Raw genomic sequence first — 72,089 nt, 5'->3', positions numbered from 1 at the left:
AGCCTGACTGTTCACTGGTGGGGTGGATAAGGGCCACTGATCTGGTAACTGCTGAACCGGTGATTTGTGCCCGACTAGCCCTTTTTACCTTGCCTCTGGCGAAGGAACACTGATTGCCTTTGAACTGAATCTCTGACCTAACAAAGTCTATCAGCACAAGTTCGATGAACCTCGGGGGATATCGGAGCCTTCTGAAGCTATGGTTCCCAGACTACCCTAGCAAAAGAGAAAACAGACAGCATCTCAGCCTGATTCCATCTGAACAGATACGAGCATAGTTGAATGAGTGCGCCCTCTACTGAATTCTGCCCCAAAATTCGGCCTATAAACTGTTACCCTTAGGTAAAACTGATTGCCAGATACCGATGCCCGCAGGCCCGATGCCCTACACTACTAAACTGGTGCCCACAGGCCTGATGCCCAAACTTGTAGACTGATGCATGCATTCGTATGGAGACGCACCCCAAAAGCACATAACAAGTGAGCGAGAGCCGAAACACCCATATGTTGGGGTAGGGTTTTCCTGTCCTATTTTGTCAGGAGCTAGGGTTTCATTATGCACACAGCGGTTTCAAACAACCTATAAACGGGTAAGCAACCTGTCCTAGTTTGGAATGGTCACTATGGATCCGAATATGCACTAGGTTGAATGGTCAAAAAGGGTGCCTTGGTAAAACCGGGGTTTGTGTTCCCATACTGGCAGAGCCCACAACCGGTCAGCCTTATGGTCATGCCTTAACAAGACAAGCCTCCGGCAAACCGTTCAGGAATAGCAGATGGCAAACATGGTGTCCTAGGCGCACCAATGCAAATGCGATGCAAAGAAACACACAAGTGTAGTCAAAAACAGATATCACGAGTTCGAGTCAAGTTCTCTAAATCCCCAGCAGAGTTGCCAGAAACTGTAGACGTCCCCGAATGCCCCGGGAGGAACGAGCTCCCGTTCCGTTCATATTGGGGTCACTACAGCTCAGGTCTCTCAAATTTGTCACGGTTCTAAGTCTGAAACAAAGAGTCCAAATCTGGCAAATCGTTTTGAGAAAAACAGATTTTTGAAAGAAGTGCCAAACATGGACTGCTTTGCCAGATACAGAGTCGCCACCTAAATGTTTTTTTATGGGAAATTTAGGAAACCCTGACTCGGTGCCAAAGGCCACGTGTCCGTCATCACCAAAGTTGCCTCGGCTCGGGAACTTGGGTACGATTGGGGAAGGTCACTTCGGGAGCACCCCCGCTCGCTCGGTCAGAGACCGGCCTCTACTAACCATGATATCTATTTTTGAAGACATTATGTGTTCTTATTCCGGTTATTAGCCTAGGTTACTATGTGATGCACACAGCATATAAGTATAGACCGGGTCGCCCGAATTGGAACAAAACATTTCATGCTTGTTTATTTGGAAGATGGTTCGCTACTCGCAAGTAGGCTTAAAACATTTGATGATTTATTCCAATTTAAGTAACCCAACCTTCACCCACAGGCATTCAGGCAGTTATATCACATAAGCAATTAGCCTCATGGTAAGCATGCTATTCATGGCAGTCACTCACACGCATGCAAGGATGCTAAAGCATAAAACTCACCGAGTACTCCAAGCCAAAACAAAGACTCATTAGGAATCATGCATGAATCCTAAGTATACAGAAATGCCTAATGCAACACATGCAAGAATGCAAACTATAGCAGGCTCGACTATTCTAAACATGGCATATGAAATGCTACAACTAACATGTATTCAATTTGGAATTGAAAGTACGATGCAGTTAGTATGGTGTGCCGAGCCCGGTGCATGCAAAACAGATGAATGAATGCAAACATGCTATCATACTGTATGCTAATTGAAATATGCCCTAATCTAACCATCATAAGCGGATAAATAAAAGGGAGAAAGACGTGGGGTTGGAAGACATACAACACACACACGCACACTTATTACAGTTATGCCCTCGCGCAGAGGGTCCGAATAAATATACAGTCCCGAATAAAAGAATATTACAGTCCAAATATTATACAAATTCCTAATTAATTAATCAAATTAACTAAGAAAGCTGTAAAACTGGCGTGCAAGCCAGGGATTGCCTTGCTTCTGATGAATGATGTATGTTTGGGCTGCCTTGCGCGGAAATTCACTGGGATGCCCCAATTAGCCTCTGTTTGCACCTTTTCTTGAAATGCACGCCAAACTCCAAAAAGTTGTTGATTCTTCATTTTGCTGCAACAGAGAGCAGGAAAGGGGCATGGCAATGTATTTTCACAAATATATGCATGCCTCGATCCTCGTGCCACCAACCACACATATCGATGCGTGATGGCCGAGGAGTCGAATTGCACGATTTAATATGGGATGAATGCACATGAAAACACAACAAGACCTAACTCCATCATGGATGATCCGGAGTGTCGGTGACTGGGGAATTGAGATACGTTCTGTCACTCGGAGTACGGAACATACCTCGTTTCCTGTGCCCGGGCTAACTCCTATCCCGAACACGATGCAATATGCATGATATGCATGAATGCAACTAAGATACAGCCTAGCATGCACTATGCTGTGAAAATGAGATGCCTCGAAATGCGTGCACACGGGCACGCAAACCGAGAAAATGACATGAATGCGATCTAAGATACAACCTAGTATGCACTATGCTGTGAAAATGAGATGCCTCGAAATGCGTGCACACGGGCACACAAACCGAGAAAATGACAGAATGCGATCTAAGATACAACCTAGTATGCACTATGCTGTAAAAATGAGATGCCTCGAAATGCGTGCACACGAGCACGCAAACCGAGAAAATGGCATACGCAATGCAAATGACATGAAAATATGATATGGGCTTATACCAACATGAGAGAGCCTCAGCCACACTCACATAGGATGCCGATGGATGAAAATGAAGTGCCTCGAAATGCGTGCACACGGGCACGCAAACCGAGGCAATGGCATATGCAATGCAATATGGCTAAAATGGCATATAGAATGCAACATGGACTTACATTAACATGAGAGAGCCTCAGCCACACTCACATAAGAGGCCGATGGATGAAAATGAAGTGCCTCGAAACGCGTGCACACGGGCACGCAAATCGAGACAATGGCATATGTAATGCAATAATGGCTAAAATGGCATGCAAACATGCTAATGGAATTTCAGTACCGAAATGTGGGGAAAAACAGCCCCGAAACGAGGCGAAAGCACACCCGATGCATGGAATCTCTCCCGAAATGCAAAATTAGGCACATAGAATGAACTACAGCTATACAAAGCATGCATAATTGGTACATGGAATGAAAATACAGAAGCAAGGCATCCCCAAAATAAGCATTTTACCAGTACAAATCATGGCCAAACAGCAAGCATAAATAGGGCAAAACTAGTATGCAAAAATGGCCCTAAATATGAGATTATGAAGCAACTCACAGCTGCTGACTCCAAACAGGTTAGGGCCCTTCAACAACATTGAAGAGGGGCCAAAAATAAGCCACTTTACAGAACTGTAAAAACCTCAAAAACAAACATAGATATGGCTAAGCTCTTATGCAAGAAAATGGGCCAAAATGTGGCCAAAGAAGCAAGCGATATATGCAAAGCCCAAACTGAAAAATTCCCTTCTACAACATTGAAGAGGGACAAAACATATGCATATTTACAGAACTGTAAAAACCCCAAAAACAAATATAGATATGGCTAAGCTCTTATGCAAGAAATGGGCCAAAAGATGGCCAAAGCACAAAGTATACTAAATATCCATCAAACAGCCAAAGGCCCTTAATGAAACATGAAGAATGGGCCAAAATAAGACTATTTATAGCTCTATAAAATGACCAAAAATGGAATCATAATGGGCTGCCAAAGCATGCAAGAAAACAGCATTCAAGGAAGATATTGAAGCAAGTGCAAGATGGGGGGCTCAAACAGGGTTGAGCCCTTAATGAAACAAGAAAATGAGCTCAAAAAAATGACATTTTCAGTTTTGGTCGGAGCTCAAATCAGTAAGCACGTATGGCTAAGAGAAGATACCAAAATAAGCTCAAAAAGGGAAAAATACTACTTACCCTTGAAGGCTTGACTTTGGTTGCCTCTTGGCTTGAGTTTGTGGCCCCTCAGGCCTTGGGGAACACCTTCAAACTTCTGGAATGGAGGGTGGAAGGGTGGGGGCTGGTGGTGTAGAAGAAATGGTGGTGTTGGACTTGGAGGTTTTTCAAGGAAATAAGAGAGATAGAGGGAGATTTGTGTATCAAGGCTTGAAGACCAATTTTTCTAACCCCCAAGACCAATGTTTGCAGCTGGTTATAAGGACCAAAAGGAGGGGGAGCATGGAAGGAAAGGGTGGGGGAAAAGGACCAAGGCTTTCCCCCACAAAATATCCCCTGGATACAGATGTTTCTGGGGAACAACAGCTATACAGCTGTAAAGTGCCAATTGAGAGGATCATGGCCGGCCACCTTTTGGAGTTGCAGGTGGCCGGCCGGCCACCCCCCTAGCCGGCCGGCTAGGGGTCAAAAAGGTCAAGTTCAATTAGTGGCCGGCCACCACAAAAAGGTGGCCTCCCAGGTCCCCTCATCACAACCCTATGGTTCGAATTTGGAAATTGTAAAACAGGAGAGAGAATAGGCCATTTTTAAGAGGGGTTCAAAAGGGTCAAATGGAATTTCTGGCCGGCCATATGATATTAGGATCCTCCCATGTGTGTACAACACAAATATGTGGTTTGGGGTTGAAGAAAGTGGCCCCAAGGTGTTCAACATTGGCTCGGAAGTGAGAAAAACGGGTGCCGGGGGGCGAAAATGGAATATAACTGGTTGCCAAGATAATTGCTGGCCTCCCACCCTCCAGTGACCTTCCTGGTGATGAAACAGAGGTACCCGCCAAAAATGAACGAAAACCGAAGCAAAACGAATGCTCGGAGGCCAAAACACGCAGTTCGGGGTCCCGAAAATGGGCTGCTAAGCACCGAAAGTGGCATTCGGCCACGAAGTGGGTTTCTCAGACCCCAGTGTCCCTCAAAAGGGAGTAAATAAGATGCATGCCAAAAATTAGAGCAAATGGAGATGGTTAAGCGGTCCCGAACCGAGGCACACGGCCAACGGTCCCGAAAAACCGGAAATCGGGCTCCGAAATGGGCAAAATGGCCTACGGCCACCAAATGTAGCCCACGGCCACTGAGAGATGGTCTACGGGACCTCTCCCTCCCCTCAGGAAAAGAAACAGAGAAAATCGAGTCTGGTTCGCAAACCGAGGCAAGGCACAGAAGAGGGTTCGGAAGTCCGGAGGCAGGGCTCATGGCCGCGACTCTGAGACTTCTGAACGAGCACGATATGCAACGTCACCGAGCGCTCAATCGGTGATGTCTGAGTCTTAAGGTCGGTCAAAAATGGGGTGTCTACACTCACCTATCAGCACCCATATCTCCACACAAGATTCTGTCAAAGTACATAAAAAACGGCCCACCAAAGATAAGGTACATGTAATCTTTACTTATATTTTTGTTGATGATAAATTACGTGTTTTGTTGTTCATGTGTTGATGTCTTCCCTATTGAATAGGTATATCGGACTCATACAACTACGACTTATTCATATGTTGATGCCCTCCTACTTGGATTGAAGTCATACATACGTCTTATCAATGATGTAGATGCCATGGCAATTGTGGTTTTAGGGCCATAGCTGGCTTGATAGGGCTTACAGAGGCTAAATGGGGTCAAGTCAAGTGTGATCTCCTACAGGAATCGCACACACACAGAGACCATTACACTTATTTATATGGTTCACATGACAAGATTGAAGAGCTAACCCATATTCTATCATACTTTGAGTTCAATCCAGGGCATCACCGCTGGATGACTATACCTGACATGGGTCATCTTATTGCATCTTGTTATAATGTGGTATTGTACCACTTATGTGCACAACAATGCCTTACATCCCTCTCCTTACGATCAGTGCCAATGTCACAAGTTCAACGGCGTGAGATTGCTATTGGGTTTGTTAATGAGAATCATTTTGTCCAGGTATAGCATTATGATTTGTGTAATACATTTATCATTTTGTATTGCATCACTCTCATACTTAAAGCTTTTTCAATGTAGGTGTTCATGTTACCAGGTCATCCAGTTCCACCGATAGCTACCAATTGGTGCAAAGTTCATCATTCTTGTGCGGTTGGATGGGGACTACATATAGTCGCCGAATTGAGCATTTTAAAGAAGTTGTTCATTTAGGGGTAACTACTAGAGAGACATTTGATTGTATTAACCTTGATGAGTAATAATATATGTGAGTTGAGTTGTAGTTATGCAATTCAAATAGTTACCGATAATTTTTTTTGCGAATTAGCATTTAAATAGTTGAGTTGGATTAAGTTTTGAGTTAATTTAATGCACACGGTACTACTTGTTTATTGCGGTGTATCAAACGCATTAGTATAATACTTTATATTCATTACCAAAAATACAAACCATGAATACTTGTTCATTACAAAATATTGATAATTCTTGTTCATTACAAAACAACAAAAATATCAAAAGAGTACTTCTCTTTCATTACAAAATAACAAAACAAGATTACCACAAAACCATCTATCATCTACTCGTCTCCTACGATTGTATGTTCTAAATGGAATAGAACTAGATCCAACCTTATCGATTTATTGACCCTGAGGAATACGTGCCATCCTCTCAATGGCCTCGTATAACCTATCTGGCTCACTGTAGACAACCTATTTTTAACCGCCCTTAAGACTTGGGCGCCTCAGGTTGATCACTCGATGATGAAAGTTATGCTGTACAAACATTCAATTTCTTTAGCAACCTGTTTTTCAAAATATTTTTCCAAATGTTTTTACAATGTTTCGAGGTTTGCATTTCGTTCAAAATATTAAAATATTACACTTTTCGGTAAACCGAGTAAAGACAAAGTGAAAATAAATGAAAGGGAGGTGAACTCTTTGAAAAATCTTTAAAAACATCTTTTTTATAGGTTTAGAGTTGAAGAAAATAGGAGGGGAGAGAAGAGAACTAGTTGGGGCAAAAGTTAGGTATGAATCAGTTAGGATAGAAGTGAGCAGTCTTCACTAAAATAGGCATATCTCTTTGCACATTTAGAATTTAGATGTGAGGCCACCACCATTGGAAATTAGACTTCCAAGGATTCAAATTAGATTTAAGAATGTCCTAAAATCGAGTTCGGATAAGGGAGATATGCCCGTTTGAAGTTGGGTCTAGAAGTAGATTTTTGTCTGGCCAGCCACTAATAGTGGCTTGCCACCCCCTTTTAGTGGCCTGCCGGCCACTTGTGTCAAAAACCAGATATTTTTGCCAGTTGTCTCCATAGATGCATGCACTACTCCAATTGTCTCTATATGGATATTTCCGAGATATCAACCTATGTTTTTATATATAGGGGACCTTCCCTCTTGGTTTAAGGTTAGAAAAAATTCCTTAAGAACCAAAACTTGCATAGCACTCTCTCTCTCTCTCTCTCTATCTTGCAACCTACACACTCTTTCTCTACGCTTCCTAAACCAAAAATGTAGCTCTTCGTACTGAGGTTCTTGAGCTCAAATCTCAGCCCTTGAGAGTGAGAACTTGTGGGTTTGTTAACAAAATAGTTACCTTGCTTCAAGAGGTATAATTTTGGGCATATCTACACTACTTTTTCCTTAACTTTTGTTGCTATTTTTGAACTGTTTTTACGGGCTAAAACTAGTGGTTTAAGGCTATTAAAAGTAGAGGGGTCGACCACCTTTCTTTGAACCTTGTTTCCTAGGCTTTTACCCTTTTGTTTCCCATCTTTTTCATCAAAATTTTTAAAGCTTTTTACCACTGAATTTCAGAGATTTTCAGAGGCTAAAAATGTGATTTTGAAGTCCAAAAAGTGAAGGTGTTAGCCATCTCTCATTTGGCTTGTTTACTAGCTTAAATTCTTCATTATTTTAGCTTACTCATTTAGCTGTTTTTACCTTAATTCCAACACTATTTTGAGCTAATTTAAGACTGTTTTATGTGTTATTTTCATTTATGGTTTGTATTGCATGCTTGTAGTGTAATGGTCTTTATAGGCTTGTGGTTTAGGCATTAGGCACCAATCTATTGGAGTTGATAGTATTTATCTCTTGCTTTCCATACTTATGTTCACCCCTAAGCATCTTTGCAACCTCCCTCATTTCTTTGGCTTTTCCTTTGCTTTGAGAGTTATTTCAAACCGATTGTTTGTTTAAGTTTAAGATAGAGATTGTTGTGCTTAATGGTTTAATCTTTTCGAAGGTTCATTACCAACAACATGACATCTCTCTCATACCTAAAACAACACTTGGTTTGGCACTTTCCTCCTTTAGTGGATTTAATGCTCATTTTGAACTAAAATGACTAATGAATGGAAATGTAATGAAATGGAGTAATAAAATTGAAGTAAAATGAAGTAAGATAATAAAATGGTTTGGTGTTCAATCGGACGTTACTTGAACACATGGAAACTTGAGTCATTTCATACTTGTTAGTGATGAAATGGTTTAAGTTTCCAAGGTCAACCACTTCCCTTGATTAAATCATGATAGAGAGGAGGTTTGCAAGTATTTCATTATGCATTTATTGAAATTGTATCCCCTGGTTCATAAGTCATCATGAAATGACATTGCCCCGATTGATGGCTTACGAATTAAGCCTGCCCCTCCCTTGAGTTGTCTGATGATGAGGAGAGGCAGGGTGGACAGACATCCCCTGAGAATACTCTGTTTGTGCTCTGTTTGTTTTCTGTTACAGCAGGAGAAACACAACATTAGTCGCCAGCAGACCACTATTTCTGGGTGGCAAACAACTATCAGTGGGCGACCGGTCTCTATTTCTGGCCTGTCGGCCACTTTTGTTTTTCAACTAGGCAGTTTCGTTTTTTCTACAAAATAGAGCAGAGGCTGAGGCAAAACAGTGCAAGTTTCTGGTTGCAAAATAAAACCCTATTGGCCACAAAACATGGGCATTTTCGGGTGGAAAATCTGTTTGCATGCATAAGTCCTTTCATTAATCCTCTGGACCCGCTGAATGATGGATTTGTAATTAGTTAGTTAGTTTCAATTTCCTAATTTTGGTTTTGTAATAATTAGCTAGAATAATTAGTTAATTTATAATATTATAATAATTAGTAAATTAGTTAATTACTTAGTGTAGCTAATTTATTTTGGGTATTGTAATAGTTAGTCAATTAGGTAACTAATTAGCTAGTGCATTTATTCGGACCCTGTTTTTATTGACGTCATAAGATTTAAATAACAATAACTTGCTAGATAAAATTGTAACTACTAATTAGGAACTTTTAAATTCTTACATAGCCAAAGTCCAATAACAAAATAAAACTACAAGTTCACACACAACGTCACAACATAATTAAATATTAATACAAGAAATAACAGGATTTTATTTTGATAAAATCTTGGCTCTAAGTTAGCCAAGGTTCGATAATAGCAGCAGCTCCAATTTCAGCCTCGGTCTTTTCCTCGACATAATCTGGCATGAAATGCCAGGGCAACAAAATATATGCCATGACTTTTGCAACACAGTAAAAAAACATAACCAACCTACCATTCTTTTTGAGAGAAAATAATGAGATTATAAACATGAGATAATAATATAATTGTAAACATAAATTACAACCAATAAAATAATTCAAATAATTTTAATAACTTAGGTGACCTTTGAAATCTCGCCAAAGAGGTTTAACTTACCAACCACTAAGTCATGGCCACGGTTAATTTGGAAACCCCCACTTGGTCAAATATTCAAAAACTACCAAAGATGTCCACGCCCGGAGTTATATATCCAAGCCGTGACATCCGTGGTCTGCCCCAAGGGAACGGTCTGCCAGGGGTGTGTAACTTCCCTGCGTGCCACCCGCACATCCACCCTTATTCCAAAACCAAATACCGATAAGGGTTCAAATAATCCCCATGCCATCTTAGGGTTTCGCGACACAATTTACTTAAAAATTATTAAAAACTAGGGCTCACCCTGAATACCCGATATTAATCCTTTATCAGTAACTTTATATATTAAACACAAATTATTCAATTCTCAATCACCAATAATGTTATACCAACAAAAAAAAAAAAACTCCCAACATAAAACATTACACATGTCACACAATAATAATTCAATGTCCAAAATTTAACAGACAATTAATTTAAATCATGGTATGAACATAATAACTTAGATATTAAAATTTTAAATAAATTATTTACACAATCCTAAAATTCGTGCAATTGAACAGAATACTCAATAGGGATGTTTAGGTCACTTTTCAGAAATAATTTCAGAAAAATAAGATGTAAATAATCTTGTAAAATTTTCAGCAATCTTTACAACACAGGTTTGTCACATTTCCTTTCATTAATTCCATGCTTAATTTTATAGATCAAATCCATAATCTAAAAATTTATCATGAAACTAGACTTCTTAAATTTCATCTTTTAGTTAGAAATTACCAGATTTGGCTTAGTATAAAATTTTAAATAAATTTTCAAATACATAGTAAAATCTGTCTCACAGTTTCAGATTTAGTTAAAAATTTGTATAAATTCGTAGAAAGCTCAAAAATTGTTTCCAAAATTCCTGGATGAACTAGACATCATTATCAACAACTTTGTAGAAGAAATCATCTCGAAAGTATAAAATTGTCTAAAAATTCGGGCAACATTCTGACAGATTCAAAACAGATTAATTATGTTCAATCTTCTCTTTAAATGTATAAACTACACATGCAAGCTTATTTCTTTACAATAATAAGATGATTTTAAGACTATCAACATCTTCAAACACTTGATATACACATCACAAAATTCCTACACATATATATAAAATTTCTATTTATGAGTAGTCATTTTAATCACAAGGACATAATCTGAAAAATTCACTAATAAAAAGAAATGAGAGGGTTGAGAGGGTTTTCTTACCTTATAGTAGGATTCAAATGGGTGACTTCCTTAACCTTCCCCTCTTCTTTTCCTTCTACTAAATTTTTTTTTTTTTTTTTTGTTAGACTCTCCTCACCCGTCAAAGGCATGCATGTATATCTATAGAAATCCTGTTGAGCCTTCATGTGTTTATATAGTAATCCTGTTGAGCCTTTTCCCCTCTCACTCCCTCTCTCTTTTTCTCTTTCTCATTATGCTATCCACTACAATTCTCCCTAACCCAAGAATGATGATGGGATGGAATTTTCCAAGCTTACATGCAAGCTTGCAGGTGGCACATACCTGCCGAGAATCTGATTCTCTTTCTCTTTTTTTTATTTTTATTTATTTATTTTATTTTTATTTTTATTTTTATTTTTATTTTTATTATTTTTATTTTTATTTATTAAATAATTATTGAACATCCACAACATTTTTATTTTTAATAAGGTCTTTGTTAGTGATTGAATTGGGTTAATTTAAAAATAATTTTTACACTATTATATATTTTAGGTAGATTCTGAATACAATTAATTAATTTATTTTCTTTTAAGAATAATTTAAATATGGGTTTTCACAGACCCTCCTGCGTGAGGGCAACAATGTAATAATGTGTATGTCTTCCAACCCCACGTCTTTCTCTTTTTTATTTATTCGCTTATGATAGATAGTTTAGAGTATCATATTTTCGTTTTGCATTTTCCATGATTTTGCATCCATTGTCTTGCATGCATAAGGTTCGACGTATTATTCTAACAAACATTTTCGTTTAAATATTTCTTTGAAAACGTGTTTAAAGCTGCATGGTATCAAATTGATTCACATGCCATGCTAGTAGCCAGACTTGTAATTGCATATTGCACGTATTGCATTAGACATATTTCATTAGTTAGGATCATGCATTTTTCTAACTATTTTCTCTCTTTTGGCTCGCCTCGGGAATTGGGATAAGCTTTATTACTTTAGCATATTGCATAAGTGTGATTGTTGCCATGTCGAGCATGATTACCATGAAGCTAAGTGCTTAAGTGCTATAACTCTTGAATGCCTATAGATGAAGGCTCAATTGCTTGAATTGGGATAATTTGAGTAATGTACATATGAGATCACTTTTTCGAGTGGTAAATATTCGAAACAATTTTCAAACAAATATGAGATCAAAGCGTTCCAATTTTTGTAAATTAGTCTATATTTGTGTACAACACATAGTAAGTTAGACTAATAAATCGGAACAAGAGCATATAATGTAAATAAAATTCGCATCATGATTAGTAGAGGTTGATCTTTAATCAGGCGAGTGGGGTACTCAATTCATGACCTTTCCCTCCCATACCTAAGTTTCCGAGTCGAGACAATCTTGGTGATGACGGATACGTGGCTTTTGGTACGAGTCATGGGTTTCCTAAATTTCCAAAAAATATTTAGGTGGCGACTTTGTATCTGAAAAAGAAGTTCATTTTTGACATTTTGATTCAAAATCGATTTTTTAAAAGATTTACCGGATTTAGACTCTTTTGTGTTTATCTATTTCACATTGCACTTGTGAGATTAGATTCAGAACCACGGGAGTCCGAACTATAGGGCTATTGTATCTGAAAGGAGCACGAAAAGTCAAGCTACACTTACGAACACTAGCATCACGGCCCTTCTCGATGATAGGATGTGTAATCCGTAGTACGTGATCAATATGCTGCATTAAGAACAAATACAATTGTAATTAGCTAAGCGTCTTCAAAAAAATGTAAACAATGTGTGCCCAATATTGTCATACCTCAGCATCCTGCACATTAGATCAATTATCCTGTACACGTGGGTCAAAACTAGACCAATGTGCAGGGTTCTGGATATATAAATGTGTAATACTTGTATACCACTGCATGTAACCATCAACACAATCAGTTGGACGTTTGATTGGGGTACTCTTCTTCTGAGCAAATAAAACATGATTATCCCAACTCTCCCATATCTGATCAAGATAATGATACATCACTCTATATCGACCTGCTGTAACACCTCTAACAGCACGAACAGGGTCGAGTGGCGCAAGTGGGACGGTCTGAACCCTACCAAACTGTCTAAGAACCCTTTCAGGATTGTAAGGTTCAACTACATCCAAACACTTCAAACAACCGGTATAGAATGTGATCTCATGACATGGGTGATGTTGACGGCAATCTCGATATGAATCCCAAGTAACCTAAGAGAGAAACACAAATGAAATCTTGATAAGTGATATGTAATGAGAACACTTAATTGAACTAATATTAATTGGTATACCTCATCAAATGCCAATCTATCAAGCTCATCCCATAACGCCTGTAGGTGTGATATTGTTTAACCATCTTCCAGATGAGGAGTCCATCGATGCACGTGAGACAATTGTACAGCGTATTCCATGTTTTGGTGAGGTTTAAATGGCCGGAAATGCTCATAAATCCATGCCCCCAACAATGTCATGTAACCAACCATCTGTCGAATAGCTAATCTCGTGGCAAATCCCAATTGTCGGTATAAATATGTCAATGCAGCTGCACCCCAAGCATATGTATGAATATCAGTCAAATCCATCAACAACTGCAAGTACACAATAGGAACTCTCGTCCCACTGTTGTCACTAAACAGTGTACATCCCAATAGAAATAACAAATACGCTTTGGCGGCACAAGCTATGGATTCCTCGGTGTCTAAATCTTTGCAACCATTGAATTTGCTCCGTAACCATTCCAACTTTACTGATTGTCCTCTAGCAGATGATAGCCCCTCAGTTGCTTCAGCATCATCAACTCCCAAGGCAACTACCACAAGTGCATGTGCCAGTTAATCTGTCAAAGTTGCAGCACTAACTGATCTACCTGTGATAGGGATCCCCAAGATGGTACCCACATCATCTAATATCATTGTCATCTCACCAACTGTCAAATGGAAAGTATTTTTCTGGTTTCCATTGCTCAACAAATGCAGATATGACAATCTTATTGACGAACCGATATGTGCAATGGACCAAAGAATATAGGCCTGACTGCTGCACAATGTCTCTAAACCTTCTATTGTCGGTTCTTGACCTCCACCGCCACTCAAGAATCTTGGACGCATGATTATTACACCTTAAGGGATTCCTTTTCTGCAAGGTAAGTAAGTAACAATTAACATAAATAATTTGGTTCAATAAATAATTAAATGAATGAAACATGGAAAAAATTATATACTACCTTTTGCTCCCATATAGTTGCTGCAATATGTGCCTTGAAGCTCTTTAGTATTGATGGATCTGATGGCCCCCCAGGAAACGGACCAGTGAGTACCTTCTCAGCTTGATCAACATTAGCAGCATCATTATCATCCCCTGAACCATTATCAATCACATCCTCTTCCAAGATTTGAGGTGCTTCCTCTAACACAATATCATCACCCGACCTCTACCCCGACCCCGACCCCGACCCCAAACCCAACCTTGACCCCGACCTCGGCCACAAGCAAGATTTGTTAATGCACGATGTCGTCTCTTTGAGGCAGTGGGTGGAATATGCGAAAAGTCATCCATTTTTTTAAAATGAAACAGAAAACAATAAAGTTAACAAAAATAACACAAATCATTTATGTTAAAATACTCACAATCATTCAAATTCTTGTTTCTTTAAGTTTGAAAAAACCCATCATTTTTACTTGTGTAGAAACAATTTTTGAAACTGTAAAACACAGCAAACTTTTTAGTCTTTTAAAAAAATGTGAGTTGCGTTAAGAAAATATTCCTAAAACAGTTTAAAAACAAATTTTCTGCATTTTTTTTTGGAAAAATAAAAACTGAGAATTAGAAGTTTTAATTTCTTCACAGTGACTTGTTTTGTAAAATTGATTGGGACTGCATACCAACATTGGGTAACATCCTTGCTTCAAAAAAATAATTACAAAAAAAAAAGGGCAGAAATTAAGCAGATCCTGGTATGGCAAACATAGCACAGAAGTAACACTCTTTTTGATTATGTGAAAGCATAATAAATTACTTTTATGAAAGCATAGTGGCTATACAATCTATTTGAGTTAGAGGATTATAGAGCTAACACTCTATTTGATTATGTGAGAAATGGTGAGAAAGATAACAATCTTATTTTGCTTATATTGTTTTCTCACAAAAAGTGGTGAGTTTTGATATGAAACATGATGATTGGTTATAAAGATCAACTTATAGAAATAGATGCTCTTTCTCATGTAATTTAATTTATGAATACGAATTGGTTATTTGTTATTGAAACCATTCTAGCCTTACTCAAATTGTTGAGTCAAGAGTCTGTTGATTTTCAGTAAATGATTTATAGGAATTGAAATGTTATTTTATTTTATTTTATGTAATGTAATGTATTCTTCCAAATTCAATTGGTTACTTTCGTTCCTACAATATTCCATTTCATCAGAGGAATTGGTCTAGCCCTCTAGCTAATGTTCACAAAAAAAAAAAAACTCAAATACTGTTCAATAGTACAACATCGAACATGTTGTTAGTGTTCGACATTCTAGATCTGAATTACGTATCAAGTTGGACACTAAGATGTCGAACATGTTCGACAATAATAGACCGGACAAACCGCTATTGTTCGAAAGTCAAGTGTCGAATAACATGTTGTTCGACAGAAATCGACCATACAGATGTTTGGGGTTCGAAATTTTAGTGTCGAACGGTTTGGAAACTGAATCATTCAAATACAAATTTCATGGCAATGGAAAAAAGTACATAAAACCCTAAAATCTAAGCCAAATGAGAACTCACCAACTATATCTCTAATGTGGAGTTGTTTCCAACTGTGTTAAGCACCACTAACGACATCTTTGATGAGAAAAAAAGTGTATTGAGCAATGGGTCTTCACCACTGCTTTAACCTGGTTGAGAATGGGTCTTCACCGGTTTAAACAGAGAATTGAGGGAGAGATGGAAGATCGTGGGTGGGTGGGTGGGTGGGTGGGGTGTGTAAGTGAGTGAGAATAAAGATGGAAGAATGTGAATAAATTGTGGGTGGGGTGTATGAGTAAGGGTAAAGATGGAAGATTGTAGTGTGTATTGAGCAAAACATTTATTTATCAAATTACTAAAGGTGTGCCATGAAATAAAATGTGATGTGTAAATAGAAACACCCTATTTTCTCTTCAAATCTCAGTAAGTGTCTCTAATTTTTTCTTTTCTATTTTTTTTTTTTTCCTTTCAATTTCTGTTTACACTTTCTCGCCAACTCCACACTCAGCCCCATTTTTTGTACTCTCTTATCACTCTACAACTTGCACAATATCTGCTACTCCCTCTGTTCCAAAATAATTGTCCCTTTTGAAAAATCCAACTTTTTTTGATAATACAATTATTACATTTGAAAAAAAAAAATAATTTTACAAAATTACTCTTTTGATAGTATATTTTTTTGAAATATCAATGTCTTAATTGTACTTTTTATATTATTTATTAATTTAAAAGAATGGCAACATAGAAAATTTATATTATTTTTGTACTTGATTTTTGAAGAGGGACTAATATTTTGGGACAATAAAAAATGAAATAAGAGACTGATATTTTGGGACGGAGGAAGTACGAAGAAGATTAAAAAATAAAAATAAAAACAGAATAAAATAAAATACTCATAATTAATATACATATATATGACATAATTGTAAATAAATAATATACAAATTTGGAGTGTTCAAAATAAGGCCTTGTTTGGTATAATCTAAAAAAATCAAAAAATTCAAAAATTCAAAAAATTAAAAAATCACTATCCTATTTAAGTCACATCATCTTATTTAAGTCACATCACCTCTCTAATACATCACTTCAAACCCAACCCATATTTTATAAAAAATAAAAAAATACACTTGTTTAGGTCACCCAAAACCAACCCTAAATCTAGAACACCACGCAACTGTACGAATATCCAGTGATATTTTGTGATTTATCCATCGTGTTTCTTGTTTTTCAAATCATGTAAGCATTGGCTCCCTCCAATTAGGCGGGCACACAACACAACCAATATGATATTCTTGGCAAACAGGATAATTAACAACCACGCAAGCGCCTCATTGCAACCATTTTAAAATACAAGCCTGCTCGATCCATTAAAGTTGTTCAATTTGTGTACAAAAAGCTTCGTAAAATTATTCAAGAACAAAGAATAAAGCATTATTAGCTAGAATACAAATATAATACAGATTGTGAACTGCCTTATCCACCACTTTCAAATGCACTGAAAGGAGACCCTCAATACCAAGCCAAACATTTTTTTCCCCCCTTACCGATGGCATTTCCAAAACAGCGTCGGTTCGCTTCTACGCTTGACAGATGCAACAATCTGATTTGTCAAGCTTCCACAAAAGATTCCCTAGATTGTGATGGTGATTCTGTGCCATGGTTCCAGAGGTCTTTCAGCTCACCTCTAACCAGACCCAAGATAACAACCAATCCTGAGATACAAAAAATTGAAATACATGGAATTGGTTAGACAAATGTAAGCCAAGAAGATTCCCTTTCCATATCTACAATATAATGCAATATCTGCTTGAAGTGTCGATGAAACACATATTACCTAATGTACATGGAACAAGGTACATCAGAGCCGGTTGACCATTTCCGTCCATTAAATACAAGCCTAGGTAAGTTAAAAGGAGGCCTACAGCAAGAAAAACATCCATTAGTCTCAACAAAAAAATCCATGCAATATGCACAATTTTCAAAATGCAGCTAGCTGAAATACAAAATTATTTTCAAATCTGTGACGAAGCAAACACCTATGGGGTGCAAACTGTCTTCTGAAGACCAAATTACACTCGCACATACAAGTTAAAGTTTGACAAGGGTTCAGATCACATAGAAAACCAAATTGGCACTCCACTTCTACTTTACTGCATTCTACATCCCATACACCATCAAAAGATTGCCAGAACTACATAAGTGAGGGGGTATAGCACAACACCAACAGAATTACACATCACCAGCACATCAGAAAATTCTTCATTAATTTTTTATGCATCTTTCATTCACCTGAGAAATAAAATTTATCTTCTAGATTCTAGGTACCCAAGTTGAAAAGTTCATAGTACTCATCACCAGAAGTGTATGCACACTAATGTGTGCACGAAATCGAGAGTGAAGTGGAGAGAGAGAGTCGCGTGTAATGGACAGCAATTATTGACTGATTTTATTTTTTGGTCCATATAGTAACTACTAGGCAAGATAAATATTTGGAGAAAATATAATATTGTTGTGGGTCTTTTCGGGAATCAAAATTGTGTGACAAAGTTGTTCATGCCAAATGAGTTGTGTGCTTTATATAATAGTATAGCTGTTAATGAAATCTTGCACAAAATTTTAGTAGAGTTAACGAAAATTTAGCCAAACTGTGGTTCATCTCATCACCCTGCTCATGGTATCAGACTTTATAGCCAGTGACAAACAATCCAAATAAAACTTCGAATATTGATGTTTGAGCATTTTATAAATGAGTTCGAGGCTAAAAAATAAATGCCTCATACAAACCTCAAAGAGCAGACATTGAGAGTCTAACTTCCAAAGCAGTGGCAAATTGGCAATGATGGTTTACCAATACCACAAAACATTGGATTGAAGCTGTTGGTTAATATAGATCTTGTTTCTCACAACTTGTAGCATCTAATAAGTTACCTCAATGGAGGTTTTCTTCTGCTTAAGCAACATTATATGCTAATTCCACTTGTAAATTAATTTGAACAGTTTCCTCTGAATCAAAACTACAGTTTTCTTAATATCAAGTGAGGTTTTACTGAAAGGGAATGCTCAAATTTAATATTCAAGAGATTTGATTTACAGTAATTTGAGTCAAATACATTATTGCCTGCATAGACTGCAAATCACAGTTATGTCAATAGGATATGACTTTTCACATAGACGCCGCCTCTTTTTTTTTTTTTTTTTCTCACTTCTCTCATTTTTTTATGACTAAGGGAAAAATTACAGAAACCATGGGAAATTAGTTTTAATTACACACTAGGTGTGGTTTTGCCCTTCTTTCCCTCCTCTCTCTTCCTTCCCTCCTCATCTCACTCCCCCACACCCCGCTCACCAACCCTGTCACCACTAGCCAACCCCCACCCCCCCCCCCCCCCCCAGCACCACGCATCACCTCAACACCCTTTGCAAAATCACACCCACTGCCCACCCCTTCAGCCCTGTTGCCTCCACTCCCACCCCCAACAATCTTCTCCTTAATAGAATCCTCCACAAAGCTCATAAATCTAGGGGTTTTTTTTTAATTTCTTTTCTGTTGTCTTTGTTTTTGGCTTTTACTTTTGGTACGGAGGCAATGGCACAGTATTAAGAGGGCTTAATTGATGTAGGACGATTGAAAGAAAAGACCCTCCTAGAAGCTTTGTTACCAAAATTGATGGGAGTTTAAGGTTTATATTACATTAAGAAATGCCTGACCATATTATGCAATTCACACAAGTGTTATCTTATTTAAATTTCAAAGACGAAAAAAGAATAAAAGTCATAGAAGTGTAAAAAAAATTAAGCAAAGAAAACAAAATGCAGGAACACCCACCAACTCCATAGCCAATTGTCACCCAAAGGAAGTATCCATTTAGTACACCCTTCTTATTGGCTTTGTCATATCTGCAACAACCAAAAAGGTGTGAGATGAACAGTGATGTTCACACACACACATCAAGACATAAAATGGATTACTAGGAGTGAAGATGAAGTTTATGTCTGCATTAAAATAAAAAATAAAAAAAAGAAAAGAAAAAGAGAATTACCAAAACAGAAAAATGTATCAGATCCTTCTCTAATTTTAAATCCTGTTTTTTTTTTTTTCCCAGAAAATTTTGTAGCCTTATTTTTTGATAACTAAAATGGAATAATTTTGTGTCTTATAGTTTTGTCAAGTAATAGTTCTAACATCTCTCTTTACCATTTATTAGAAAACTTTCTTTCATATAGTTTTGTCCAGTAATAGTTCAACGCAACTATCATTTTTAGAAGCTTAAATCATTAATTAAAATACCTAAAAGAAAATGAAACTAGGAGGCCAGGGAAGAGAATGTCTCCAAAGCCGATCATATCATAACCACCCCAAGGATCAAAAAGTCTAGGAACTCTCAAAAGCATTGGAATGGATTCTCCACTGTTGTCACCTCGAGCAACCTGTGAATAATTTGAAAAAAAAAGTCAGTTAAACTTGAAAAGGAAGAAAGAATACCACTTCATTTAATTGATAATGCGAATACCATGTATATTAATCAAATTACAACTGATCAGAAATTAAATGGCAGGCTATTCGTGAGTGAAAAAGGCTACTCTACCCACCCAAAAAAAAAAGAAAAAAAAGGCTACTCAACATTAATCATCAACTTGCTAAGAAGTGTATTAAGCAATAAGCAACTAAAACATGTTAAATGTAAATATTAGGAAAATGTTACCATGAGCACCCCTAAAAAGGTGCACATCGGAAGAAAAGTTATGATTTTTGTGGTGAAAGTAACGATTTTTTTTATTTTTATTTTTATTGTGGAGGAAATTACGATTTTTGTGATGAAAGTTATGATTGGCGAACATAAAGTTATGAATGACAAAGTTAATTTTTTTGTGGCAGAAGTTATACTTTTTGTATAAGGTGCATATGATATGCACCCTTTTTGGGGTGCACATGGTAGTCTTTCCCTTCCAACATATATACGCTAGAGCAGAAAAATCCAGGATACAAATGATTGATATCTTTGCTTTCAGAATTAGTGCAAAAGTTGCAGCAACTAGCCAGTTGATCTCAATATTGGTGTAGACATATGTGTAAGCAGCGCATTTACTGCAATCATAACTCATGACACAACAATACGAGCAAAAAACAATGTAAAGAATGAGTATTAACACTTACTGCGATCATCACACTTTCATCGAATATATATGGTGATAAGAAGACCCAAAAGATGTCGTAAAGAAACGCACAGCAAAGAAGCACTGTTGCAACCTGAATGAAGATAGCCGCATCAGATGACATATCTAAAATTTGAACAAAGAAAAGATTATGGATCAATGATCTACTTACCCTTATATTTGGTAATCGGGCCAACTGCAAGACTGTTATCATCAAGCAGATACCCTATCAATAAGAAAGTCATTTAATACCCTGTCAATAAGAAAGTCATTTAACAAGCTACATACCTCCAAGCTACCTCTATTCTTAGGGTTTCAATTGTTCGTTTTTCTCTCGTTCGATAGAATTCTAACAAGGTTTCGATCTGGTTTTGGGTTTCTTTTTCTGAGGTTCTCTTATGAAGATAGATCCCTTGATGTTCAATTGTCCATCTAGGGTATGTCCTATTGGTTTCTCTCGATTCTGTTTCTTAGGGGTTTTGTTCGTTTCAAGACCCTTTCATTGATTGTGGGGCTCTTTTAAATTCTTTTTGATTTGCAATGGCAAAGGTTCTGGGTGAAATCCTTGCATTGTAACGTGGATTCAATGGCTATTTCAGAATCAGACGAGGATAGGTGGCTGAGGGAGAGCAGCAATGATTCAGAGAGGAGCAGCTATGGATATGAGAGGAGCAACACTAGCTCAGGCAAGAAGTGTGGTGGCCAGCTAAGCATGAATCTCTCTAACATGAAATCCCAGGTCTTACATTTCATTTAAAAGGAAGTAATGTAGAATCCATGGTCAATCAAGCTGCTAGCGGTGGAGTGGTTGGTGTTGCAAGGGTGGTGGAAGCGGTGGCTATAGAGATGGTGGGGTGGAGGATGGATGGTGGGAGAGGTGATTGGGAAGGTTGTAGGTGGACGCAAAGATTTGGAGAGACAAACAAGTTTAGGGAGTAGTGGAAGTGGTGAGGCAACTCTTGGCGAGTATGTGGTGATCAAAGATGCGGAAGACGGGGGTCGGGGTGGAGCGTGTGATTCTCACATAGGAGGGGAGCATACAGGAATCGGGGAGAAGCAATGCAGGGTCATGTGTGTTGGGGGAGTTTTTAGAAAGAAATATTTTAATTTCAATAAGTGTGGGAATTATCACTCAAATGAAACTTTAAAATTAGAACAATCCCTAGAACCAAAGCCTTTCTCGATATTTGACCCTGTTACAAGTTCCTGCCTCCCCTCCCCCTTCTACGAATACATAAGTGCCTATTGATCAATCTCAATCAAAGCATTGAAAGAAGACTCCATCCCCTCAGTCTTGCTAATGTCCACCACTCCCTCCAACTCATTGGCCTCACCCTTCTTGACGCCCCTCCCCTTTCCTATTCATCAATGAGTCTTGATCAACTACCGTGAATGATCCCACTACATCAGGACCCTCCCACCTTGAGGTTGGGCTTGAGGCCCTATGATTCTTATTCAAGTCTGTTGCATAAAAACAATGGGTCTTATCATTCCCATCATTGCTCCAAACCCAACTATTCCTTTGGTGTGTCCTGCAATGCCTAGGCCCAACTCTTTCCTTCAAAACCAATTGATTGCTTTCACCCCCAAATCCCATTCATTAGATCCAACTACAAACTACCAACCCGAGACTTAAAGATAGCCCGATTCTAGCAAAACTCCATGTACACTCGGCCTTTTAGTTACATATTATCTGTCAAAGGTGTACGTGAACTTTTTTGCACCTTATAGCAGCAAATACATGGGATATCACCCTGAACTAACTACATTGGGCCCCAATGCCCCCAACAATACCATATACAAAACGGACATGTCCAACTAAACTAAAGCATAAATTTGATCATTTGCAATAAGGATGACACTATTTATGGTAATTGACTAATCACCAAAATACAATACACATACAAGACAAACCTAAATATATGGAACGCACATATATTACATGAAAAATTACTCACTCAGATGATGGAGGGCATCTGCTTGGCTAAATAGAGTTCTAAAAGGCTTACAGTGTAAATATCCATTTCTTCAAAGTACAGCCACCTTTTAACATAATCAATATAAGAAGTGTCCATATTAAACAAGCAATGCTACATCCACCGAATTTGGTGTAACCCGAATTGCCTCAATTTGTTCATGCCAATCGTTCAAATGACAGGATGATAACCGCGTAGATGAGGGTGAAGCCAGTCATCCAGCAGTCATCTGGGCAGTCATCCAGCTGGCACAAATTCGGGCGATTCGGGCGAAAGCAAATTTGGTGGATAAATTGTTTCTGTTAAACAAAACTACAATTAATTGGTAACACTAGACAATGTCTGAACGACTACACTTTGGCAAAACAGGTGATACAGATGAAACTTACAAGAATATCTTGACCAACCCATGAATATGATGCCTCCCTTTTGGCAGCCCAAAGAATGGAAAATACCAAGCAAAATAACAAGACCACAAGAGAAAGAACTGAAATCTCCCCAAAAAGAGGCAAATTCACTTTCTTCTGCCCACAGTTTCTCCATTTGCTGTACAACAAATAAAAGCAGAATAACAAACATATCTGAAGTATGTATTAAGCTTAAAATTTGCAGTTTAATCAGAAACACAATTGGATTTCAAGTATACCTTAACACCAGAGATACTATACAAGCATGCATTCCCTGTAACAAACAAATTCAATGAGCAAGACAAGAATTCAACCCATAGGTTTATTTACTTCTATATTCATTTTAAATGGACACTAAAACAACTAAAACTGCCTCCTTCAAATTGTATGCTTGAACCCCAAAAAAAACAAAAACTGCACTACGACACAGAAGCTCAGAAGTATCAAAACATTGACCTGCACTCATTTGGGAACATGCTATTTTAGTAACTTTTTGGCTTTTTGACTAAAATATGAGGTTAAAAAAATTAATATGTTTGGGATGACTTTTTGGTTTTTTATGAAAAGATGTGCAAAAAGTAGAAAGAAAAGAATCTTTGACTTTTTTGTATAAGTTGTTGATTTTTTGGTTTTTTTAGTGATTTTTTTGACTTTTAGGCTAAAATATTGAGTTGCCAAACGAAAACTAAACATTCAATTTTGAACAGAAAATTAAAATAGAGCCTAGCACAGTTGCCATAAGAAAAAAAAAAATTAAATGTGGATTAACTGTCCATGAAAAACCTTGGAATGATATTTTCTTTCTTTTACTTGTTCTAACAACACAAAAATTTTGATTAATAAATACACATCTATTTATAACCAAGTGTCGTGTCCTGCATGTTTTGAAAATTGCCATGTTGGCGTGTCCATGTCCTTGCTTATTAAGAGAGGAGTGCAGCTATGAGACAAACTTATGAATATTAGAATGTTCAGGTGCATAGAGTTAAGTGTTCCACAATTCAATTTAATTTTCCCTGGCAATCAGTTTTCTGCATTGAGTATGAAATATGCACTATTTGATTATTAGTTTCCCCCAAGCAGAAAGTTAGGCAAGCACAACCAAAAGAGGATCAAGAAAAGACAACTTGCATAGCCTGATGATTGCTCAGGCTTGTCAGTGTGCAATCACTATTTTAATTCAGCAACAAACTGGAATAAATAAATAAATAAAGTAGAAGTTAGGTTGATACCTCAGTACCACCAATACAGAAAAGTACAATCAGCAGCCAGACAAACCAAGATGACATGAACAGATAAAGTAACACCAGAAAAATGGATGCTGTTATGACAAAAACTATGGCACTTTTTGCACTAATGTCAAGGATTTCCTTCTCATCGTCATCTTGAACTGTTCCAGCATTGGCAGAATCCTACCAAGGGGAAACATTTAAAGACAATTCACATACTGCATTCCATCAAATATCATATACTACAATATCTTTCTGAGTGAAAAGAATTAAAAATCACAATACAAATAGAGGAAGAAAAATAAACTTAAGGCAAAAGAAGCAATCATGAGAAAGAAATTACAAGATTAGTTAATAGATGTCACATAGGTTTCTCACAGATGAGTGTGTCTGTCCATCTCTCATCCTCAGTATGATAAAGACACAAAGCATTGTGCTCACGGTAGACATATTATGTGCAACTAGAGATGTTCAGAGCCGGTCTGAGAGTACAGTTACTTCAAGTAAAGTTCATAGGATAAACAGGAGGTTAACAGCATATCTGATCTGGTAAGGCCACTACAGATCTAGGATACTGAATAGCAATTTTTCACAGTTTCACTTGAAAAATCAGTTTGGGATATGGTAAAAAAAAGATACAAGCAAGGAACAAAATTTCCTTTAGTTTCCGTTTCCAACCAAAAAGAGACACTAGTGGAATAAGGAAACACCAATGTTTCCACTGAAATACAGTGGAAAACATTATGAAATGCATCAAAATGCAACTAACTTAACAAATCAATAAGCTGTGTTGACACAAATTTGGAATCTTTGAGATATGTTCTATTTTTTAACTTTTGAGAAGAAGGGAAAAAAAAGAAAAAAAGATAGTAGTACAGAAATACTATTATTACTACTATCTTAGTAAATTTGCAAATCTTATTTTCTTGGGATCTTATGGACTGGCGGAATCATATACAGTTTGGTTCGTATTAGCATTTACATTTTGATTTTACATTGTTCCTTTATACGAATTAGTGATACATCTATAAATCTGAATATGTTTAATTAACAATTATTAGGTTTTTTTTTATTATACATTTAGATAGATTTTAGCCTGCGTTTCTAAAGGTATCATTTATTTCGAATTCTCTCTCTTTCAAATGTGGGTGTTTGGTAGAGCTTATAAGCTGTTTATTTCAGCTTTTAACTTAATTTAAGCTAAAAACTTGTGTTTGGTGCAGTTTAAGTTGTGGGCTTATAGCTTAAATGAAGCTAAATTTCAGCTTTTTTGAAAAGTTAGTCAGGGGGTGCTTAAACATTTGGACTTAAGCTGGCAGCTGGTGTGGGGAGATTAAATGACTTAAATGTCCCTCCCAAACTTCATTATTTACGAAACTGCCACTATATATACCTTTGATCTCTCTTGCCCTAAACACACTCGCCTCTCACACTCCTCTCTCTCTCTCTCTCTCTCTCTCTCTCTCTCTTCTTCACTCTCTGATTAGGGTTGAAAACCCCATTGAAATCAGCGATTGGCATGAAGAATCACTTCAAGAGCAAGAGAAGTCATTGTCCGAAGATATTTGAAAAGCTTCTCAGTGTTGGTTGATTTGAAAAGCCACTTGAAGCATTGTGGGGAGTCTTAAGTGGAAGTGCTCTCGCGGAACGAGCTTCTCACGGAAGGACAAGTTGTTCGGTTACATGGCGTTTTTCGAGGGCCACACGCCGGCGGTGGTGGAGGAGGACGAGAAGCCCAAAGAAGCTTCTGCAGCAGCAGCGGCGATGGTGGAAGACGATGAAGAAGATGAGGATCGGATGGTGAAGGAGGCTGAAACAGGGGCTAATTGTGGGGACAATGGATTCTTTGATGATTTGCTTGATGGGTTTGGTTCGATCGAAGACTATTGTTTTCAAGATGTATTGGAATCTCCTAATGGTTTAGGTACTACTGCAATGAATCAGTTCTATAACTTTTGACATAGGTCTGGTATATTTCTTGTTTGATGTATACCGTTGTCTAATTGTATGTTCAGGTATATGTATAATGTATATTTATTCTTTGTTTAGAGGGGTTCTTTTCAGTCTATCTTTATCATCTCTGGTGTAGTAGCTACTGATTAATTTTTGCAATAAAAGGATTGATCTTGTTTAGCTCTGTTGGCTAAAGTTGAATACTTGAGAAATATTTTTCCTTTTGAATTGTTGATTTGAAGATTGTAGTTCTGAGCTAAAAATTGAATCGAGTAGACTTGGTTCAATTATTAGTGAAGATTAGGTTTCTTGGTAAAGACTAACTTCTATTGCAATTTCATTCAGTGCTGAATATGTCATAAAGATTAGGATTTTTTGGACATGCTGATCTGGAAACAGTCACCAATGATGAGAGAAAGTAAAATATGAACACGGTATGGAAATTTTAATTATTATTCCTTTGATCATCTGAGGATTGAGGCCTTGAAAAGTTGAGAATAGTTGGGCATATGATAAGAAGATTTGTATGAAAAGTTGAGAATAGTTGGGCATTTGATAAGAAGATTTGTAGGAAGAATTTCATTTTTTTCTTTTCGAGGAAAGGATTTGAGCTAATGGAAAATTTGTACTAAATTCGGTAATATTTATATCAACTTCTATTAATAAAATAACTTTTTCAAAATTTAAAGTGAAGAAAATGACAAAATTACAATTTTTATGTTCACAAAGGCAAAAATGTCAATTACATAGCAAAAAGCTATTTCACAGCTTATTTACCAAACACTATTCTGCTGCTTAAATCCATAATCTCACAGCTGCACCAAACAGGTTATCAGCTTATGTTCACAGTTGCAAGCTATAATCTGCTAAGCTATAATCTATAATCACTTTCCCACAGCTCTTGTCATGTTTCTTTGGCAATTGAATTGCCAACAAGTCTGTGCCTTGTCATACTGTTTGATGCAGATCATAAAAGATCAAGAAAAATAGAGAATTAAAGAAGCAACAAAATATGGAATTGGTTGGTTTCAAACTGAACCCACTTGGACCTACTGAAAAACTGTAATCAAGTTGTCTTCATGGAGTCTTTTTTTATACTAATTAGGCTAGGTATTAATATGGTTGTTTCCTTACAGGATTTCTATTATTTCATAAGTATTTTGGTAATTTCAAAACACGGGCTGTAAAGGTCACCAATGACTGTTCTTATTCATAAGTCGTATTTGGTTTTATATAGGTTTGAGTAGAAGGTCTAGATTTCCAACTAGAAAATCAAAATCCTACTAGACCATTAGGCCAAGGAGTTCTCTAAAGCCTATATAAAACCATGTAATGATTCTTATTCAATAGAGTTGAGTTTTAGAGAATAACCAGAGCTTTTGAAGCTTCTTTGAGATTGTGTGATGCATTCCTAACCCTAAGTGCGATGCCTAGACTTTTTGTCTTCTTTCTTTTACTTCTCTTTTCCCCCTTCACTTTTACACTGTAAAACTCAACAACCAGATCTGTTTCAAGCATCCTCACAACATAAATCTTTCTTAACGACACTAATTTGTTGCCCACTGCAATTACTCAACCCTAGTGCCTAAAAGAATGAAAAACATCCCTCTAATACTGTTCACAGGTTACCAGTTTATAATCTCTGGACAGCCTCAAGCAATCCTCTATTGTTGTGTAGTTACACCCCAGAACCCTACCCCTTGTTAACCCATATAAACCCTACAAGCTTATATATTTTTACCATTTCAGTCACACAAATTATTAATTTCAGCCCTCAAATTATAGCCTTTCGCTGCTGCATCTTACTAATTTTGGGCTCACTTACTTGTGGGATAGTGTTTTCACCACTCATCCTACATCACCATGTGTGATCTCTGTATCTGTGTTTCTTAGATTTCCAACAAAGCTGTGCATAAATAGTGACTACAATCATATTTTCTCCTTGAATTCCCTCCCTGCATACATTTTTCCTTTTCAAGTATATCCAAGTCTTCTTTTGTACTAGCTAATGCTAGTTCCAGAACCATTGCTTAGAGGAATGGCTAAACCCACTTAAAATTTTGTTGATGATGTCAATAACAGACCAAGTCAGAAGTCACATGAATGGGAGATCATTTTCAGAGTATTCCCAAGTCCTTGATGGTAACATCACTAAATGAACAAGTGAGAAGCAAAATATACCGGTAGGGCCATGTTAAAAAGCTGAATTTAGAGCAGGTGTGTACAGCCTGTGACGTGATATTAATTATTTTTGCACAAGACATGATTTATTAGTAGGACAATTAAGTGCATGATGTGACCATCAAACTCATGCATTTTGCCTCTAATCCATTAATCTACAAGAAAGCCAAACCTATAGAGACAGACTGATACTTCTTAAGAACACACAATGATGACAAAGAAGATTTTTAGTCTACATTAAATCTGAAGACCAACTTAGAAACAATTTTACAATAAGGCTAGAGATTTTTTGGATGTGTAGCTTCTCAAAGCTGGGCTTTTATTTTTTTTGGAACTATATAAGCTCCAGCTTAAGGCGAAGTTTTCAAGTGGTATTACGCAATAAGGGTAAATTTTAAGTTGAATTTCCAATAGAACAAGTTCCAATAAAATGTCAAAGAATGTGATTAAAGAAAGCACAATATCAATAAGCAATTCATAATTAAGATGAGTCAATTTTGTGGTCATGTAAAAGAGATATCTATGTAACAGGCGTTCAAGCTGCAGAAATTATGAATTTTAAGGCTAAAATGGTGGTTTGTATTATTTAAAACCTTCAACAGTTCATTATAATGCTCATCATTCTGCCCACTTGTAGTAAATTCTGACCAAAGCGAAGCACAGACAATCGTCCCCACAGCCATTAGCCATAAGAGCACCACGGAGACATCCACAATTGGACGATCTGGCGAATATAACGTAAGTTCCACTACATTGAAGAACACATGATTAGTCATAGTACATCAAATAAGAAGAAACTAGAATCAAATGAGAATACAAATACAACATGTTAAAATGCCGATAATGCAAAAGCTCAAGTCCACTCATTGAAGGATACATGGTTCGTCAGACTACCTCATACAACAATAAGAAACCTAAAAAGAAAATACAAGCATATTAAACGACAATGCAAATTAAATTCACACACAGCATTGCAAAACTGGAAGGTTTAGCCATACAATGGTGGAGGAAATAATCTTAGCAATCCATTAGCTTTTTTCAACTAAAAAACAATACGAAAAAAATAATTTGAATATCCAATCTCTGTCCCTCTCTCTAAAATCAAAATCTAATGCTTCATGTGTCATTCTTCACTCATGAACTTCACTAAGTCATGCCGGGAAGAAAAAATTAAGCAATCAACAACATCAGATCAAAAGAATTCACCTCATTGATCTTAAACTAAGGCATAAATTCAAAGAAGATGGTCTGTTTATATTGACTAATATAATGAGTGAACATTTATCAAAAAAAAAAAAAAAAAGTCAAATATAATGAGTGAACTATCAGATACACAAGACAGAGGCCTCCATTTGACAGAACAATCTTGTCTAAAACGTAGGTCTTTCTCTTTTAGAAGTCCTACTAAGACAGAAAACCCAATAACAAAAGGGATTCAAGTCTGTGCACACAAAAGGAAGAGGAGGAGTGCGCACACAAACACATTCCGTGCATACAGGCAGAAATAGACAAGTAATACATGTAAAAGAACTCAAATCTCTACACATACAAACAAACAAAAACTTCAACCCAAAAAAAAAAAAAAATCCTTAGTTATTGTACAAAATGCTTTGTGAACCTCACAAAAGAAAGCAGTTTGCACTTTGCTACATCTATCAATGAGTCATAACTGAAATCCAAATTTCTGCAATTCAAAATCCCTCAGACAATGGCACAAGGAAACCTTCCAAAGCATCTTTTCTTTTCGGATAAATAAGCAAATACTATTAAGAAAGCAGCAAGATGATGCAACCAACAAGAAAACCACCCCAGAAAGGGGAACCAAGAAAACAATGGCTAACCAATCACTTTATCTAAAAAATCTAAAAACACAAATAAATCCGGATCTACCCTACCCTCCAACCAACTGTACAAAACTACAAGAAGACGACTTTGCAACCAAGAAACACTATGAGAAACCTCTAAGAAGGTACGTCTATTTCACTCCAACCAAAGCAACCACATTAAACAAAACGGAGCCAATAACCAAGCTCGTCGCCGCCGCCGGCCAAGACGAACGTCCCGCCAAGCCCAAAGGAGATCCAACACCCCCTGTGGTTGAACCCAAGCAAGCCCAAAAAGTGAACAAACGAAGCTCCACAAACACGAAGCCACCGAGCAATGGAGAAACAAATGATTCACTGTCTCCGCATCCTCGCAACACATGCAACACCGATTCACTAGGATGTGCCCCCGCCGCATCAAATTATCCAAAGTAAGATTCCGACCTAAAGCTACCGTCCACATGAAAAAAGCAACCTTAGTTGGAACCCCCGGAACCAAAACACTTGTCCAAGGAAAGACGCTACCAGTATCCCCCATCAACCCCTAACTATGAAGCACGAATACTTTAAATAGGAAGACGTATCTGTATCGTATCCGTATCGGATACCAATACTCCTTGGATACTTACGGATACGTATCAGATACTTATCAGATGCTTCTTAATTAATTTTTCATTAATTTTGAAGTATCGGATACTTAATTTTGAAGTACCAGATGCTTCAAGTCACATATTATCGGATACTTCTTAATTAATTTTGAAGTATCAAATGCTCCAAGTCAAATATTACTCATTTTACGAAATTAGAATTGTATCATTTCTTGCATAACATCATAATATAATATAACTGCGAGGATAAATAAAATATTTTTACAATACTTTGCTTAGTTTTTTTATAAAAATAACATAGTAAGCTAAAGTTATAGAATTCATCAAATTGACATATCTTCATTGTATCATGCATGTCCCCTATAACTACATAGAAGTAAGGATTAATAAGATAATATAATAATAGTAAAATTAAATATCAATAAATAAATAAGCAAATAAACTTGCATAGAATATTTTTGACTAGTGCATAAGAAAAAAGTATAGGGTCAAGTTGTGGATTGTTTTGATATTATAATATCAACATATTAGACTTGATATTGAAATAAAATATTTGCAAGACCTATTGAAAATTTAAAAACTAAACTAGCTACTGTCTTAAATTAATACCTAATTCTTAAAGATTAGTATTTTACATCATAAAGTTACTGTAGTTTCTCAACATTCTTGAACTTATGTGTAACTCACTGCTAATAATTTATTTATTTTTTATGTTTTACAAACGTATCCTACCCGTACCCATATCCTACTTTTTTAGGTTTTGCTGTATCACCGTATCCATATCGTATCGTATCCGTACCTCATATCCGTATCCGTGCTTTTTAGACCCTTGATAAAATGATGCTACTGTGAACCGACCCTTTGCCCCCAGCCCAATCCATACCAAGACATCTGGGCCCACCCCGACCGTTCCCAAACCATATAAAAAGCCTCACAACTCCATCAACTGAACGACTTCCCAATCATGAACCTCCCGTCGTAATTTAATATCCTAGACCACCACACCCCCACCAGCCAAATAGGAAGCCACCAATGCATCTTGATCTGTCGCAATATTAAAAATCAAAGGGAAACGGGTCTCTAACACAAACTCCCCACACCACTTGTCTTTCCAGAACCGCACCCTACTCCCCTCCCCCATCTTAAACCCTATCCACTTCCAAAACTCCACCCTCCCCAGCCCCAATGCAGCACGGACACGGACACGAGACACGACACGGACACGCGAAAACGTAATTTTTCAAAAAATAGGGGACACGACACGCTGGGGACACGTTTAATATATATAATTTTATTTATTTATTATATATCTAAAATAAAAATAAAATCATTAATTCTTATATAATCAAAATAATAATAAAATTAATAAATATATTTTTTTTTAAAATTAATAAAAAATAAGTTTTTTTAAATAAAAATAATTTATTTTATGAATTTTAAGTTTAATATAAAAATAAGGATAAAGAAAAAAGAAAAAAGAAAAAAAAAAGAAGGGGAGAGAGAAACGTTGAATCAAGAAAAGAGAGAAGAAAAAAAATATAAAAAAGAAACGATAGAGGAGAAAGAGAGTGAAGTCAAAAAGCAAAAGGAGAGAGTCAGGAAAGGGAGAGACGAAAGGGAGGAGGAAAGGAAGAAAGTGAAGAGGAGAAGAAGAACAGAGATGATGGAGACAGAGAAGACGAAAACGAAGAGAAGAAGGAGAAGAAGAGAAGAAGAGAAGAAGAGAAGAAGAAGAATACCTCAGCTTCAGCTTCTTAGATTGATCTGAACAGGTTAGGCTTCTCCTCTCCCTCGATCTCTTTCTCTCTTTCTCTGTCTTCAATCCTCCTTCGATATTTCTCTTTCTTTGTCACCCTCGATCTCTTTCTCTCTTTCTCTGTCTCCCTCGATCCCTTTCTCTCTTTCTCTGTCGATCAAGGAAAATAGTTAGGGCTTCTTCGATCCACCTCACAAGTGTCCGAAAAGTGTCCTGCCGTGTCCATGGCGTGTCCGACTGGAAGATTTCAAAAAAAAAAAAGACACGTTAGAGAGAGTGTCGGACACGTGTCTACCGCGAGTCCGACGCGTGTCCATGTCCGTGTCCGACACGTGTCTGACACTTGTACACAGAGCCTGGGAACGTGTCGATGCTTCATAGCTCCAGCCAAATCCCTTTCCATAACCCACACACATAAGTACAAGACACAAACCCAGAAACCCAACCCCATCTGCCCAGTCCATATTTAGACGCCACCACCTGCCGCCACAATCTGTGAGGCTCCAAAGCAAAACGCCAGAGCCACTTCCCTAACAAGGCTCAATTAAAGGGTGGCTTGGGATGATCTAAATTAGTGTACTTTTGACTTTTTATGAAATATGGGTTGGGTTTGAAGTGGTGCGGTAGAGAGGTAATGTGACTTAAATAGGATAGTGACTTTTTGACTTTTTGCTTTTTTAGGTTATGACAAACCGCGGCCTAAAAGTCACCAACCGCCGCACCCCCAGCCCTCTAGCTTGCTTGGGTTGACAAACCTGTTCCCAATCCACCAAATGATACTTAAAATCATCACCACCACTTCCCCACAAGAAGTCCCTCTGAAGCTTCTCCAACCGATGCGCCACCGAAACTGGAATAACATGGACCGACATGAAATAAGTGGGGATACTACTCAACACACTCTTAAGCAAAGTCAAACGGTCGCCTTTCGAAAGATATTGGCACTACCAACCTGCCAATTGATGTTGGACCCGTTCCATAACTCCGTCCCACACCCCTTTTGCCTTAAAAGAAGCCCCTAACGACAAACCCAAATAGGACACTGGCAAAACCGAGACCTTACACCCCAACACTGCTGCCATGACAAGTAACCTAGCAACCGCCCCAATTGGAATAAGCTCCGACTTCCGCAAGTTAACCCGAAGGCCCGAAACCACCTCAAAACAAAGCAAAACACATCGCAGATATCCAACCTGCGCTGCTTCCGCACTACAAAAGATCAAAACATCATCTGCATATAACAAATGCGACACCCCCAAAGGAGTCCCCGCCAATGAACCCACAGCAAAGCCTTCCAATAGACCTTCGCGCACAGCTCTATCCAACAATCTACTTAATGCCTCCATCACTAAGATAAATAGCAGGGGGAACAAAGAATCCCCCTGTCGAAGACCTTGATGTGTTTGAAAGAAGCTCGCTAGAGTCCCATTAATCAACACCGACATCCGCACAGTCGAGATACAGAACTTAATCCACTGACACCAAGTTTCCCCAAAGCCTATACAATCCAGTACATACAAGAGGAACTCCCAGTTAACATTGTCATACGCCTTTTCAATATCCAATTTGCAAATCAAACCAAGGCACCCCTAACGAATCCAAGAATCCACACATTCATTAGCAACCAATACTGCATCTAGGATCTGCCTCCCCCCAACAAACGCATTTTGAGACTCTGACACCACAGTCGATAAAACTCCTCGCAGACGATTTGCCAACACTTTAGCCAATAACTTATACACACTTCCAAGCAAATTAATAGGCCTAAAATCCTGAATATCGTCAGCCCCTCATTTCTTAGGAATCAAAGCCAAAAAAGTTGCACTGAAACTCTTCTCAAATTGCCCAGGCACCAGGAAATCCTCCATAGTTGCCATGACCTCACGCTTAACCATACTCCAACAATGCTGGAAGAAAGCCATAGTGAAACCGTTTGGACCTGGGTCTTTATTTCCACTCATAGCCCACAAAGCCCCGAACACCTCCTCCTCTATAAAAGCTCGCTCCAACCTCTCTCGATCATCTCCCAGAATCATATCAAACTAAACACCTTCCAGGCCCAGCTGCCATACCCACTCTTGTGGCCAGAATAAATTTTGGTAGAAGCCCACTACCCCGACCCTAATATCTCCATCTGTGTGCAGTTCTCGACCATCCACCCATAACCTACTAATCTGATTAACCCTCCAATGAGCATTGGCCATACGATGAAAGAATTTTGTATTTCGATCCCCATCCTTTAACCACAAACATTGACGAAAACAAACCTCCTTTATACGGGATATACAAACAAAATCATGTCTAGCCGCCTCCTTACGAATACCGACCTCAATAGACAGCCCATCCTGCACCTCCACCTCTAGCTTATCCAAAGATTGAAGTAAAGATACCGCCGCAGCTTTTTGGCCCTCTAGCCGACCAAACACCTCCTTATTCCAAGTTTTTATGGCCGCTTTCAACATCTTCAATTTTGAGCCAACACACAACTAGAAGAACTAAGGACCACATAGCTATTCCACCATCCACGAACCAACTCTAGAAAACCCTTTTGTTGCAACTATATATTCTCAAAATGAAATGGCGTAGGATCACGTTGGATCCCCCCACTATCCAACAAAATGGGCCAATGATCAGACACAGGTCGAGGTAAACGAATCTGAACCACCTTAGAAAAGTTCTCCTCCCAGCCCACAGTAACCAAGAACCAATCAATTCAAGACAAGCTCCGGCCATTTGACCATGTGAAGCTCCCCCCTATTAGGTAAATCAACCAATTGTAAATCATCAATGAAAGAACAGAAAACCCGCGTTGCCCCCGAGCTCCTCGCATTCCCCGCCTTCTCCGATGGCCAACGAACAACATTAAAATCACCCCCTACACACCAGGGAACATCCCAGCGAAAGGCTATGTTCTCCATCTCCTCCAAGAACAGACCCCACTCTAAATTCTGCACAGGCCCATATACCCTAGTAAAACCCCGAAGGAAATTATTCTCCACACAACGGAACAAACATGATACAGAAAATCCTCCTACCTCTTCCTCCTCCTCCTCCTCCTCCTTCACCACTACCCTCTTATCCTAACAGAGAAGAACCCCACCTGCCGTGCCTAAAGAGGGCAAAAAGGTCCACTCCACAAACCTCCCCCCCCCCCCAAACACCTTGCGAATTGGCTCCACCCCCACCACTTCCATCTTCGTCTCTTGTAAACACACAACGTCCACTTTAGCACTTAGCAATACTGCCTTCACCGCCACCCTTTTGTCCTTATCATTCAAACCCCGCACATTCCACAATACAATTTTTAATTTCATTTCAACCAGCAATGGGCCCCTCCGGTCTCTCTTTTCACCCCGTCCTACATTCCTCACACCATGATCATAATTCACAGTACATTCCAAATTTTTGAGCTCCCGATTACCTTTAGAAGGGGTCACTAATGACCAAGACACCCCTAGACTGGGAGTCCCTTGCCGCCATGAAGCCTCCACCGCCGAAAAAAGTTGCATTGCCTCATCTTCGTGGCCTTCAAATGACAGGCCCAAACAACGGCTAACTTCCTAATCCGGTCCAACACCCACTGGGACACAGCCTCAACCGAAGGGATTTCCTCCCCCAATAATCCACCAGTATCCTCAAACGCCCTCTGTTTTTGTTTCAGACAAGCTACCAAGTCACTGTCCGGCTGGGATTGTCAGTCATTCGACTCTGAGGCCGCCGAGTATAAAGTACCACTCTCCGACGCCACTACCAATCGCGACCCTTGTTCATCAGCAGATGGGGCACGGTGGACCACTAACTCCAGTCCAGACGGCAACTCAGATCCTCGCCGGTGGGCACCTGTCCATGTCGAAGCTGCCCGACTCGACTCGCCTGGATGTAGGTCGCATGAAGCTCTACAACCCACCCCTCTCGAACCGACCCACAAAAGGATCTGCAAGACTTTTGGGCTGCCCAGAAAAGCCCACATCACCACCCCCGACTAGGCTTGAGTAACCATCCCCTTGTGGGCTTGACTGGTAGGGCACAGACCCCACTCCCTTAACTTCTTGGGCCCCCCGTTGAGTCCCCTTATTCTTGACCACAACCCACTTACGTTGGCCCACTTCTCCGTTACAAGGTACCTGGGCCTGTCTCCAGCCCAACTGCCCTCCCTTAGACCCCCTTAGATGGCCCACCGCTGTCCCCCACACGTTGGGTAATATTGTCCCGAAAACCCATGGATCTCGCCTCTCTCCTAAATCTGTGCAAATATTCATTCACCCCTATTCTTGGCTGAAATCCCTGCCCTACTTGCCCAAAATCCTTCCTTGCCATATACAGCCCAGAACCCCCATCTTTCTTGGTCGCCGACGTCCACAATTCCACCACCGGATCGGCCTCTACCCATACTGGCAGCGAAAATTGCCACATCCCCCACCGGAAGGAGAGTCGCGAAGGCGTAAACACTAAACATCGCACACGAATCCGAATAGAACCTAGATCCACCGACGACTCATCCACCTCGATAAAGCCACCACATCGATTGCCGATAAAACGAAACACTGCCTCCCCACGGAGATGAATAGGCAGACCCATCACCCGAATCCACACACTTTTCTCAAGCTGCGATGTCTTTCCTGAAGTACAGAGAGCCAGTGGTGACCACCACTCCAACAGTAAATCACACCCCTTCACTATCCACCGTTGTCACAGCAACTCTTCCGCCTCACTTTTGGTTGACAAAACGAACAAGAAAGCTTTATCTCCCAATGGTCGTACCTCCACCTTCCCCATATGCTTCCACCACTGTCCAACCCAGTCAGAGATAGTCGCGAAACTCAAGCCTTTGCCCCCCCAACCCCTCATCTTGCCGCCTAGCGACCTATCCAAGATCCAGAACCAATCCACCTCCACCTCAAAGCTAACAGCCCCTACGAAATCACATTCGATGGCAGAAAACATGGTCCTAAAAGAGGACGGTACCATCCTGAATCCAATGGGCCGGGAGACCTTCGTATCGCTCAGCCCAAAGCCATCGACAACCAGCGCCACCCTTTCCCAGCCATCACCGAACGCAGACACAGGTATGTAAACTTGTTCTCGTTGCTTCCTTGTGGTGACAACTACTTGAAACGATGTCCCCCTTCCTTCCTCACCTCGTACCCAGACTGTTGTAGCCCGACTACCCCCAGTGAGACGGCCCCAAAACTTTAGGCTGTTGGGTTCCTTAGATGCTAACCTCATTCTGGCCACCATCCAATGAGCTTCTGAGCCATTCAGCACCACCGCCCGTCATAACCCCTCCCCCCTCTCAACAATCGTTAACCGACACTTCCCATCCACTCCCTCCGACCCCTCCTCAAACTCAAACGACAGGCCGCCGAGGAAAAGAATCCACCGGTGTGACCCAACTTCTTTCCTTACTGGGAACATTACCCTCCTATAATTGCGGAGAACATTTTTTCAACAATTGCTTATATTTTTTATCAAAATGTAAAACTCTCAACCTAAATATTAAACCTTCCAAAGCATCTGACTAACAGAATCCTAAATAGTCAACAGTTTAAAGCATGTCACACTTCCTCTTATCTGTTTTTCCCATTTCCAATTACCGTCATCAATCATCTTTCATTCCCTACCTTACCAAACATATACACAGATAAAGCTTCCCATCTTTTGCAGGTTTAAAGAGCCCAAACCCAAAAACTCATATAGCAAAAGGTTAAAACACAGTAAAAGTTCAATGGAATTTTAGAAACTTAAGGGCTCACCTCTCTTTCCACTTGTCATGGATTTGTTTATAGCCACTCCTCCTGACTTGGAGATCATCACAACAGGAATTGTGATGTTTGCAATGTGATTATCAGGACAAGACATCTCCAAAAGATCTGTAATGCGGCTCAAAAAAGAAAAAAAGAAAAAAGAGACAGGGTAAGAAAATAGGTCAGAGATAAGGTGTCAAAGAAAGAGACTTATAGATGGCATTGTTTATAATTCACAAAGAACCATCCAAAGTTAGAATTGTAAAGTCAGATTTCAAAACTCTATGAACATGGTTAGATGCACCAAATATTACAACCTTCTCCATCATTTATGACCAACAAGCCTGCTGCACCTGCTGATTGAGCAACTTCAGCCTTAGTCATGAAATCACAATCACCACGTGTAGACAAAGCAAAAGAGCCAGATATCTGCACACAATAAAGGAGAATATTTGCACCAGGCTTGGGTGATGCAATACAACAACTATTGAAAAAAATTTATTTAATAGGCACCTTCTTGCTTTGTAATCATTAACAAATTTATCAAAAAACACTCCACGTTTCCAAAATATTTTCTATCTTTCAAAAATGTAAGAAAATAATCAAGGCTTGCAACTAAAATCGAAATTCCAAAACAATATTAAGGATCTAACAATCTGTTCAGTTTGTCAACACAAGTTCTGAAAGAAAAATAAATCTTGATGTTGAATATGTTTGTATGAAAATGCAGTTCAAAACTTCCACCACATGGATGCTGCTCCCATTTTTAAGTATCATATGACAAAATTGCTTTCAACTCTTTAATTATCCATCTTTTCCTTTTATGCCAAATAGAAATCTTTCCATAATTGTGTTATTACTTCTATCATTTTCTAAATCATCACCCTCTTTTAATTAATTTACCAATTAATGCCTGCTTTTTATAGGTAAGTATAATTAATCTCTCTCTATCTTCTCGATTGCACAACCGGTTTTTTTTAATGAATTTCATGTCTGAAAATGCTCTTTTCACCCTTAAGATTGTCATTGGTAAAAAGCTAACATAATTTCACAAGCAAGTAACTGATACTTTTTGAAATTTCGTTTCGACTCTTTATAGTGGGTTCAAATTCTATAAATCAGTCGGTTCAATTTTCCCTAAAAATATAAATACAAATTTTTTTTCCAAAGTTTTTCTAAAATCTAGTGGTGTCAATTTACACCACGCTTATATATGTCAAGCCACCCAAAAAGATACTTTATACATGAAATTGATATCTACTGTTACCAACAATTGATTCAAGCAACAACTCATGCAATCAATTTCATTTGTCAAATCCAAAGTGAGTTTTTAAAAAAATAATCAAATTTAAGTTTGATCTGAAAAACTAAAGAGTTTTAGTCAAAATTTTATCCTTCTTATCAAATTTTGAGAGTGACATCCATTTATTCTCACTTCTTCGTATAGCTTAATGAAAATCCAATTCGTTCTTAGTTATTGTACAGGCACTATAGACTCAAAATTTTCATTTAATAAAAAGATTATCAAATGTATAATATTGTACAATGATTTTCCCTTGCATCCTATGAAGCACGGATACTCTGAAATGGCCCCCGTACGCGTATCGGATACGATCAGATACGGATACGCGCCCGATATGGCGGGATACGTATCAGATACGGGAAAAAGAGTATCCTATTTTGTTTTTAATTTTTTTAATTTCGGATACGTTTGGGATACGCGCGGATACTTCAAGCATACGGTCGGGATACTTTCGGAATACGGCGGGCAAAAAAATAATTTAAAAAACATATAACAGGGGTCAAACTATAAAATAACAAAATAGGTAAAATAAAACCAAAAAAAAAACAAATCAACCAAACCCTACCTAGTCGCGACAGCAGCAGCAAAGAGGAGAGGAGATGAGTCGTCTCTATCACCAGCTCGTCGTCGTCTCTATTAGCAACTCGTCGTCTCGTCGAACAGTAGCTCGTCGATCGATCAGGTTCATCCCTTTCTCTCTCTCTCCCTCTCGCTCGATCTCACTCTCTCTTTCTCCCTCTCCCTCTCCCTCAATCTCTCTGGTCTGGATGGACAGATCTCCTTCGATCTGACTCTCTCCCTCTCGCTCTATCTCTCGCTCTCCCTTTCGACCTCTGTAGACTGGCCCCATTTGATATGTATATATATATATATATATTTTTAGACGTATACTCTGTCAGTAATATTTTTGGCCCATTTGATATCATATATATATATTAGCTTTTACATTTGTAAATTTTTTGATTATTAGTTTAAAAGAATTAAAATAAGTTGAACTTTGTAAATTAGTTTAAATTAATTTCTTATAAGCAAATAAATAAATAAATAAACTTATTATTAAATAAATGAATTTTGTAAATTTTCCCCCCCTTAATTTGAATTGCATTAGGGTTGTTGTTATGGGTGATGCAGTATTGTTGAAATTTAGGCCAAGTTTGACATCTACTAAATAATACAAAAAGTCAAAAAGTCACTACCCTATTTAAGTCACATCATCTTATTTAAATCACATCACCTTTCTAACACATAACATCAAACCCAACCCATATAAGCCAATAAGTCAAAAAGTGCATTTTTTTAGAACATCCCAAGCCAACCCTTAATTGAATTGATGATTTTTTTTTTTTTTTTTAATGTTCATGCCAAAAGATAACTACATTAATGAATTTGAATTAAAGTTTTATTTTTATGTATGCTACGTTACTAAAAATTGTAAAAATAATATTTTTTATGAATGTATCCCCGCCGTACCAGTATCCTAGTTTTTCAAATTTTGTCGTATCGTCGTATCCGTATCGTATCGTACCCGTATCCCGTATCCGTATCCGTATCCGTATCCGTATCCGTATCCGTGCTTCCTAGCTTGCATCTCATGGACACAAATGTAGTTACATATATTTATTTGGCTTATCCAGGGTAGCTGTTTTTGGGAACCAGAATAATGTAACCTTGTGGTCGAAAATTTCACTAGATTTTCCTTATCATGTTTCCTTGGAAACAAAACAGTGAGAGTAAGGAAACATTCACCGTTAACATAAAATTGCACATAGAATCCATGACAATGTAAGAAATAGATGAAACAAGATCCATCAAGAAAACAAGGTAAACCTTTGAAGAAGAGCTGGAACAGCCGTTTAAGGGATTTGCAAAAACAGCAGGCAACTTGATGCTGTCTTCAGCATGAGTGGGCAAGTTACCACCAAATCTCGCAGTTAATCCACCTAATACATCACCTTCGACACCATTAACCAAAATCTTAACCTTGACCTGGGAAATAAATTTAGCAAACAAATCATATTATTAGTTCATGTGCAACCTCTTCTCCTTGGGCTAAAAGTCTAGAAAGGAAATAATATTTTGCCATTAAAAATATTTAATAATTTTTCTGGCATAAGGGGTTTTTTTTTTTTTTTTGATAAGTAAGAGTAAGTATTATTAATAAAAATGGCACCTATGGGGTGCCACCCCGTATTCAAAAAGAAAAAAGAGCCAACTTCCCAAACTTCAAAGCAAACAAGACTCCATCAAACTATACATCCAAAACAAAACTATTGAAAAGACTCTACAAAATCCAAAAATAAAAATTGGTTCGAGGATGGATTTATGCCATCTGAGAACCAACTAAACAATATAGACAAAAAGGAACTCCAAAACTTGAAACGAAGCGCCTCCACCCCTTCAAAGGTCCTATTGTTCCATCCTCTCCAAATGATCCATATTAGAACCAACGGCACCAAGTTCCCTCTCACAAGCATATCTCCACAGCCATTGCCAAACCACCACAGCAAAGTGTTAGAATCAGAGCTAGGACTGGGAGGCATTATCCGAAGACATCCTACCGAAGCAATCTAGAGGAGGTCCTTCCCCCTCAGGCACTCTCTTAAGAAGTATTTCTTCCCTATCTCCTCCTTTCAACCCATCTTGTTATTTTTTCTTTTAATCAAAAATTATATATATATTGTATTAAAAGATTGTGCCAAGGGGACACAACCCTTATAAAACCACCAAAAATTTATTTTTTTGTTAAGATTACTTTAGTTGAGTTTTGTCTCAATCCAATTTATTGATGCCCCCACCTTAGATTTTGGAAGTCTCTCCACTAAAAGTAGAATTGCTAAGAGATAACATTTATGAGCATACTAAGTAAGCTTATATAAATTGGTATAAATAGACTTTCAAATGTGTTTGCACATAGCATCAAAGATTAAGATGCACTGAATGTGCTTTAATACTAGCAAACACAATTGATAGTGAGTAATTGAACTAAAGTGAAATGTGTAGTTAGTGTTAAAATGTTGGTACAACTGTGTCAGTATTCTTTCTTATCTTTTCCACTGGTCACCACTCCAACCAAATGATTCTATGATCTAGCGTTACCAATATCATATTCTCTCACTAATACAGGCTAACACTAGCAGACTATAATTTACTGTCTCTTTACAACATCTATGGTGACAAGAAAGAAGGCAGTCAATCCTGACATGGGTCAAGGTGGTTTAGGTTCTTTTGTCCATGAAACCACTTGAAAATCACACAAGATAGAAGTTATGCCCAAATCAGTGCGATGATATTTTCAACCTTTTTTTTTTTTTTTTTTTAACTATGTAAGCTTATTACTGCTTTTATGCATGGTTTGCTCCACCTAAAATACTCTACCTCTATCACAAACCCTGCACAAATTGTGTAAGAACATATAGACCTGACGCTGCTTGGATCAGCTACAAAAGCAAAAACCCGTTTGGGAAGTGCTAAAAAAGCCCCCAAAAAAACCTTTCTGGTAATTCCCAAATATATCAGCTTTTTTAGATTCCCGAAACTCCAAAATTATCCCAAATCGCGCACAAATGATGTAACAAAAAGTAATAATAATAAAATAATGAACTGGGTAAGCAAGAAAAATTGAAAAGAAGGAAACTTGATGAACAATTAGTCTAAAACAAATGGATGGTTTAATCGATCGAATGATTGCTTGATTGAAATTTTACCAATCTAAGTAAATTGTCGCAAGAGGGAGATTTGGGGGCGGACCCATAATGCGAAATGTCATCGGCAGACGCAATTGATGTAGAAAACAGTAAGAGGAACCCAAATGTGATAGCCAAGTTCAGCTGAGAGCACTTCATGCCCATTGTTGTTGCCAGTTCCTGCTGATCTTCTTCTTCTTCTTCTTCTTCTTCTTTCCAATTCAATTTACGCCATATATGTATGTATGTGTGTATAGAAGAAGAAATCTGAGATGAGATGAGAATTATGCCATAAGATTCGTGGGGACGTCAATTAGGCTTTCCCTAGTTCTTACTCAAAGAAACAAAAGAGCTTTTTGGACGGTACTACCAAATCGATCAACAGCCATTTGGACCTTGGTAAAAAGCCTTTCTATTTTTTTATTTTTATTGTTTTGACTTTTTATCAAGTTTTTTTAAAAAAAAAAAAAAAAAACACAAAAAAGTTAATTTTTTACTTAAAAAAGCTATAAAAATTTACGAAATCAAAAGAATCAATTTTTTACTAAGGCTAAGTTTGGCAACTCTTAAAAAATTCAAAAGTTAAAAAGTGACTATCCTATTTAAATCACATCATCTTATTTAAGTCACATCACCTCTCTAACACATCACTTCAAACCTAACCCAAATCCGACCCATATTTCATAAAAAATCAAAAAATACACTTATTTAATATTCCCAAACTTGGCCTAACTTTACAAAACACCCATAATTCTTTTTTTTAACCCCAGTTCATCAGACCACGCCCCCTGAGTTATGCACGCCACGCTCAATTCTACATCCCAACTAAAAATTTTAAAATAGTAAATATAAATAAAGTTAAAAGATAGTTTGGAATTAAAATATTTTGAAAATTTTTTATATACCAAAAAAAAAACATGTAAAAAAAACGTGATTGAGTTTGTTTGGAAAGTTAGTTATTTTAATTAATTTTTTTAGCTATTTTAACTTGGCTAAAAAAGTGATTTTGAGAAGATAATTATTTTTTTTTAGTTGATTTGGTAGTTGTGAGAGAAAAAAATAAAATAATTTTAATTTAGATATGAAATTATATTTATTGATTATTTTAGCCTAAAATTTTCTTCCCGAACCGGGCCGTTGACTTTATAACTTTTTTATTAAAGACTTATTTTGTAAAATAGGTTAAAATTTGACCTTTTTTTAATATTTTAAAAAAAATGCAAAATAATAATAATAATAATAATAATAATAATGTTGTGACTCAAAAAAAAAAAAAATCTGACTTTTAACCGTATTGTCGAAATAAACCAAAACCTCTCATTTCCAAATGCAGCCTAAAAGCTTCTTTCGGATCTATATTTTGGTTTAATTTAACAAAGTGATATAAATAAATAAATAGTTTTATTTTCAAATTCCCGCATTGTCAACATTTGTAAACACACTTATATGTTCATGAAAGAATAAGAACAAGAGACTTTGTTGCAACTTAAGACTCAATAAGGCAATATGTTGAGCGAGCATTTGGAATGCTCTAATTGTGCTTTCTCTCATTTATGGACTTTCTTGTTTTTTAAATTTGTTAACACTAATAAATATCATGTTCACAACATGATAATTGAAGATAAACTTTATTTTACATGTTCAATCTCAATTGTAACCTAATTGATGAAAATATTACGACATCACACTAACGTAAGTTACAATTCTCACAACTCAGTAAAAATTGTCTTTGGAATCATAATATAGGGATACATTCTTAACTCCCAAAGGATCGTGTTGAGCACTTGTGGCAATTTAAAGGGCTCGGATGGATGTCTAATTAGTATAATACCTTTTGTTGTTATTTGTCTTTGAAAGTATTACAATTGGTATTATTAATTGTAAGTTGTTTTATTTTATCCTAAAATATGCCAAAGTATTGGAGCTTTATTCAATATTAAAATGCAATTCACTAAGGTTAAGTTTGGGAAGACTAAAAAAGTGCACTTTTTGTCTTTTTGGACTAAAAAATTGAGGTTGAAAATATGGATGTTTGGGTTAACTTTTTGACTTTTTATTGAAAAATGTGTAATAAAAAATTGTAAAAATTGATTTGTAGGGAAAATTTTGAATTGGGAGTTGTGCAGCCGTAATTGTTGACTTTTGGTGAATAGTGTTAACTTTTTAGCTTTTTAAGTAACTTTTTGGCTTTTTGACTTTTTTGAATCTTCCCAAACTTGGCCTAATTATAATATAATAACATTGATAGCACATAATTGATAGAAACAATTTTAAACACCACATCAAACCTCTTAAAATAATTTGCATCACAAGATGACTATCACATTCTTGTGTATCTTGAAGCATTCCACTTGTATTTATCGGCATTTTTTTCAAATCGTATATTATTTATTATTGTCTTGGCCTTTATTTTTATAAGTTTATTTGTATTTTCAATTGTTTACTAGCAGATTGTGTTATGTTTTTATTATTATCTTTCCCCCTCCTTTTTAACATTTATACTAAGAAATCCAATATATGATTTATTTATTTAAAAAAAAAAATGCTTCAAACCACCAATTTGAAAGCACCACTCCACCCCCAATAATGTGGAAATGGATCACGTCACGTGATAGACCACATCCCAGTAAGCCACTCTCTCCCTCTTCTCAAAGTTTTGTTTTGTGATCTATATTGCCTTCTCTCTCTCTCTCACACACGCTCTCCTTTTGTCTTTCACCAACCCGACTCTCTCCCTCGCTTATCCCTTTCCAATGGTGACTAACTCTGACGATTCGAATGAGACTAGCGATTGAGCTACTCTTACGAAAAAATGACCCGATCTACTCAAACGAGACCTACAACTTGACATTCACTTTACAGCATATACCTTTGAAAAAAAAAGGAAAAGAAAACTACATTGCTAAATATATGTATATGATAAATATATAAGTTTAAAGTTCCTTACCTTAATTAATACAGAGACGAGACAAAAATATTAAGAGTTAATTACTTAAAAGTCCTATTTACAAATGTTATGATGGCTCAAGTCATATTTAATATTTTTTGAACCAATAAGCCTTATTTAGTAATACTGATAATATTATTAGTTTTTATCAATTTTTAAAACTGAGAACATTACCAATTTTGCATAATAATGTTCTAAATAATTGTTTCACTAACTGATGAAAAAAACAGAGTATGTGATTAAACGTTTTTTCCATTCTACTTATTGGTTTGATTCAACTATCAAAAAAATCGAGAACATTAACTGTTTTTTTTTTTCAGTTTTAAAACTGAGAGCATTATAAGTTTTTTCATTAATAAAGTTTTTTTTCTTAGTTTTGCACACTAATGTTCCATCATCATGCTCCTTTATAGACACAAAATTTTAAAATTTGCATAAAAAATAATTCAATATTTTACAAATTGTTTTAAAAAAAAGATATATATTTTTTGCACATTATTTTTTATTTTTTAGTTTTTTCAATTTGAAAGTTGATGTTTTAAAGTTTTAAAAATCAAAATAATTGTCAAATCATCATATTCCTTTATACATAATCATAAACGATGAACAATCATTATTTGAAGGATAATTTTGACTATTAAATATTTAATGGAACTTAAAGGTCCAAAATATCTCAATTATTTAATGGAGTATAAGTTCATAAATTATGACTTGTAAGTAAATGTCTCAAATATTAATTAATAAAATTATATTTTTTAGATGAATGTAAACAAACTAAATAGAGTAAAATATATTAATATTTAATAATGGACAAAATGCACGAGACAAAAACAGTAATAATTATTAGAGAATATTGTTTACTAACTTATTTTTATATATGACTAATTTATAAGAGTATTGGTTAATATGCGTGGAGATTGCACTATTTAATTGATTTATAAAAGCACGAATTTTGTAAAAATAAATATAAATTGGCTTAGATGGTTGAATTTAGGAAAATAAGTATTAATTTCTGAAACTAGTAAGGTATAAATAAATAAAAAATAATATATAGTAGTAAAGGGATGTACAGTTTGGAGGAGGGTGGGGAATACGTTACTTTTGTGTTTTTTTTTATATTATTCGTTTCTTTATTAAAAATATAAGTCAATTACAATAATAGGTCTTCTTTAGCACAAAATTTATATTGGAATGTGAAAGTATAGGCAAACTCTTATTAAAGAATGTGATTAATTATGTAGGAAGAATTTTGGTATGAACACATTGACCGGTTGTTTTAAAAGTATGAAAGGATAGAGTATGCATCATATTAATATTCCGCAGAGGAGAAATAAAATTTAAGGATAGAGAAGTTGGACGATCTCTAGTCCATAATTAGACTGGACGATTCAGTCTGAATCAATAGACTTATTTTTTGGATTGCATTTTAATAATTCGAACTATTAATATTTTAAAATTCGTCGAGTATATTACTCCGACAAAAAATCAAATCGATTGGATAACTGAAAAAGTGTAAAAAATAAATTTTGTATGAACAATTTACTTTATCATTGCCTATTTTTTTTTATACAAAATTGATCAAAACACATAATTTTTATTATCCGATTGATTTGATTTTTTACTAAGAGTAATGCTTTCGACGAATCTTAGAATATAAACTATTTAAATTATACAAATGGGGCAAAAAAAAATAGACTCATAAAGCCTAACAATATCTCCCCAACCAGATGGAGGAGGAGAGAAGCCATAGGCAAGGATAAATACTAATTTTTATATAAAGACTGGGAGCAACACTCGCCTAAAGGCCCTCCATACTATAATATAGCCTAATCTAAACCAACCAACAAACTATACCTTCGTTTGAAAATAATTTTTTTAGTTTGATTTTTTAATTTTTAAACTATTTTATCATAGTTAAAAATATTATAAAAGAAAAAGTAAATAATTATAATTTGATATGATATTTTATTCTATTAATTTTTTATTTATTTTATATTTTAATAAGCTAAATTAATTCTAACCTACTTCCCAAACAAGGGCCATGTACCATGAAAATAAATCATTTGATGTGAATTACAGTCAATATAGGCAACAACAAAAAAAGTAAAAACAAGTATTTATAATATTTTACTAATTGTATATACAAAAGTAAATCACAAAACCTATTACATAAATCATAATAGAGCAATATGAGTGTAAGTGTATTTTTTTTCATTTTTGTAATAAATAAATTTTTAATACTTCTTATTTTTAATATTTATTATCTATTAAATTATATTGATAATCAATCTCTCTTATTTTTGTAATAGATTTATAGTGATAAATTTATCAGTTAAAAATAATAAATACAGGATTAATTGATAAATATCCCTAATATATAAAATTAGAAGCATTTTATAATATATATGATTATAATTGTATATTTATTTTTATCTTGTTAATAATGTTTTACTTTTAGTATGAAGAAAAAAAAAGTTAGGTACGACGCCACAAACGACAAATAAAAGCCGCCTATCTCATTCATATGGGGCACTTTGAAAACCGGGTGAAAATTCAGTTTTTTGATTTTTTAATTTTTTTACATAAAAAGTCATAAAAATTTAATTTTTTTAATAAAAAAAGTAAAGAGTTTAAAAAATTAATTTGTTTTACCAATTTTCTAAGATATTACTATGTTTTAGTAGGTGTTTGAGAAGAATTAAAAAAAGTGTATTTTATATTTATATATATATATATATATATTTATTTGAATCATATCAATTAAGGTCAAGTTTGGCTACTCAAAATAAGTACACACTTTTTATCTTTTTTTCATCACATCACCTCTTTACTTTTCTGCATATGTTTTTGTAAAAAGACAAAAAAAATACACTTATTTAGGTCATCCCAAACAACCCTTAATATTATCAATACTCTCTCTACTTCTTTAATTAATTTTTTAAATGTTTTACACAATTTTTTTTATAAAAAATTTAAAAATATATTTATTTAGAACTCCTAAGAGCATCTCCAACGGTGACTCAAATTTTTCACCAAATTTGAGTAAAAAATGACCCATTTCACTAAATTGATACCACTCGCTCCAACGGTTCACCTTTCACCAAATCTATCCCGGGACAACCGGGTGGTCGACCGGCCGGTTGACCAGTTAGGCAATTTTTTTTTTTTTTTTTTTTTTGCGAATTGTCTGAACTTTTTTTTGAACTTTCTGAACTTTTTCAGGACGACCGGGGTGGTTGGCCGGCCGGTTGACCGGTTAGGCAATTTTTTTTTTTTTTTTAACGGTTTGAATTTTTTTCCTGAACTGTTTGAATCTTTTACTGGTTGACCGGTTGGTTAACCGGCCGGGCAACCGGCTGGTTGACCGGTGTACCTCTTTCAACGGTTAGTAACAATGATTTGGTAAAATCTATGTCTCGTTCTCAATTTGATACTCTTTTTACTAAAATCTTATTTTGATATCAATCTAGTGCAACAGTTGGAACTTGAAAAAATAAATTTTTCATCAAAATTTAAATTTAATGTTGGGTTTGATTCACCGTTGGAGATGGTTTAAAACCGATTTGTATTTCGACACGGCCACGTAAATAGAAATGAAAAGCAAATTTATCTAAATTCGGTTTTCGCCGACAAGAAAATGGAGATCTCTCAAGGTACAGTATATAAATAGACGCAAAAACCATACCAAAGTGAGTAAAGTTGTTTCAGTCTCTACTCCAGAAAGAGATCTGCGTCGTCTCGCGTATGACTCTCTAAAACCCACGTCGCAATTTACATTTTTTACATGTTTTTAATTTCATTGATTTATTTTTATTTTTTGGTTCGGTTGATGATGTGTTATTTTCAGCTTCTGAAAATCGACAATGATTTTGATGTAACTCTTTAAAGTCTAGAACTTTCTGTTTTGTTTTTGTTAATTTTGTGCTCTTTAACAACGAATTTAACTTTTATTTTTCTAATTTTTTTTGGGTTTTCAGATTTGGGATTTATCTGTGAAAGCTGAAGGATTTTTTTTCCCCCTTTCTTTCTTCTGGGTAATAGTTTTTTCTTTTTCTTTTTTAATTAGGTTTCTGGGTTTTCAGATTTGGGATTTGATTGTGAGTGCTGAAGTTTTAAATTCTTTTTTTTTTTCTCTCTGGGTGAGGGTTTTTATTTTTCTTTTGATATGGGGTTTGTGAATTTAATTTTTATGAAGATTGTAATAGATACTTAGAAAATTTGGTTCTTCAGGGTGACTTTGAGTGGATTGCTTGTTTATCCTTTTTAACTGAATACAATTCATGATTTTGAGGGAGCTAGTTTGACAAAAGCTTAATGATCAAATTCTATATGCCTCTGATGCAGACATAGAGACCATGGCGCACCAATTTGATGATCACATGGAAGAAGAAGAAGATGAAGAAGAAGAATTAGAGGGGCATTTGTCAGAGTTTGTGGATCGGGAATACTACGGCGGAGGTGATGGTGAAGAAATGGGCTTTGATGATTATGATATGGTTTGTTTTCTTTATTACTTATTAAATTGACTCAAAATTATTGTTGTAGCTTAGGGATTGCTTACTATTATTTTGGAACATCCAATAATAGTTACTTGTTTTCCCTATTTACTTAAAATAACATGTTTTTTTTTTGGTTTTGAATTTGAGAAGCTTACAAAGGTGACTGACACATCATCTGCCCAAGCGAGGAAAGGAAAAGATATTCAGGGTATTCCTTGGGATAGATTGAATATAACGAGGGAAAGCTATAGATTGACGAGGCTAGAACAGTATAGGAATTATGAGAACATCCCTTTATCAGGCGAAGTAGTAGATAAGGTTGCTTATATTACCTTTTTTGCTTTGTTCAGAATTAATGAATTGGAAATTATCATTTTTGGATGATGATTATGCTGATTCTGTTTGTCTGTTTATTTAATTTGATTCTTTAGGAATGCAAACAAATGGAAAAGGGTGGGAATTACTATGAGTTCTTTTACAATACAAGATTGGTGAAGCCAACAATCCTCCATTTTCAGGTTTGTGATATTTGCGAATGGTATATTTTGCTTCTATGATGTATCAACCTTTTGTTTTTTCTTAGGGGATTTTAAGAACACAAGATTTCTCTATGATGGTTTGTTTTGTTTTCCTTATGTACTTGTGTGTGTATCCATATACATCATTGTTTTTGTTTTGTTTTGTTTTTTCATGAGGTCAATCTGTCATGTAAACTCTCTTCTCCGATGCTCAAACTAATGTGCACATATATGGACAGTCCCACATGCATTGATGTGTTGACAAATGCTCGGATGCATTTACAGTTGTACAATTCTCTCACATTCTATTGGTACTTATAGGCCTTGTTTGGCAAGTGGATTTTTAGCTTTTTTGGGGCTTAAATTCATAAAAAGACAAAATAGGCTAAAATAGACAATAAGATAAAGTGTCACATCAAATCCATAATCATTTCACTTTTTCTCTCATAAACATCACATCCAACTATAAAAAAATCCAATCATCTTTCCAAACATAAAAATTTTAGCTTGCTGAAATATTCAAAAACTAAAATAGCCAACTTCCCAAACAAGGCCATAGCATTTTCCCGTATTGATGCTTTTGATATTGCTATAACATGGTTCAAGGCCCAGAGCTTCATCAGTTTTATGACCAATTTTCCCTACATGTTAGTTTCTGCTCTAGCTGATTTGGCATTATCTGCAAGTATTATTCCCTAAATGACAGCTCCCTTGGCATCTTGTATGCAGCTGAGGAACTTGGTATGGGCTACTTCAAAACATGACGTGTATCTCATGTCTAATTATTCAGTTATGCACTGGTCATCAGTATCTAGCAATCTGTCAGAGGTCATCAATTTTTCTGGACATGTAGCACCTACTGAGGTATTTGAAAATTAGATTGTGAAGCTTTTTTACTTTAGTTTGTTGGGGGGGGGGGGGGGGGGCACTCTCTTTAGCATCATTGTTGTCATCATCATTTTTTAAAAAACTAATGAATGTCCTGTGTAGCTAATTTTTCTTTTGCTTGGTAATTTAGAGACATGCGGGAAGCTTGTTAGAAGGTTTTACACAAACTCAGATCAGCACGCTAGCAGTGAGGGATAATTTTCTGGTTGCAGGGGGGTTTCATGGAGAACTTTCTTGTAAGGTGTGTTGATATATGATCAGTTGTTTCTCTTTTTCTTCCCTTGTCTGTGTTAGTGAGTTGTAGATCATTATATATATATATATATATTTTTTTTTATTGTGGGGTATAAAGGGGGTTGGGGGGAGGATGTTCTTGATCATGGTGCTGCCTAAGGCACATACAATATATGCAGTTTTGGACAATCAATTCCGCAAGTATGCAGTTGTTTTCTTAGCATACGTGGTGATATTTGTGTTACCCTGTTTTTGGTTCCCTTATTTGCTGCCTACTTGCTCTTATGAACTGATGCAATCAAATTGTTTGCTGGTCTATCTACGGTTCTTTAGTCAAGCATGTTATGAAGCAATCAAATATTTTGTTGGGACCCTTTAAATTATGGTGCAATAGGCAGTCTGATCAAGTATGTTATGATGCATTGTTGGTTCATTCATATGTCAGTTACCTTCGACTGACTTTAATTTCTTCTCAGTATTTAGTATAGATGTTTCCATCTGGGCTCTTATCCAATATCATGATTAATCCTCTTGTTTAAAATGTAGAATGGCTGTATTTTGTTATGGAAAATGGTTGAAAATGATTTCGGTTAGTTTGATAATTTACATACTCTTACTAATTATTGTTTGATGGCTTGTTCTTCATACAACAAGTTTGTGTGCACACAAACACACCCATGCCTGAAACAAAAATGAAAAAGGCTAATTATTTGTTTAACAAAGAATATAAAAGAATGCATTGTGACCATATAAAGATGTCAAACTACCGCTTTGATGAGGTGACTCGGGAAGATACATACTGCATGCATCAGTTAGTACTTAATGATACAGGTTTTTGAACTTGATTGACTTCGTTTTATTTATTTATTCGTTTATTTTTTATTTTTCCCTGAGCTTGGTTGACGTGTTCCTTTCTAGTAGTGAGTTAAATTTCTTATGATGTGGAGGCAGCTTCACAGGCTTGATGGTGTGAGGCATTATGTTCTCTTCAAAACACTTACTGTGTAATTATAAAGCACAGCATGATAGTATGAGGCATTATATGATCTTCAAAATACTTATCATGTCATTATAAAGCAAGCACCGTCTATTCCGTTCTGTCCAACAGTATGTTTTCTTGTAGTATGACTAGTGTCTATCAGAGTGTGAGTGACATTATATTTAGTGTATGTTGATGCGAAGAATGTAATCATAAGGAGGCATGTGGTTGTGACCTTAGGATGTCTGTGTTAGCCTTGAAGCTTTAGAGTTAAGTTCTAATGATATTCTGCTATCAGAACTGGAAGGTACAATCGTCCATACTTTTCTTTTGCTTAACTTGTTTAAATGAGCCACGTCATTCGTTTAAGTCAGTACTCTATTGTTCTAACGTTAAATATGTCTTTTAAAGATGTCATTGACCTGAGATTTGGGAACATTAATTAACCTGAAATCTCATGTTGTGAGGTTTTTGGACGTTCTGATTTTGCCTTTCCGCCAGCAAGTGAATCTCCATGAATGGCCCAAAAATCTGGTGTTGAGGAAATTTGCCATAGGAGGTTTTTCTTTGAGGAATTGCCATTCTCTGATTAAAATGATACAGGGCACTTCTGTTTTCATTTTTGCCTTCCTTCTAGCCTGTGATGAGTGCAGTAAAACTCAAACCCCTGGATTTTAGACAATCTATCTGAATATGGTTTTCTCGAGTTTGGCGTCCTGGTTATGAAGTTCGGAAACAATTTTGCTGGCAATGAATCTTTTATGCTACTTTGGTATAGGCAGTGGCAGAGCCACATTTTGAGCCAAGGTGGTGCATTTTTCTCTCCATTCCTCAAACAAGATTCATCCCCCCTTTGATTGTAAAGTCCTTTTGATAGTTAAAGCTCCCACTTGAGAGAAATTTTGGGTTCGGATTGACCTTTGGCAATGGACTGCTTTGGAATCAACTTTTTCTAGATACACTTTTTGCTTTTTGTAATGATGTGTAGGCCATCTTTGGTGTATTTGGCAGCTTTGTTACATCGACTCTCAACACTTGGTTAAAGGGTAAGGGTACGGGATATACATCCGACATGTGTAGTTGGACTTTCGCTTATCAAGCTCATTTTGTAATTCAAGTTCACTATAAAACTCTGTGCAAAATGCTTATGCGACCTTGTAAATGCCATTTTACCCTAAAGGGTAAGGGTACGGGATATACATCTGACATGTGTAGTTGAACTTTCGCTTATCAAGCATATTTTGTAATTCAAGTTCACTATAAAACCCTGTATGAAATGCTTATGGGACCTTGTGAATACCATTTTACCCTAGAAAATAAAAGAAGTATATTGAAAAATATGAATACTTTTTCTTATCCTCGTGCCCTGGACATGAGAATTAAATGAATCCGGACAGACGTATAGTTGCATCCAACACCTCTACCCGTTTGTGATGGTGGAATGATCTTAGCAGAGCGAGGATGCCAAGGATGATCAAAATATCCAGTTAGAAAAATTTGTATTGGAGGAGAAGATGGAAGTACCTAATTATAGGATGGTCCGGCCATAAAAGCCAGCTGGTGGCATGTGACTTGGGCAACTCGCTCTGGCTGCTATGTGAGGACGGTCACAGCTTGTTTTGGGTCTGGTACAACATTAATAGAGTGACTTCAACTTTGGCGGAGATAAAAGTGAAGCAATAATTTAACTTTCGCTTGTGACATCTGGGAATCTGGCTTCTTCTGATCTCTCTCTACTTGCGTGCGCACACACGCTAATGGACACAAAACATGGCATGGCAGGGGTTGTGAACTTGGTCATTCTGGGCAGGCTTTTCACCTGCCTTGTTCTGCCAGTATCTAATGTTGTTTGAGACTTGAATTTCTTTTTAGAAGTGATCACTCTTAATCAAAAATCTGCTTTAGTGTCTAAACCAGCAACTTGAAAGTTGGTGCTTTTCTCTCTTAATGTTAATGGTAGATGCATTATTTCTGGAAGGCATTAAATACTCATACACATAACAAAAAGGTTTATTTAGGTCTTACCGTCACAAGAGTCTGACAAAGGATATTTTGTGAAGCTCATATGAAGGTTTGCATTGTATTGAGGAGAATAGGACCATTTTTATGATACCAATATCAATCTGCTGCCAACTCGGTTATGTTTATTTCTCATGTGTTCTGATTGAATGCTAATTTATGCGATATTATTCACTGATCTGGAAGGGCTTTGACAGGAGTTATGATTGTGTTTTATTCACTTATGTTTTTGAGATAAGAATAATGTCTTGACAGCATCGTTTATTTCTTCAAATATGGGATGATTGCAGCTATTTGTAAAATGTGGCTAGTTTTCATTTTTTAGGGCACCCCTTTGCATGCAGTTCTTTGTCTTAAGCAATGACTTTTCTTCGGTTTTATTTTTTGGTTTGTTATGTCTTGTTTTTATGAAGGTTTTCTTAGTAATGGGTTTAATATATGTTGGTTGAATGATGCAGTGTTTAGATAAACCTGGAGTAACCTTCTGTACAAGGACCACTTACGAGGATAATGCCATAACAAATGCAATTGAAATATATGACAGTTTGAGGTAATATAAATTTTGCAATTTTCTGTTGAACAATGTTAGTGTCTTATTATGGGTCCACTAACTGATTTTCAAACTGTTTTGCAGTGGCGGAGTCCATTTTATAGCATCCAATAATGATTGTGGTGTAAGGGAATATGACATGGAGAGGTTTCAGCTTTTGAGTCACTACCACTTCCCTTGGCCAGTGAATGTTAGTTTTCTCAAGCCTTAAAAAATGATATATATTAATTTTCTTGTTTCAGGCATATCTTTTTCACAAATACCTGAACTTAATTTCTTAGCATTGTGATAATAGGGTTTCCTTTCTCAATAGAGATTTTTCAGATGCAATGATTATGCAATAAACTATTTTATGGCTGATTGATTGATTTGATAGTTCAAAGCTGTACTTTGACTAAGTTGTTTTTTATTGAAGTAATGAGCGTCCAAATATTGCAATGCTCGTTACTACTTGTTCTGACTTTTTAGAAGTTGATGCAGCATACGTCTGTCAGCCCAGACCGCAAGCTTACTGCTATTGTGGGAGATCATCCTGATGGATTGCTTGTGGATTCGCAGAATGGAAAGGTAAGCAAGTTGCTTAGATGGTGTTCTTATTTAAAGGATAAACATGTATTTGTTGCTGAGCAATTGGAGATTCTTCTCAGTATTTGGATTTCTCTGCACTTTTGGAATCATTTCTGACAGAAAATCAACATTGCAAGTTTCAAGTTTTTTAACTTGTTTCCTTCATTTGATGGGATTTTGTTAATTTCTCCCCGTAATCCTAGGCCAACCCAAACATAAGGTAGGACATACAATTCCAAGGGATTGATAATATCAGAACTAACAGTCTTAGGAATGCTAATCCTATATAAACTAGTCTCTCCAAACAAACATAACCTCAATGTAGAGATATACCTTCCATTCCATGGGCAATTGGAGCATGGTTTTTAGTAAAAAAAAGCAAATAATTTGAAACTCTTACTTCATGATTCCAGACTGTTGCCTCGGTAGTGGGTCACCTAGACTACTCGTTTGCATCCGCATGGCATCCAGATGGACGCACATTTGCCACGGGGAATCAGGACAAAACCTGCCGCGTGTGGGATTTGAGAAACTTGTCAAAGCCGATTGCAATCCTCAAGGGCAACATGGGTGCTGTCCGTTCAGTCCGATTTTCATCGGATGGACAGTTTCTGGTGGTGGCCGAACCAGCAGATTTTGTTCATGTTTATAGTACCAAGGCAGATTACAAGAGGCGGCAAGAGATCGACTTCTTTGGGGAGATCTCTGGAGTTGCTCTGAGTCCAGATGATGAGTCTCTCTATGTTGGCATATGGGATCGGACTTATGCAAGCTTGCTACAGTATAACAAGAAACACATGTATGGATATCTTGATTCGATTATGTGATTCTGCAAATGTTGTTCCTCTCTCTCTCTCTCTTGGGATATTTTTGATACAGTTGGTGTGCTCAGCCTTGATGAGGGTAAAGTGATTTTTGTTTGAAGCTTTTGAGCCCGGATGTGTACAGTTACACGTCATATTTGCTTGGAAAGTAAAGCCTTTATCCCTTGATGAGTAGTGTGGAGGATTTGAATCCATGGAGTAAAATGCACCTGGCTTGTTGCTGGTTTTGGTTAGCGTTTTAGATATCCGCCGTTGCATATTGTATCTGCTATTATGTATCGAAATTTTGAACTTTCTAATATTATTATTCATCACTATTATCAACAGGTGTCGTTTGATGTTACCCAATATATAATTGTATTTCTAAAAACTATCCTGATATTGTTAGTTAGATCCATGATTTTCGTCATTGCGTTTTTGTTATTGGTATTGTCATGCCGTCATTATTATAATTATATTTATATTTACTTTTAAATTTTTTAAAATTGAATTATTAAATACAATTTTGGTATATTTTAGATTTGTGATTATAGTAAATATATTTATATTTATTTTTAAATTGAATTATTAAATAATTTTTGGTATTGCACGAAAAATCTGACAACCTAATTCCCACTTCATTGAAGTATATGGTTGTTAAAAAGAGTAGAGTAGGCAAAAAAAAATTAAAAAAAAAATTCATACAATCAACTTAAATTGATTTAGACTGAGAATTCAGTCAATTTCAATTGATCGGGACAGAAGGTTAGAATTGATTTTATGGCTTGATGAGAATTCATTCAATTTCAATTGATTGAGACAGAAGGTTAGACTTGATTTTATATTTGATTATATGTCCATCAATGTCCAGGAAAATTGTAGGCTTGTTGCTTGAATTTGCATATTCGTTGGGTGGACCCTCAACACTTTTTCAGAAGATTCCAAGTTAGCTTGGTTAACTCTCTCTCAAAACTATTCTATGTCATCAGTGACAATATGTCACAAATCAATATCAATATGCAAAGTCTCATCAAATTCATGCAAACGAGAAGATAAGATTGCTTTGTCCATTGCTATGTCATTGTCGTTTAACAAAAATAAATAATTATTCATCCCTCTCAGTAGCTCAGCCAATGAGATTCATTAATTGGAGTAGGTATTCAATAACTAATCCACTGACCTTGATTAACTAACTTAAGTATTTGGAAACCATTTAATTAGTTCAGAAGTGATGTGTACATTACATCTATGATGACAAGGCTTGAGAGGGTACTTCAACTCTTGTATTTGCAATATAAACGTGGGGTTGTGACTGATTAAGATGCAATGCCTTTGTGAAGATTCATGACTATGATCCAAACATTAATTTTAAGGACATAGAATCCCAATCCGAAACAAACAAAAATTTGATAAACAAAGGCCAGGTTTGACATATCAGAAAAAAATATAAAAAGGTACTAAAAAAATTATCACTATTTACAAATTAAAATAAAAAATAATAATTTTCCAAATATTTTAATACAAACGACGACTGGACAGCGTTTGTACTGTTAGTACGTATTGGTCTATCCAAATGAACCAAAAAAAAAAATTAGATTATACATTTATTATGTTTGGAGAGTAATGTTTGGCCCGTGGAGACTCAACATGGATCCATTTTTGATAATTCAAACAATTTAGTGTGTAAAGCTCATCGAATACTATATGCTTGTAAAAAATCACGTTGATCAGATATAGATAGTTATGTGATCGAATTAGATTTTTTTTTCAGCTGCTTATTTTTCAACATCCATTAATTTCATACAAAACTGTTTTGATCACATAACTATCGATATCTGATTAAAGTAATTTTTTATAAACATATAGTACTTAACGAGTTCTACACATTTAACGATTCGGATTATCGAAACGAGACCTTTGATGGGCCCCATGGCCCAACAGTACCGGTGAAGCCTCATGCACCATTTCAACCCAGCCATACTTTCCTCTGCTGCCTGTTACAGATGATTCTACCATGTAGGGGTAAAAATATAATTTTGCCATTTTATATAATATTTTAACATATTTTTTCATAAAAAGACAAAATTATCTCAAACCACCATACTTTTTTCCTCAACTTTTTAGTCCAAAAAGTCAAAAAATACACTTATTTAACGCACCCCAAACAACCCCTTTGGAGGAAAGGAAGAGAAATACGCATAATTGACAGTGAAAAATGTTCCAAAAAAGCTGAGTTCGAGATTTCATATCCCTAATTCTTCTATGGCCATTGTATCAATCACCTCAACCCTGACCTATGTAAACGGGAAAAAATGACAAACAGAAAGGGAAGAAGAAGAGAAGGTACTAAAAGCTACAGATCAAAACCCATCATTTTTCAGCTCATAAAAAGTCAACAATATATTTTATTTTTTTTTTGAACAAAGGGTTCATTCTTCCGACACGCACCAACCAGGCAAGAGTCTTCCTGGTCTTGACATTCCAAAACAGCGCCGTGCGTGGTGGCATTGGATAGCTAGGGATTACATCAATTCTCATGCAAGGCCTTCATCAAATATAGTTTGCTGAAACTCTGTCCTGCAACCCTGCAATGACAGTCCACAAAGATAACTAATTTCAGACCCCAAAAACAAATACAAAATAAAATAAATAAATGTAACCTGATTCTTGATGACTGAAATAACCAAACAAAAATTCTTAAATCTTGGTCCATTGACCACAGACTTGCAACCTTTTTGTCTCTTTAAATTTGCTCAAAATTAAAAAGCAAGTGTAAGAACCCTTGATGTCAACTGCTAAAAAATTTTAAGGCATAATTTCTTTATTATAATATAAGAAATATCCCCTTGATTGTTTGTCCAGATATCATTGTCAGTTGTCCGCAGAAAGTACACAACATATGCAAGGACATGATAATTGAATAGCTTCAAATAATGCAACGTACCCGTTAATTTGATTACAGTAGTTTGAGATTTGATTGGTGATGAGGAAGCTATCCAACCGTGATGGCTCAGGAATTGGCTTAAAGATGGGGTTTGAAGGATCCTCCTCTGGTAACAGCTCTTCTCCAGCAGCTTTACGTGCCATGTTCTCTGTCCTATAGAACACACGAAGGAAGACAAAATAGATATATAAAAAGATTTTTTATTTTTAAAAAATGCAACAAAAGAAAAAACTAGAAATTATACACAAATGCAAGGCCCTGAACAAACACATCCAAATCTCATATATTCCCCAAATACATTAATTTGTTTTAAATTACCCATTTAGAACCTATTTTACCCTGAAACTATAACATTTTGGTCACAATAAGCTGTTTTGCTTGTTTCTTAATCTTCTTCCACGGCTACAGGAACCTCATTGGGGGTGTGACATTGAAGGGCTGTTTGGGATGTTGCCTTTTTGGCTAGCCAAAAAGCGAAAACACCCAATCACATCTCTCTACTTTTTACACGTGTTTTCGTAAAAAGCTAACTAAAATAGTTGCATCCCAAACGAGTTCTAAGTGGGCCCACAGGGAAAAGCACATTTAAATTTTCCGCACACATGCCAAAACTAAATCCATAACCCAAATTAAGAACACATCCCATACAAAATTTGCAACAACGGAAAACAAGTTTGGCCAGCTCATCGCAATTCACACCATCATGTGATAACAATTGGCATGACATTGAAAATTAATTTATTTCTAAAATATTCCATTTGGCCTTAGCAATATATTGTACAAATCCTTGCTTAGTTTAAACAACAGTGATATGGTGGTAAAGTATCAAAGCAAGTAACCAGCATGATTAATTAAATTACAATTTTTGAAAAGACTAATAGAAATTGGAAAAGCGGGGAGTAATGATAATGATCACTTAACCATGAAAAAAATTAAATATATGCAGCAAAGCATGGTAAAATAGCTCATATACGTTCCAAAAAATAACTTTAGTTACCTTCTCTTCTGAAGCCATGCTTGCTGCTGCGATTGTTGACGTGACAGGTTCCGATAGTAGAATTGGAACTGAAAATTAAATGCTAGTCTTGTCATGCTAACAGCCAGCATAACAATAGAGCACAAAAGAAAAGAAAAGAAAACCTAACCTTTTGCTGTTCCATTGACAAGTCATCCATGCATTCAATTAAAAATTCGACATTCCTCTCCATAAATGGATTGGTTGATAATTGTAACCGATCAAAATCGCACTAGCAAAGCAAAGAAAGATGGACTTACTAATTACTACAAAGTTAGACATCAATGATAAGTTTCCACAAACAGATAAAGAGACTACCTGGGTGACAGGTGAATCAGCCTCCAGCTCTGTCATAAAGGCACTGATGAGAGCAGAGTTCGAAACCTTGATCTGTTGGATATAACAAGCAGCATAAAAATCTAAAAGGAAATGAAAACACATGCTTATTAAAACTCTTTTGGACTGGCAATGGCAATGTCCCACAATCACCTATCATGCTATCAAAAATATTAATAGAAGATGGAAAAGTTTTATAACTCATGGATGAAAGTGTCCAATAGGGGAGGGGGTGAATTGGACAAACTACATTTTCACCTATGAAGCACGGGTACTCCAAAAATAGTGCCGTACGAGTACCGGGTACTTACCGGGTGCGGGTACGCGTACCGGTACGGCGGTACACGTACCGGGTACGGCAAAAGAGGGTCCGGTACGTTTGGCTTATTCGGGTACGGCATGGGTACGCCACGGGTACGGCGTGGGTACGCCATGGGTACGCCAAGGCCAATTTTTTTTTTTTTTTTTTTTTTGCCCTTGCAAATTAGCAATTATTATTATTATTATTTTTTATTTTTTTTTGTGCCCTTGCAGATCAGTAATTTTGATGTTTCTCTGTTGTCCTGTTTGTCTGTATAAATTGTAGAAGCATATCAACAAATGATTTTAATGTTTTTAAAAAGCAATTTGAACCAAAAAAAATAAAAAGGCCTATAAAGGGTAGTTCTGTGTATGACTATGCATTATGTTTTTGCTTTAGATCCTCCTAGAATTTCTTTATAAAATCTTTAATCATAACAAACTTTTAAAGTTTATGCACAAAACATTAAAAATTGATACTGTATTAGTTGATTAGTAGTTGTTGGGAATGATGCAATTTTATGTATTATGCAAATTGCAATTGACAACCTGCACCAATTGAGAATTTTTTTCCTTTATTGTTGGTAATTAACTTTAAATCTTTCTTTGGTCTCCTGTTATTTCTTTGGTCTCACCCTATAAAAATAGCAAATTGATGAGCAAAAAGAAAGATTTTAAAAATAAATTATGATCACAAATTCACAGTGCATAACATATCAAAGTGAGAGATTTCACAAATATTATTTTTAACGCTTAATGGTTTTAAATTATAGGAAAATAAGTAGTTCTTTTTTTAGTTTTGATATTTAATTTTAATTTGTAGGTTGGATCATTTAATCAAAATTATATTTAAAAAAAATAAAAAAATATCGACGTACCGTAGCCGTACCCGTATCGTACTTTTTTTGAGTTTTGCCGAATCGGCGTACCCGCACTCGTACCCGTACCGTACTCGTACCCGCACCCGTGCTTCCTTGATTTTCACTAATTTATTCAATTTCTTCCCTTAATTCACCTCTATTATTTTATGTAGAGCCTTAATCAATTTCATTTTGCTCAAGCTAATCCCAATGTTCCAATTTTCTCACACAACTTAAGAGTTTGGCTGGGTAGTTTAATTGGTTGTCTAAATATAATTCTGTACTTCAGTTGTTCACCCTTTCAATGCTTAACCTCCAAAGACTCAATTTTATCTTATTAGTTATTATGACTTTCAATCTTGGATTATGTGGAAGTATATTCAAATATCAATTATGAACTTTAAAATCTGCCACTCTATGAAGCACAGACACGCGACACGACACGGACACGTAAATACGCAAATTTTTAAAAAATAGGGAACACGACACGCTAGGGATACGTTCAATATATATAATTAATTTTATTTATTATATGTCATAAAATAATTAAAAAATCATTAAAAGTTAATCAAAAATACAAAATAATATTATTAAAATTAATAAACCCACATTATTAAAATTAACAAACCTAATAAAAAAATTATATATTGAAATGAGTGGCACAGAGTAAAAAAAAATATTAAATGAAATTAGGGAAAAAAAAATAGAAGACAGAGAGAGGGAGAGACTACCCAGCATATAAAAAAAAATAAAAGAAAAGAAAAAATAAAATGAGACAGAGAGGGTGAATGAGGCAGAGAGAGAGAGAGACATCGACTGAGAGATCGGAGGAAAAGAAGAAGAAAATCGAACCAGAAGAAGAACGGAGAACATCGAAGCGGAAGGACGAAGAAGATCAGCAATTAGATGAGCTACGAGCGACAAGCGATGGACAAGGAGCGATGACAGCGATGCATGAGGAGCGACGAGAAACGACAACCGACGATCGACCAAGTCTCTTTTCTCTTTTGTTCTCTTCGTCTTCTCTCTCTCTCTCTTTCTCTTTCGATTTAGGGCAAATATGGTTCCATTTTTGGTTTGTTACAAATCGACCCCAAATATGTTTTGTAAATTCTAAAATTCACCCCGAGCGTGTCCCACAAGTGTCGGAACGTGTCCGGCTTCAAAAAAAATAAAAAAAAACATAGGACACTTTCTGGTGCGTGTCGGACACGTGTCCACAGCGTGTCCGACGCGTGTCCGTGTCCGACACGTGTCCGACACTGGTACGGAGCCCTCCGAGAGGTGTCCGTGCTTCATTGCTGCCACTTATCAAAAAAGAAAAAGAAGAATCTCACTTTAAAACAAGAGCATGTTTGTGAATCATGCATTCAAGAATTATTGTCATTAACATAAATATCATAAATGATTCGCATTCATCTCAATTCCATATGAATATATATAGCAAATTAAAGATCAAATGTAAAGACATGAACAAGAAGATTTTTTTTTGTGTTCAACTACTTGTCTACATCCTCTCCTGGCCAACCTCACCAGAATTAATCCACTAATCACAAAATGGTTTTCACCAAGGTCACCCACACCTTTACAATCACTTCTAGGGTTTTCATTAGAAACCTCTAGATTTTAGTTCATTACATTTGATTTTTTCTCTCCTACATGAAACTTCTAAGAAAATATATACGAAAATTTTCAGAATATCACTTAATTCTCCATTTTCAAATGAAAGTGTGTACCATGTTTTGGAACATCTATTCCAAAATGTAAATTGCTAGGGTATTAGCATTTTGGAGTAACACCATTCCTACCTAAGGTTGCACATACAAAGTCGTGAACTGCCAACCTATGCTAGTCCAAGCACTGACAATAGACAAAATTCTAGTCCCATCATACAATCAGATGCCCTTTGGGAGGCCTCTACATAAGAGAACTCAAGAATCTTATTGAAATGGTTGTTGATTCCTTCAAATCATAACAACTAATTATTTAATCTGCAAATAATAAAATTTAAAATTATACATTACAAGTCTACAACTGATTCCAAAAAAGCTAATTTCCAGGGACCAACAGCAATACGGTTCATGAGCAAGAAGCTATGAAGCACGGATACTTCAAAAAGGGTGACGTATCCGTATCAGATACTTATCGGATACCGATACTCCTCGGATACTCGCGGATACTTCTTAATTAATTTTTTATTAATTTTGAAGTATCGGATACTTAATTTTGAAATATCGGATACTCGAAGTTACATATTACTTATAATATTTTGTTTAGTTCTTTGATAAAAGGAATATAGTGAGAGTTAAAGTAATAGAATTTGTCAAATTGATGTATCCATGTTGTCTCTCTCACTTCTTTCTCGCTTTCTCACTCTCACGTTTCTTCTCTCTGCTCTCATTCTTTTTTTGATGTTGGCATGTAAGGATGATATTTAATTTGCATTTGTTTTTGCTTTTAATTTTGGATGTTTTATGAATGTTTGAAATTATAAATTATAAATTTTTTTAAAATTGTAAATTTTTTTTTTACGAATATATCCCCGCTGTACCTGTATCATACTTTTTCAAGTTTTGACATATCGCCATATCCACATCCCCATATCACCATATCCGTATCCGTGCTTCCTAGGCTATCATTGATGACTTAGAAAAGTATATTTGCTGAAATTTTTATTTAAGAATGGTTTTTTAGCTTTAGCTAAGGTCTTGTGATATTCACTGATGAAGAACAAGTTGAAGCTATTGACCTTGAAGACTCTTAGTTTTATAGGAATCTTTCTTCTTTATCAAGTTGTCTTTTGCTTTAGGTTTTATTTTTATGCATACTGCATTACTAAAAATTGTTAAAATAATATTTTTTACGAACGTATCCCCGCCCGTACCCGTATCCTAATTTTTCAAATTTTGTCGTATCGCCGTATCTGTATCCCGTATCTGTATCCGTGCTTCCTAGGCAAGAAGCATTGGCAACTGAACCCTCAGGTGCTATTTACTAATAGAATGAACAATTATGAAATAAGGATATAAAAACAGAAAAGGCAGTCATGACAAGGAAGATATTACTACTCCAACCTGACGGAAACATACATGATTTTATAATACAAAAAACAAAAAAGCAAAGCATTAGAAGCATACAGGTATCTCCTCAAAGATATCCACCCAGGATAGGTTTTTCTCTCTCAACCTGTGTAGCAAAATACAAAAAGAATAAGATTCAATAAATAGTTCCTTTCCAATAATTACCAGTACAATAAAAGGGAACCATACTTCTCTCCCGTAAAATTGTTATTACGATAAAGTTCCATGAAAGAATCTGACAGCTTCAAGGCCTTGAGAGCTAAGACACCTTGGGAAGACTTTGAAGGATCATAGATAATACAGACACACCGTCTTATATTCTCCTGCAGCGACAGATCACACCACATGGGACAAACAATCAAACAAGGAAAACAAATAACATACATGAGAACATGTGCAAAATAGTTGAAACAAATATGTAGATTGAATATCCATTTTTTCCTTTTTCCTTCCTTTGGTTGGTGGATGGGAGGCGGCTAAGTAAATAGAGAGAATCTTGGCTTGCAAACAACATGCTTCCACTCATCAACCTACTTTAGTTACATGTCTATGAGTATGCATGACTAGCACATGCATATTTTTAACTATGGAGAAGACTAGGTATACAGCAAGCCAAACCAGCTTAAGTGATGCTTCGATTATGCTACAAAAGCGTGAAAACATGCACAGAACAATCACTAACAGACTATGAAGCATAGACACGGCAAAATCAGTTCCGTGGCGGTGTCAGACACGGGAACACGCCGGGGACACGGGGACACGCCGGGGACACGTACGGGACACGCCATCTGCCGTGTCCCTTTAATTTAATTGTTTTTCTTGTAGGGGACACGCGTGTCCAGATCTGGACACGGCGTGAGACACGGCAAAGAGGGAGAGATAAAGGAGAGAGTGTGAAGGAAGAGAGTGAAGAGCGACAAACCTGTGAAGATCGAAGCTCCATGAATCCAGTCGAAGATCGAAGATCGAAGCTCCAAGCTCCATCAGAAGGTCGAAGCTCCAAGCTCCATCAGAAGGTCAAAGCTCCATCGAAGCTCCAAGCCCCAGACGATCGCGATCTGTCTCTCTCTCTCGCCTTCACAATCTCTCTCTCTCTCTCTCTCGATCGCGATCGCAATCGCGATCGCGACCTTGACCTTGACCTTGACCTGTCTCCCTCTCTCTCTCTCCTTCTCTCCCTCCCTTGCTTCTGCCGTTCTGAGGGTTCACTTATTATTATTATTATTATTATTATTATTATTATTATTATTATATACTCATACATATTATTATATATTATTATATATTATTATATAATAGTTAACTATTATTATTAACTATTATAGTTAACTATTCTGAGGGTTTAGTTAACTATTATTATTATATATTATATAATAGTTATTATATAAAATATAATATATTTATAAGATAATATATAATACATATTGTAAGATAATATATAATACATATTGTAAGATAATATATACTCATACATATTAATAAATAAAAAATAAACACGGGTATGTAAAATAAAATAAAAAAATTAATTATTTAAAAAATATAATAAATAAATAAAATAATTAATATGTATTAAAATAAAAATATTTATAAAAAAATTAAAAAATTTGCCGTGTCCCCTGCCGTGTCCGTGTCCGTGTCCCTATTTTTTAGAAATTGCTGTGTCCCGTGTCCGTGTCCGTGTCCGTGTCCGTATGCGTGTCCGTGCTTCATAGCTAACAGATATATAACCAAAATCAACAAGTTTGCTTCACTTCTCCAAAACAACCTTTTTTCCTAGTCAGAAAAACTGAGAACATGGTTGTGGATTATTTATCAAAAAATACATCAATTTCCATTAAATTCAACTCTTGTTATCGGCATGTTTTACACTTCCAACCAAATAATCCAATCAGAAAAGACAATAATTTTAAAAGAATGCCCAAAAAAAAAAGAAAAAAAAAAGAAAAAGAACAAGCATCTAAAAATATGATGTAACACATACAACTAGAATATTTGAACAATGAATACAAAAATATCACCTGGTAATTCATAAAGGTCTCAATCAGTTCCACAGTCTGAAAAGAACCTAACAGAGTTGATTGGTACCTGGAATTTCACAATCAACCAACATGAACTTCCTGACATTTAGTGAATCACAGCTACAAAATGTTTATGTAAACTCTTACAAGTATGTGGGGGGGCAACACCCACGAGCATAAATATAAGCATCAAGAATTTATTTGGGACATAATTCTTCTTAAGCAAATTCATAAAACAGCACCATAAAGATAAGTAAAAATTAGATAGTGACATTAAATTCTAACCAAAATTTCTTTAACCGCTCTTCTCCTATTCCTCGACCTAAATCCTCTCACATTTTAACTATCTTCATTGGGAAACTTTTTTTTTATCCCTAGCCAAATGGCCATCATAATTGATCTCCAATACTGAGAAGCTCCTTTGTCTCTAACCCACTTCCTCATACTACCCCCTCCCCTCATAACTTTTGGACAGCAAGATGTAATGGTAATGGAATTCTCAAAAGGTAACATGGATTCATCTCCCTCCCCAAATCAGACCACTTTTCTCAAGAACTAGCTCTGAACAAGATGCCGAAACAACATCTTCATTGACAAAGAAAGAACTCGAGGTACCCTGCCCCTTTTCATCACCAAACCCCTTACTATGCCCAGAAACATCACAGCATGTATCCCCTTAACGTAAAAAATTTATAGGATTAGGCTCAAATTTATGGCATACCTTATGACAAACATCAAATACAGAAATTGAAAATCACAAATTAAAATTCAAATAATTAAAAAAGAAAACAAAATATATGTACCATAAAAATGGTCTCACAAAGATGGTGCATGATAAATTAATCAACTAAGTAGGACGGGGTGTCACTAGTCAAAAGGAAAGGAAAACACTTAGAAACCACCAACCTGGTAATCTATGTGTGTACAGTTAAACAAAAGTGGGTTCACGCCCCTTTATTGTCAAGACAAGAAGAACGAAAAAAAAAACAAAATTTTTAACACAATGCAGCAAAATTTTACACTCAGATAAAAAAATTGAATCACTAATGCTAATTTTCATTCTTGAGAAACCCCAGCATAACATACATGATAACTACAACTTTAAAACAAAAAGAGAAAGAAATAATATACTTTTATTATTCTTTTTACATATATAAGTAATATAAATCAAACTCACCATCCAACAGTATTATTATCCACATTAACTTCTCTCAAACATCTCATCATTTCAAGCTGATAATTGGCACCATCTGCTTCAATCTCCTCATCTTCATCCCGGATCTGTCATTTATGTTACAAGCGCAAAGTTAAAAGTATTTGGGCAAGGAATAAACCTATGCAGAACATTATGGTTCTCAAATTTAAACCACCATTTTGCCTGTTAATCGAAGGAAAGAAAAAAACACAAATGAAGAAAAGCCTGACAACACGTACTGGAAAAGGGAAACAATTAGTAACTTCAAGAACACTGCCAACATCTAACCCAAGAAGTTGCCCTGTAACAAGAGCTGGGGAAAGCTCCTTGCAGTGTTTGATAATCTTCAGTATAACCTGTTTTGAACAAAGTTTATAAAAGCATATGAGAACATTGCAAGCTTATACCATCCAAAGATCAAAAACTTCATTTTGGTTAACTTGAAAATGGAAACGTTTCGGAAACATAAGTGAAATAACAAAAAAAAATGTATGGAAATAAAAATTAAAACCTATATACATGTTTAAACTTTCTCAATAATTCAATAGTTGAAGATGTTGAGGTCTAAACATCTCTTTAGATAAAGAGACGAGTGTAACAAGTATCGAATTTATACTAAGAATAGCACAGTTGACTAGATTCATTATCATTTAATTAGAAAATCAGTTTTTTTGCATGCAACAAGTATTAACTTTATAGAATGGCCAAAGACTTCATAGTATTTTTTTGTAGAACAAAAAAGAGATGGTTTCCAACAAGAAGTTCAAAACATTTGCTTTTGTTTGGTTAGAAGGATTGAAAATTTATTTATTTATTTTTTTTAAAAAGGGGCCTGCCAAATTGTGGGTGCCAGTCATTTTTGTTCACATTTGCAACCTAAGCCTTTATCCAAAACAAAGAGATTCGTGACTTTCTTTCACTAAGAGTTCCTATTGATTCAGTTTAATAAAATTAAAATTAAAATTAAAACACAGAGACTCTGAGCAGTAGGGCTGTTCATATGAACGGAATACCCGCTCAAGCTGTCCGATCTGGACCGACCCGGGCTGCCACAGACGGTTTCTAAGAGAAGAACGGTCGGTTACGGTTTTTCTGCACTGAATTTTACCGATTTACGGTCGGCAAGGGATCTTCCCCGTATAAATCCTATGAACCTAGCCCGACCGAAACAATGAGTATATAATAGTATTTATATATTGGGAGTATGCATAGTAGTCCAGACTCTAGTCTGTCAAAGAGAGACTATTCTTTCACTTTCCAAAGCATTAATAATGATGACTCTCTCTCTCTCTCTCTTGTCTTCACAGATTTATTTCTCATTTTGCTTCTCTCTCTCTCATAACCCCTAGGTAGACCAAAAGTTGAAAAATCTCTTCTCTCCCTCTTCACTCTCGTTTGGGGCCTTTTTCTTTCTCTCATTTTTCATCTATTTCTTTGAGAGACAAACTCATCTCTCCCTCATCTGTGCTTCTCTTTCTTTTGATGGTAATGGTTGTCTTGAAGACGAGGTAGCTGACGATGGCAACGAACAGCGATGGCGAGTCTTTCTCTTTCTCTCTCCATTTTTTTTCATACACTGTCATAGATGTATGTGTATATGTGTGTATGTATATATATATATGTATGAGCATGAGTTCAATTCAATATTTTACACAAAAATTTCACCCCTACTTAGATTTTCGGATTCGACCGAACCGACTGTCAAACCGTCTTCTTTAATTCGTCGATTTCGAACCACACATCAGTCTACCACGGATCACTAATTTCTTAACCCGAAGGTGTCGGTTTGGCTGCCGGGTAAAGGGTAAACCCAAGCCGAACCGACCAGTGAACAGCCCTACTGAGCGGGGGAGCAACCAAAACACCAGAAAACATAGAATTAAAAAAATTATAATCGCTTCTCTTGGACCTAAATTTTTTTCCCCCCAATTGTGGCTTTACCAATCTAAAGCAGAACAAAGGCACAAACACTACCAAAACCCCAAACTAACGAGAGAGAAAAAAAAAAAAACCAAAAAACGAAGACAAAAAAAAAAATGCAACAGTGAGAGAAGAGATTACCAGACCCTCGATCTGAACGACTCTGAGCGGGGGAGCGACCTCCTCTGTGGCTGCTACTTGCAGAAAGGACCGAGCCATTGCTGCAATTAAGACACCAAAACAGTCATCGAGATATGATAAGCAAGCAAGAGCGCGCGCGCACACACACATATATATATATATATAAGCACAAATTTGGGGAGAGAGAGAGAACAAACTGTTCGCCATGTTGGTGATATCTCTGAGGAAGAAGGGAAGAGATGCAGCAGCAAAGTTTCAAGCTTTCTCTCCCCGACGGTTCTCGAAAGAAAACCCTAGATATTCACTGTCCGATGGCTCTTCACAGAAACCCTAGCTATTGCTCTCGTAATTTTATTTTTTTTCATGTATATTTTTGGTAAATTACACAAACCTCCTCCCAGATTTAATGAAATTACAGAGACTCCTATGTAGTTTGAAAAATAGCATTTCCCTAGCTAGCAAAAAGCTAGCTTTTGGCTTTTTTTTTAGCCAAAAAAGCTAGTTTTTTCACCCAAGTTACTATCTAAAAAGTTAACTTTTTTGGCTAAAAAAAGCTAAAAGTCAGCTTTTTACCAATTTTGCAAAACACCACTAAATTATAGATTTGGGCCCTAACTAGAACTAAAGGAATTCACATAGAAAAGTAGAAATACACAACTTTATATAGAATATATATATTTTTTCTTACTTTAAAAAAACATATAAAAAAAATTAACCAAGAAGCAAATAGAAAGAGAGAGAGGATTTATGGAGAAGAGAGACACTCTGTTTACATTCGAACAAGAAATTCAA

The 72,089-nt window shown here is 36.2% G+C and overlaps 4 protein-coding genes across 7 annotated transcripts; 2 read left to right on the top strand and 2 right to left on the bottom strand.

The window, feature by feature from the left end:
* The first annotated feature begins 5,377 nt into the window (after positions 1 to 5,377).
* On the top strand, positions 5,378 to 6,226 carry LOC145793694 (uncharacterized). Its single transcript, XM_082876559.1, has 4 exons — positions 5,378 to 5,464; positions 5,550 to 5,657; positions 5,786 to 6,016; positions 6,095 to 6,226. The coding sequence occupies exons 1-4, from the start codon at positions 5,378 to 5,380 to the stop codon at positions 6,224 to 6,226; spliced, it is 558 nt and encodes a 185-aa protein (XP_082732685.1).
* A 10,781-nt stretch (positions 6,227 to 17,007) lies between these two features.
* Positions 17,008 to 43,898, bottom strand: LOC114318000 (signal peptide peptidase-like 3). Of its 2 annotated transcripts, XM_028264811.2 has the most exons (14): positions 43,506 to 43,898; positions 41,629 to 41,787; positions 38,816 to 38,927; positions 38,508 to 38,624; positions 29,161 to 29,315; positions 24,437 to 24,616; positions 23,444 to 23,478; positions 23,187 to 23,343; positions 20,994 to 21,047; positions 20,823 to 20,915; positions 19,956 to 20,095; positions 19,494 to 19,564; positions 17,502 to 17,585; positions 17,008 to 17,379 (listed from the first exon to the last, which is right to left on the bottom strand). In XM_028264811.2, the coding sequence occupies exons 1-14, from the start codon at positions 43,647 to 43,649 to the stop codon at positions 17,276 to 17,278; spliced, it is 1,605 nt and encodes a 534-aa protein (XP_028120612.2). In that variant the 5' UTR covers positions 43,650 to 43,898; the 3' UTR covers positions 17,008 to 17,275. The 2 variants fall into 2 exon arrangements, with proteins under 2 accessions (XP_028120612.2, XP_082731220.1); XM_082875094.1 differs by lacking the exon at positions 20,994 to 21,047 and having other exon boundaries at positions 43,506 to 43,883.
* A 6,082-nt stretch (positions 43,899 to 49,980) lies between these two features.
* LOC114317997 (putative WD repeat-containing protein C2A9.03) lies at positions 49,981 to 57,879 on the top strand. 3 transcript variants are annotated; one of them, XM_028264808.2, is made up of 11 exons: positions 49,983 to 50,173; positions 50,409 to 50,465; positions 50,776 to 50,927; positions 51,081 to 51,248; positions 51,362 to 51,448; positions 52,178 to 52,312; positions 52,467 to 52,577; positions 56,027 to 56,118; positions 56,203 to 56,308; positions 56,599 to 56,685; positions 57,099 to 57,879. In XM_028264808.2, exons 3-11 carry the CDS (start codon positions 50,787 to 50,789, stop codon positions 57,510 to 57,512), a joined length of 1,341 nt encoding a protein of 446 aa, XP_028120609.2. In that variant the 5' UTR covers positions 49,983 to 50,173; positions 50,409 to 50,465; positions 50,776 to 50,786; the 3' UTR covers positions 57,513 to 57,879. The 3 variants fall into 3 exon arrangements, with proteins under 3 accessions (XP_028120608.2, XP_028120609.2, XP_082731219.1); XM_082875093.1 differs by having other exon boundaries at positions 50,123 to 50,305; XM_028264807.2 differs by lacking the exon at positions 50,409 to 50,465 and having other exon boundaries at positions 49,981 to 50,173.
* A 1,781-nt stretch (positions 57,880 to 59,660) lies between these two features.
* TIF3H1 (translation initiation factor 3 subunit H1) lies at positions 59,661 to 71,711 on the bottom strand. The gene is made up of 12 exons (XM_028264810.2): positions 71,495 to 71,711; positions 71,298 to 71,377; positions 69,476 to 69,592; positions 69,219 to 69,322; positions 68,042 to 68,108; positions 66,213 to 66,346; positions 66,081 to 66,129; positions 61,766 to 61,837; positions 61,578 to 61,679; positions 61,430 to 61,497; positions 60,433 to 60,585; positions 59,661 to 60,073 (listed from the first exon to the last, which is right to left on the bottom strand). Exons 1-12 carry the CDS (start codon positions 71,502 to 71,504, stop codon positions 60,016 to 60,018), a joined length of 1,014 nt encoding a protein of 337 aa, XP_028120611.1. The 5' UTR covers positions 71,505 to 71,711; the 3' UTR covers positions 59,661 to 60,015.
* Positions 71,712 to 72,089: the final 378 nt, after the last annotated feature.

This window comes from Camellia sinensis, chromosome 6 (genome assembly GCF_055761805.1).
Source record: "Camellia sinensis isolate YWXY chromosome 6, ASM5576180v1, whole genome shotgun sequence".
In the NCBI taxonomy this organism is placed as follows: domain Eukaryota; kingdom Viridiplantae; phylum Streptophyta; class Magnoliopsida; order Ericales; family Theaceae; genus Camellia; species Camellia sinensis.
This window is presented reverse-complemented; position numbering and strand designations above follow the sequence as displayed.

What these genes read in the sequence shown, in the direction of transcription:
- LOC114318000 (XM_028264811.2), bottom strand. Translation starts at nt 43,649, where the DNA reads ATGGGCATGAAGTGCTCTCAGCTGAACTTGGCTATCACATTTGGGTTC. An exon ending in CATGACAAGTGGAAAGAGAG is followed by an intron (nt 29,316 to 38,507) that starts GTGAGCCCTTAA and finishes TCTTCAATGTAG; the next exon opens with TGGAACTTACGTTATATTCG. An exon ending in CCCGATTACCAAATATAAGG is followed by an intron (nt 20,916 to 20,993) that starts GTAAGTAGATCA and finishes ATCTTCATTCAG; the next exon opens with GTTGCAACAGTGCTTCTTTG.
- LOC114317997 (XM_028264807.2), top strand. Translation starts at nt 50,787, where the DNA reads ATGGCGCACCAATTTGATGATCACATGGAAGAAGAAGAAGATGAAGAA. An exon ending in CAACAATCCTCCATTTTCAG is followed by an intron (nt 51,449 to 52,177) that starts GTTTGTGATATT and finishes TCTTGTATGCAG; the next exon opens with CTGAGGAACTTGGTATGGGC. An exon ending in GACATGTAGCACCTACTGAG is followed by an intron (nt 52,313 to 52,466) that starts GTATTTGAAAAT and finishes TTGGTAATTTAG; the next exon opens with AGACATGCGGGAAGCTTGTT.
- LOC145793694 (XM_082876559.1), top strand. Translation starts at nt 5,378, where the DNA reads ATGGGGTGTCTACACTCACCTATCAGCACCCATATCTCCACACAAGAT. An exon ending in TAGATGCCATGGCAATTGTG is followed by an intron (nt 5,658 to 5,785) that starts GTTTTAGGGCCA and finishes TCACATGACAAG; the next exon opens with ATTGAAGAGCTAACCCATAT. An exon ending in ATGAGAATCATTTTGTCCAG is followed by an intron (nt 6,017 to 6,094) that starts GTATAGCATTAT and finishes TTTTCAATGTAG; the next exon opens with GTGTTCATGTTACCAGGTCA.
- TIF3H1 (XM_028264810.2), bottom strand. An exon ending in TCGTTCAGATCGAGGGTCTG is followed by an intron (nt 69,593 to 71,297) that starts GTAATCTCTTCT and finishes TGTTCAAAACAG; the next exon opens with GTTATACTGAAGATTATCAA. An exon ending in CTAATTGTTTCCCTTTTCCA is followed by an intron (nt 69,323 to 69,475) that starts GTACGTGTTGTC and finishes CATAAATGACAG; the next exon opens with ATCCGGGATGAAGATGAGGA.